Source organism: Pinus tabuliformis, chromosome 7, assembly GCF_031772625.1.
Source record: "Pinus tabuliformis cultivar Carrire ecotype Pingquan chromosome 7, CPIR1, whole genome shotgun sequence".
NCBI lineage: Eukaryota > Viridiplantae > Streptophyta > Pinopsida > Pinales > Pinaceae > Pinus > Pinus tabuliformis.
The window spans coordinates 1875755038-1875827126 of NC_142293.1; the positions used below are offsets into that span (position 1 = coordinate 1875755038).

General features: G+C 37.2%; 1 protein-coding gene and 2 pseudogenes across 1 annotated transcript; 2 read left to right on the forward strand and 1 right to left on the reverse strand.

Annotated features, from left to right (window-relative positions):
- Positions 1 to 18614: 18614 nt before the first annotated feature.
- Positions 18615 to 19190, forward strand: LOC149255974 (putative pectinesterase/pectinesterase inhibitor 51). Its single transcript, XM_089455171.1, has one exon. The coding sequence runs from the start codon at positions 18615 to 18617 to the stop codon at positions 19188 to 19190; it is 576 nt and encodes a 191-aa protein (XP_089311297.1).
- Positions 19191 to 20290: 1100 nt separating this feature from the next.
- On the reverse strand, positions 20291 to 22176 carry LOC149255975 (uncharacterized; annotated as a pseudogene).
- Positions 22177 to 29603: 7427 nt separating this feature from the next.
- Positions 29604 to 52771, forward strand: LOC149255976 (formate dehydrogenase, chloroplastic/mitochondrial pseudogene; annotated as a pseudogene).
- The last annotated feature ends 19318 nt before the right edge of the window (positions 52772 to 72089 follow it).

A 72089-nucleotide genomic window follows, 5' to 3' on the forward strand; every position in this document is an offset into this window, starting at 1 on the left:
GGCTGAATTCTAAGGTGTTGATCTATCTTTTCTATCTTTTCTTGAGCTGGTTTCATAACAACTCCTGCCTCGAAAGGGGTTTCCTGTAGATTTTCAATCGATGCCCATTTACAAGCATGGGGATGGCTTCTTCATCAATGGTCCTGATAAGTATTGAACCATTTTCATTCCATTTCTCCACTGCATATGCTCCTAACCATCTTGTCCTCAGATTTCCTTTGAAATCCTTGTATCTTGAGTCATACAGAAGCGCCTAATCTCCCGACTGGAATTTCTTTTCATTAAGTTGCCAGTCATGCCATATCTTCCTCTGAAGTTGAACTACTTCTGAGTGGAAGAGAGCCTGCATTTGTTGTTCATCTAATCCATTCAGCTGCAATAATCTTTCACATTGAGCATGGCTGAGATCTAGGTCCAGCTAAGCTGTCACCCCCAATGTGTTGTACTCGAACTCTATGGACACCAAAGCTTTCTTCCCATAGACCAGCTCATAAGGTGTGAAACCTATTGTAGTCTTCCAAGTGGTGTTGTAGGCCCAGGTGGCCTCAACCAGGCGATCTGCCCAATCCTTTCTGTTGCTGCTCACCACCTTAGTCAAAATCCCTTCCAATGCTCTATTAGTGACTTCCACTTGCCCATTTGCTTGAGGATGATATGGGGTGGAAGTCATGTGCTTGATCTTGTGATGAGCGAGCAAGTCTTCAATCAAGTTGGAGGTGAACTGGCTTCCTTGATAAGTGACTAGCTCTCTTGGGTAGCCAAACTTGTAGAAGATATTTTCCCTTAAAAACTCAGCCACCTTTTCTTCTGTTGCTGCTTTGATTGCCTTTGTTTCTGCCCACTTTGTCAGATAGTCAGTGCACACAATGATGTAACACCTTTGCTTTGAAGGAGGGTTGATATGACCCACAAAATTCATGCCCCACTTCTCGAATGGCTCGAAGGTCACTTGAGGTTGGAGAGGCATTTCATCCCTTGGAGTCGGTTTCCCCATCCTCTGACATTGGTCACACTGGCTGATGTATCTTCTGACATCTTGATGAAGAGTAGGCCAATAGTAGCCTTCCTGTAGAATTTTGAAAGCAGTCATTTTTGCTGCAAAGTGGCCTCCACAAGGTCTGTCATGACAGGTTAGGAGGATGTCAAAGACTTCCTCCTCCCTAACACAACGCCTCAAGATCTGATTTGGACCAAGTTTAAACAGGTTGCCCCCGATCCAAGTGAATGGGGCACTCTTCCTTATAATTTTGCTCTTCTCCTTTGAGGATAGATGCAGAGGGAACTGTACTGAGACCAAGTAATTTGCTATATCAGCAAACCATGGAGAGAGTACTGAGATAGCAAATAGGTGTTCATCTGGCATCTGGTCATCCACTGTCCCTTCTTCACCTGTAGGCAAATCCAATCTAGACAAGAAGTCAGCAACAACATTTTCCTTACCTAGCTTGTCGACAATAGTCAAATCAAATTGCTGCAACAAAAGTAACCATCTAATGATACGAGCATTGACATCAGGCTTATTCATTAAATATTTAATTGTAGCATGATTAGTGTGTACAAATGTTTGATAACCAGTGATGTAGTGTCTGAACTTGTTTAGGGAATGGACTACAGCCAGGAATTCTTTCTCGATTATAGTATAGTTCATTTCTGCATTGGACAGGTTTTTGCTGACAAAGTATATGGCATATGGCAGTTTCTCCTCAACTTGTCCTAAGGCTGCCCCTATGGCTTTGTTCAAGGCATCAGTGTGGATGTGGAAAGGTAGGGCCTAGTTTGGACCTCTCAAGATCGGGGCAGACACTAGCTTATCTTTCAACTCTTCCAGAGCCCCTTGACAGTCATCAGTCCATTTGAACTCAACATCTTTCCCTAAGAGGCCAAACAATGGCGAGGCTAGTTTACTAAAATCTTTAATGAATCTTCTATAATATCCTGCTAGGCCTAGGAAACTCCGAACATCTCTCACCTTTTGAGGAGGTGGGACCTTCTAGATGATAGAAATCTTGTTAGGATCCACCTGTAATCCTTGTTGAGAAATGGTATGACCTAGCACGGTCCCTTCAGTCATCAGGAATTCACATTTTTCGGGACTGAGGGACAAGTTCATCTCAATGCGCTTGGTTAGAACATTTCCCAGATTAGTCAATGCTTCTTGGAAGTTCGACCCATAAGGAGTAAATTCGTCCATATAGATTTCTACCGAATCGTGGACCAACTCAGAGAATATGCTGAATACTTCTCTCTGGAAAGTGGCAGAAGCATTGCATATCCCAAAGGGAAGGACTCGGTAGGAAAAGGTACCCCATGGACAAGTGAAGGTGGTCTTATCTTGGTCCTCCGGGCTGATTTGGATCTGATTATACCCACTGAACCCATCTAGGAAAGAGAAGAACTTCTTCCCTGCGAGTCCATCCAACACTTGATCTATGAAAGGAAAAGCGAAATGGTCTTTCTTAGTGGCTTTGTTAAGTTCTCGGTAATCTACACAGATTCTCCACTTCCCATTTTTCTTGGGCACAAGCACTATAGGTGAGACCCACTCACTATTGGAGATGGGGTAGATGAATCCTCCATCCAACAATTTTTACAATTCCTCTTTGACAATGTCTATAAGGGCTGGATTCGTTCTCCTCTGAGGCTGCCTGACTAGTTTACAATCTTCTTTAATGTAAATGTGATGCGTACAGACCGAAGGTGGACTCCTTTCATCTCCTTATAGCTCCAAGCGAAAGCATCCAGATGATTGTTCAGTAAGCTACACAGCTCCTTCTCCTGGGAGGGATATATGGAAGAGCTAATCTTTAAAGTTATTTCGGGGCCAAACTCCACATTCTTAACTCTGGGAGAGATCAGATCAATCACACAGAGGTCCACTAAAGTGCTGGCTTGGGTATCTTCCACCAATTCCTCTAAGGAAAGTGCACTAGGAGGTGGATTTTGAATCAAATTCTCAATCAAGTCATCCTCGGTTTGAGGGCCTCCCTTGGTGGTTTCTATTGTGCACAAGGGTGTAGAGTAGACCTCATCCTCATCTCCCTCTTCCAACCAGAGTGGTAAGTCATGTTCTAGCAGAGGTTGGGCAGGAGGGTATAGGACTAGCTGCTTGGACATGGGCCCATTCTTGATGGTCATGCTTCCAGCTCGACAACTGATGTAAGCATCCGCAGTGGCTAACCAAGGCCTTCCCAAAATGAGGGGGTATCCAGTGAGCTTTGCCTTTGGCTGAAGGACCAAGAAGTCCACAGGGTACTCCCAAGAGTCAACAGAGACCAAGACATCTTCCACAATCCCTTCGGGAGTCACGGTGGAGCGATCTGCTAACTGCAGGACTGTCGAGGTCTTCCTTAAGGAACTCTGAAGGTTGAGTTTAAGCATGGTGTCCCTGGTCATCACATTAATGGCAGCCCCTAGATCAATCAAGGTATGGGGGATAATGGTGCCATTGATGTGGACATCAACTACAGGACTCCCAAGGTCCAAATACTTTGGACAAATTACTTGCCCCAACATTAGATCGGACAGTTGTCCTATGACATTGATAGTTGAGGCATCTCTCTTTCACCTGCCTGGGTGCCTGAAACACTTCTCCTTAATCAATTTTTTGTATATTGGTACATCTTTTATGGCCTGGAGAAGTGGTATTTTCACACACAACTGTTTAAGTTCTCCCAGAAGTTCAGTCTTCTTTGGGTTTGGTTGCGTGGTTACAATTAGTCGCTCAGGAAAGGGTGGAATGGATTTGGGTTCACTTTCCTATTTCTCTTCCTCGTCCTCTGGGGGAGGAGGTTGGAAATCTGGAAGGGTCTTCCCGGATCGCAGCTTGATCTCCTGGATCTCCACAGCATAGGTAGGGCATGTTGTCTCCCCAGTGTATACCTTTTGGGCCTGTCGGTTGTTGGGGTTCAGGTTCGGTTGAGTAGGCATATGGGGTTGTCTTGGAGGAGCAGGAGGCAATGGTTGTGGCTGAGCCGGTGGTGGAGGCAGAATGGTGGGAGGAGAGTTGTATTGGGGCCTCCACCTCGGTTGAGGTGCATTCTACTGAGGTTGTGGCTGGACATGTGAGTGAAACGAATGAGCAATGGGTTGAGTATGGTATTGTGATGGATAAGACCACGGAGGAGGTGCGGACCAGGAAGGATGAGCAGGGGGACCCCAAGAAGGTATGTGAGTAGATTGGTTGGGGCTATAATAAGCTTGGGCTATCCCTTGCATCCCTTGCTGGTAAGGTCTGGGCCCATGCGGCCTCCTTTGGTTGAGGAAGTAGAGAGGTTCAGTGGTTGCCTCAGTCCCTTGGTACATGGCTTTAAATCCGGGTAAGGTTGGGCATTGGTTTGTGGGGTGGTTTTCCTCACAAATGAAACATACCTCTACTGAGTGCAATGGACACTCGTTCTTAGGGTGCTTCCTCGTACATCTGGGACAAAAAATGGCCAAAGCCCTCTCAGCTTCCTCTTTATTTTGTTGGATTCAGAAAGTATCAAGTTGCATGGCAATGGTCTGTCTCACCTCACTTTTGAGGTCTTCCATATGATTAGCAAACTCATGCTTGGAGAAGGTGCTACTAGCTGAAAGTGGATTCCCCCTACCTCTTTTCCGGGCTGCCCTAGAATGGTTTCTAAACACAATCTTTATGTCCTCATAAGGCAGTTGGTAGATGTCTCCTCCAGCTAGCATGTGAAGGGTATCTAGAAGGTCTTTAGGGACTCCTCGGAGCAGAACCAGCTTTAGAGATTTAGGGTCAAGTGTGCACCTAGCCCGTTTATAGTTGAGTTGGAACCTTTCCTCGTAGTCTTCTAAAGACTCATCATTTCCCACGGTCATCCGAAAGATTTCTCCCTTTGTTTCCTTTGACCTATAGTAGTCCCGGTATTTGTTGTTAAAGACTTGCTGCATCTGAGCCCAAGTTGTGATATTGTTTCCAAGTAACCCCATGAACCAGCGTAATGCTTCATCCTTGAGGGTAGAGGGAAAGAGTTTCAACTTTTGCTCGTCTTCTGCATAGTCATAAGTTTGACAAAGGACAACAAACTTAAACAGGAAGGTATCAGGGTCTTCAGTGGTCAATCCATGGAAATGACGTAAGGCTGAGGGACTTATGTTCTTCATCTTCATGTCCCCGTTGGTCTCCCAGATGGGGAAGGTACCTTCTATTCTCTCATCATCTTCTCTACCGTTTCTGTTTTCAGCCATGGTCTCAAAAGGAATGTTTTCTTTCTCTTCTTCTGTTATAGGATCTTCGTATATCTCAGGAGGTTCACCTATAGGTTCTTCTAGGTCACTGCCACCAAAGAAGAGAGAAGGGTGACTCAGTGAAGTGGTGGGGGTGTTGGGTAGGAATTTTCTGGTATTATCTCTGTTCCTACGAGGCATGAAAAGATTTTTGGTTGCTTTTCCTTTTTCCTACTTGTACCTGCAAAACTGAAATAGATGGAATTGCAACGAACTAAAATCTATCTTGCGGAAATGAAAATGTGGAATTGAAATGAAAGCAGGAAAGGACTAATCTATTTTGCTGAAATCAAATTGCAGGAATGAAATGCTAGACTACACTTGCAGAATGGAAATGCTATTCTACGCTTGCAGAATTGAAATTCTATTCTATGCTTGCAGAATTGAAATTGCGGAATTGAAAGGCTAATCTATGAAAGCAGGAAATGTCTAATTTACTTTTCCAGAAATAAAATTGCAGAATGAAACTGAAATAAACTACTTATCAGAAGGTTGGAGTAGAAAAAAATAGAAGGAAAGCAGCAATCAAAAATACTCTGGCGCTTCCCTGGCAACAACGCCAAAAAGGTGGTGGGCTCCAGTATTGCAGCAATAATGATGCAACTCCTGGGACTCCCTTCTTTACTCTTATCAACCCAGTAGTTCGTAACAAACTTGGAAGCGACGGTGCTGTATGCACAAGTACTAGCTCTTGCCGCAGCTGTCACTTGGTCAGCTGGCACAAGTCCGCTAGGAGCTTAAGCCAACTTCTATGAGCTCTGAGAAGAAGCTTTTTAACTGATGGATGAAAGCTAACTCGAAGAAGGCTGATCTACTTGTAGAAAGAAACTGGAAAGCTGAAAGGAAACGTAAACCCTAGCAAACCCTAATTTTACCAGCTAGCCCTAATGATGAAAGAAAGAGGATGCAAGCTACTGAAAGTGATGCCATTGACTTCTAGGAAGGTAAAATGCATGTGTCTAAGCTACTTCTATAGTAACATCTGAAAAAAAACATCTTTTTGTATTTTTGAATAAGTTTCCAGAATTATCATGCATGCGGTTTAACTGTTTTGACTGTGCAGAGGTGGATTGGCGAGAGGAAATGCTTGGAGGAGGTCGGGAAGGTTCAGAGAGGGCCTAAGGGGTCCCTAACACCCTTCTAGAGAGTTTCACAGAGTTTGGCTATCAAAAAACCTCATTCGTAAGCTTCTACAGGAAGTCTGCAAGGGTTCTATAGGATGTTCTAGAATTTCTACAGGATGTCTGTAATTTTCTACAGGTTGTTCAGAAATGGGATTTTGGAGGATGGATGGAGAGAGAAAGGTGAAGGTGTGAGTATGGAGGTAGGACAGTGGTGTGAGGAGGTCCTACGGGATGTCTACACGATGTACTAATTCTCCTACAGGATCACATGTTTTACTATAGGAACATGCTGAAAGCTTAGGAAGTGGTCTAGAAGGTGGAATGAAGCTTGGGAAAGGTGGATAAGGGAAAAATAAGGCATGGAGGTGGTGGACACTACCCAGAACTCAAGCAAGGGCATCAAGATGGTTGGATTTGTTCAATAGGAATGACAATTTTTGCTTATAAAACAAGAATTCAGATTGATATTTTAGTGGATTTTGGCAACATGGGTGGATGAGGCTTGGATGAGAGAAAAAGAGAAGGTCTCCTTGCAATGTAGAATCTCATGCACAAACACACATTCTTGTCTATATCTATACATAAATGCATCTATGCATAGGGAAGATTTATTAAATGGAAGAAAACAAAATTGTTACCATCTAATGGCTAGGTGCATGAATGGAAGTGCTTGAAATAAATACAAAAATTCTTTGAAACCAGTACGAAATCTAAGAGATTAGAAATGATGATTGCAACTTATCCTAAGAAACTTAAAGACAATTAACCCATGCTAAAAAAATAGCGGAAAATTACTAATCTAAATTCCAGAAATTCGAGAACTAGTGAGCTAGTAAATCTATAAAATGCCTAGCCTAATCAAGTTCAAATGCAAATGGGTAATTTTTGTTTTTAAATAGAATTCTTTTTTATCTAATGCAAGTGGAACCAACTTGATTGAATATCGTTAGCATGCTCTAAAAAATAGCAGAAATTTAATGTTCCTTGCTAGAAAAGAGTTCTAGAAATCTAGATTTAGGGATAAGAAAACTAATCCAAGTAGCTCAATGATTACTATGACCTTCAAAATATTTTTCAAGGATGAAATGATGCTTGTGATCCTGTAAAATAACTTACATTAACCATTTAACCCAATACTACAACAAGAAATCATTAATACTAAATGTAGAAATAGAAAGACACAAGAACAAGAGATGCATGTCAATAATAAGTGACAAGAAGAAAAGAAAATGATACAAAAGGGCTCTAAGGCTCCTGGGATGGCCAAGCCCAGGGAAACGCAGAGCCCTATGGAGCTGAACAAGATTTAAAAGCTGAACATGACACCAATATTCATTATTTTCATCAATACAATCACATCTCTACGAGAAAATACAATGGAACTGCAAAAATACGAGTTCTCTCCACAAGAAGATTAATAAAAATCTACCCATAGAGGAAAATTCGACTTGGTACTTATAAAAAATGATTAGGAATCATTCCCCGTGAAAGGAGAAAGCTTCCCCACCAAAATCCCTTGATTAGTGTATTTGGTTCCCAATACTAGGAATCTGCATTAAATGACAGGGAATACATTCCTAGATTTTCTCAATCATTGGAGTTCCACAATCTATGCCATAATTCCATAATATCTTGTTGATTTATTATTTAATATTGATCCTCTTATAGTATGGAGCAAGTCCCTAAATTATCTCCTCCTCCAAATCTTCATAATCTGCCCAATATTCTCATAATATTCCACAAAAACAAATAATATTAGGCACAAATATGCAATTACTCATAAACCTTCATAATTAACATATTAAATTTTAAAATACATTATCTAATGCAAAAAGAGAGGTTTAATGTGCTAAAAGATGGTCAGATGGGCCTTAGTTTATGTTTAATTCAGAGGCATGGGCCTTAATTTATGTCTAATTTAAAGGCCCATCAGTTTTCTAAGATTGTATGGATGCTTTGGTGAGGCCAATTTGATAAGGAGTCATCTACGAAGGTGGAGGAATTTCCTAGATGGCCAAAAGTGGTCGGAATCCGGGTAAAAAAATTCAGAAAATCTTGTAGAGGCAGTGTTTGAATCATGTTTTTGATGGTAGAAATGGATTCAACAACATCAAAAACTTCTAGGGCACCTAAAATTATGAAGTTTGACAAATTTTACTTAGATTTACAAAAATTCTTGCCAGGTTTTTTCAAAATATGGCCAGAATTGCTTTCAAGGAAAAAAATCATAATTGTTAGACTACGACGTTTAATAATGGTTGGTCTGTCCTAGACACCTTGGTCATCGCCCATATTCTTGCCACCATGGGTGACTACATTAATATTAGAGAGCGGAGCTATCTCTACCTCCCAAGGCTCTGCATTTATCAAGTTCATCCCCTTCTACCTAGTTCGTTCTTCCCACCTTGCAATCAGTTCTGCGAAATCCTTTGTTGTGTGTGCGTTGACCCGGATATTAGATCACCAAGGTCTTCTCGGGAGAAGACAGTCCCTGGTGACATTTCTTTCTTGATCACAGTTGTAGCAACGCACAGGTCCCCTGCCCCCTGTTCTTCATCCTCTTGTTCCTCCTCCTCCTCCACGAGCAGTCTCATTGATCATGAATGTCGAATGGTATAGGTGATCTACTAATGCATCTAATGCTCGACACTAATTTGTGTGGTGGGTCATGGATACATAGAACTCACAATATTTTTTGTTTGGGATGTTTGAGTACTTCTGCAATATCAGGCACAACCGTGGTGAATGCTTGTAGCCCTTATAGACCACATAGTGCTCGGGTTGGTTGTGGCTAGGGAATGCCCCTTGTGATCCTAATACTACAACTCTTGTTGTGATTGGAGCCCTTGATGGTCCGGTGAGCCCTGATGTGTTACCCATGCCCCTTAGCCTCAAGCACTCAGTCGCGACGTGACCCTCCACCAGACAGTGGGTGCACCACACGTTGGGTCACACTGGGCAGACTCATTGTAAGTATTTCAATTTCTCTGTTAAGATGGTTATATAGTTTTAGAGACCCAGGATCAATAGGTCTTGCGATACACACACACCCCCCCGATACTCATGTGGATACCCTTCCATAACTGCTATGCGGGTTTCTTGCTCTAGAGCATCCTAGGGGTGTTGGGTAACGGGTAGGAGTGCGTTGATAAACCAATCCCTCTGGTGGTTTGGATGTATGGTATATCTTAGTTTTTTGATTGTGTCTTTGAACCTCTAGATCAACTCCCAAGCAGTTTCCCCTTCTCGTTGCTTGATCTCCCACAACTCTAACAACCATTGTTGATCTATTTATGGGAGCTTCAATTCTTGCACGAAGCTCTTCTTGATATCATCTATGGTTAGATTCTGGTTTAACTCTGCCCATTTGATAAACCACCTCAGGGCCCTCTCCCTCATGATAGTCTTGAATTCGATCAACTTCACATTGTCGGGCATTTGGCGAGCTCTCCATATGGCTTCACATAGGTACCAATGTTGTTCTACATCCTCATTCTCTCGTCCAGATAATTACGGGTATCTGGTAAAGGATCCTGCCATGCTAGTCCAAGAACATGTTAGAAGCACAAACCCTTGGGTTCTAAGCTATTGAGATCCTTGTAATCCTAAATTTCTAGTGCTATTATTCCCACTACTATTAGAGGTACTAGAACTAGTCTTATATCTAACATGCACATTATGTCCTCTTATTTCTTTAAGAAACTTAGCAACAAATTTACCAAGACTATTGTAAAGTACTAGGGGAAGGTCGAGGTGAATGCTACTTGAGCCTCGGGGGGTTGGATTTCTGATTTTGTCTAACGTATTTTCCTTTGCAAATAGTCGTCTCATCACACCACACATCTCATCTTCCATATCTTCCTTGGGATTGCTGGTGAGCTCCAGTATTGTAGCAATAATTCTACAACTCCTGGGGCTTCCTGTCTCTTAATTTTATCAACCCGGTAGTTCGTACAAACTTGGAAGCGACGGTGCTATATGCACAAGTACTAGCTCTTGTCGCAGCTGTCACTTGGTCAGCTGGCACAAGTCCGCTAGGGCTCAAGCCAACTTCTATAGGCTCTCAGAAGAAGCTTGCTAAATGATGGACGAAAGCTATTCTCAAAGGAAATCTAATTTACTTGACAAAAATGAACTGAAAGCAAATCAAAGCATGTAAACCTAGGAAACCCTAATTTGACTAGTCTAACCTCTATGATGCAAAGAATGTGAATGAAACTTCTACCAATGCTGCCATTACCTCTGATAAGTGAAAATGCATGAATCTAAGCTGCTTGCATATTAAAAGACATGTTTTTGTGTTTTTTCTTTAGGTGGGTGGAGTGATTGTGATTTTGTGCTAATTAGGGTTTGGTTGTGCAGATGGGATGGAGAAGGAAGGAAAATGTGGGAAAGGTTGGGGAGGCTAGGAGAGGTCCCCAGGGATCCTTAGCATCCATCCACAGAGGTTCCTCATGTTCAGAAGCTCAGCAACCGAGTGAGTGGTCTCCTACAGGATGTCTGCAGGGGATCCTACAGGAAACTCAGAGGTTTCTACAGGATGTCTACAAATTGCTACAGGATGACCTACCATGGGTGTTTGAAGTGATGGAGGAGTGATGGAATGGTAGGGGGAGATATGTAAGGTAGGAAAAAGGCTGGTGATGGCTCAGAAGTGGAGGAATAGGATGGGGAATGAGTGTAGGGAATAAGTTGGAAGATAGAGGGCTATGTCAATGAAAGGCCTAGAGAACGAAGTTACGTGAGGAGTGGAGGAATTTGGGAGATAACAGAGCAGAGCAGAGGTCAAGGATGTGGTTGCATGCGTGATCAAGATGGAGGACGAGGTAATGGAACGAGGGAGAGCAGTGTAAATGAAACAAATGACTATGACTGTCACCAAGAAGAAAATGCGTTAACCTAGACTACCTGTGCTATGAATTCAATGAACAGCAATCCAAAACGCGAAGAAGAATGTGCATGAAGCTGTGATGAAGGTGTGTGGTGCAGGTGTGAATTACATGGAAGCATCTAACATAACCGTGACTGTGTTGCAGCAATCATAAAGTAAAGAAATGCGTATTTTTGGTGGTTGGTTATGGACTGCACCCCAATCCCTAACAGAGATGGCAGTGAGCCTTAACAACCTTTTTGCTGGAGCTCCAATAGATTGTATCTATCCTCTTCTAACCTAAGCAACTGGAAACAAATTCACCATAAGAAAATCCTATCTAAACTCATGAAAAAAAAGTCTAAATTAACAACCTGTAAATTCGAATTGCATGTGAAAGTAAAAACTCAAAGTGCTGAAACGAAATGCAAACAACACTACAACAGAGGGGATCTATGGCTCTCAGGTTGGGCCCTAACCTGAGAGCTATAGTCTCCTTAGTAATTCAGAATGAGCTCAAAATCTGCCTTCTTTATTCATAACCAAAAATCAGATGTCATGCCAAAACTGGCTTACAACAAGAACTAGCACCGAGCTGTAGCTCGTACTTCAAAATTACAAGAGTAATGCAAAAGTCAAAAAGCTTCTAATCAAGGCTACGGCCTCAGTATTTATGCAAAATGATAATCCAACAGGTCTCCTTGATTTTAGGAACTCGGCTGTCCAACTGAAGTTTAAACTGGTGATCCTGTAGAACAGTTATGACTGCTGTTCCTGTAGAACAGTTGGCTGCCTCTATGCTCGGTGGGGAGATTGATTGGAGCTCGGAGCTATGGTGGGAATCACGAGGAAGGTCCCCAAGACTGTGGACATCCTCTCCTAAAAACCAGCAGTGCCACCTCATTGTCTCCTTGTCTCCTTTCTCGTGGTCTTTTCTCCCTTTTAATGTAAAAAACCTGAAAGCATCATGCATTAGTCACGTAGATAATATGTCTACCCTTCTTCCTACAAAAAACACGAACAAACTAAGAAATGCATGCATAAGCAATAAAAAATGAATGGTTTGAGCAAGTGGAATAGGCCAAAATGAGCCCGAATTGTACCAAAATTGGGGCTCATCATCACCCCCCAGCTGAACCATTTGCTCATCCTTGAGAAACTCAGTCAAGATCCTCATCCTTCATGGCTTTCACTGCTCCCCTTACATCCCAAGCTTCTGTGGTGATGTCCTCTTTGTTGATATGAAACCCGGATGTTTTGTCCACCTTTTCCCATTGTGCATTGTTATCTTTCTCTGTACTTCCTTCAGCCAATCCTAGCAGCAATGGGGGGCTGAGTTTAAGGCCAATCCAGCTGGCCTGAAGTCTTTGCATGGATTTCTTGTAAAGGTTCACTCTTGCCAATGCTTCCCTCATCCGGGTTGGGGTATGGTATTCCCGAATCTTCAAACTATGTGCCAAGGTATTCCACCTACATGCACATGCCTGGGCAGCAGTTTCTCCCAATAATCTTTCCATGTCTTCAAAGTGGGCTATTGCTTGGGCCTGCTGGTCCATAAATCTCAAGGAAGCTGTGGGATCATTATACAACTGTTGGCGGGCTGAGATGAGGGCAACCGGATCCTCTGGTTCTGCTCGAATGTACAGTGGCTCTCTCACTTCTCGGTTCATGACCGATTTTTCTTCAGTTGCTCTCTGATCCTCATGATTTAGCCATGAAGTGAAGGCCATCAACTGCATATCACCCAAGGCGATATTGGGATCCCAAGAGACTTCATTAGGCAAAACCAGATTGTGGATGTAGAATTCTGCTAGTTTGGCTTTGTCTTCTGCTGAGCTAGTATTGCATAATTCGGCAAATTGCGGTGGGTTATGGATTTGCGCAATACCTCTTTGTGCTAATGTGTTTATCTAGAACTGCAGCCACTGATCCTTTAAGTACAACCCATAAGATTTTGCAGGATGTCTGCACTGCAGGGCTTCCATGGCCCAACTGGCCATGCAGGCCAATTGTGTTTCCTTTTGTTTCAGCTGCTCTTTCAGAGCTTGTATTTCAATTTGGCCCTGCTGTCTTGTTTCCTGTAGAAGTGTTATTGGCTCCTCAAGATGGGTGGTCAGCTCTTGTTTTCCTTGCTGCTCATTTGTGGTGTCTTTGGAGGATGTTCCTACCCCTGCCCTTAGCTCCTGTAGCTGCAATTTCAACTTCTGGTTTTCTTCCTGTAGAAGCACACGTTGACAATTAGCCACATGCTTAGCCAATGCAAATTCACTCCTGACCTCCTTAAGTTGTTCTTGCAGGGGGCCTATGTCCGCCACACCCTTGGACTTGGCGATTTGCATCCATGTGTGGGAACGGACCCTCTCCTCTTCCAATGCAAAAAATAGAGGTACAGTAAATTTTTGCGGTATGATCTTTCCCGCCTCCAAGAAGGTGTAGTAGGAGTTCAGATTAGGTGAAGGGCTAGGTTCAGGGATATGTTCTCTTTCTTCCTCTCCAGGAGGTGCTAGCTCACCCTCCTTTGGTGACGAGGGTCCTTCGCCATCTCTTTGTTCGGTTTCCTGTAGCCGAGCCAAAGTATCTTGTAGGACATTTTTGGCTTCCTGTAGCCGGGTCTTTTCATCCAACAGGTCTAGCCTTTCTTGCCATGTGTTCTTCTTTGGACTTCCCTTTTCGTAGGTAACTGTAATCTTTGAGGGGGATTTTTCTTTGGGAGAAGCAGGGGTGTCTTCGATGACAATTGGGCTGCTGGACTGCGTCTGTGGTTTCCCTGTTTTTATCCTAACACTTCTCCGGGATTTGAAGTAGAGAGGAGGGTCCCTCTTCCGAGTCTTTCCTTTCGGCTTAGGCAGTGTACTGAGGCCAGCTAATACAGCCGCTGCCTCCCTGGCCAGAACATCCACCTTCTTCTCCTTTGATTTTGATTTTGCATGGCTTCCTGTAGAAGCCTGTTTCTCCGTTTTTGGGCTTCCTGTAGAAGCCTGTTTTTGCGCTTTTGTGCTTCCTGTAGAAGCTGTTTTCGGGCTTCCTGTAGAAGCCTGCTTCTCCTTTCCTGTAGTGACAGGTGTCTTCACTTTAGCTTGCTTTGCTGCAGGGGTTTTATCTTTTTGTTTGCTTGTGAGTGCTGGAGAGGTAATTGGGCTGACATGGCCCGCCCCAACTTTGTCCCTTCTGCTCTTTGACCTTATTTCCCTCGCTGACAGGATGGGGGAGTCAGCTTTTTCTTCAACATCTTTTTCTTCGTGCTGCTTCTCCTGCTGCTGCTCCTGCATGGTAGTCGGGGTACTTGGGCTAGTTTCCTTCTTTTCTTCGGCCACTGCTTCTTGTTCTTCACTGCTAGACGACCCCGTTTCTTCCATCAACATTTTTATGTCTCCTTCTCGTGTTAAATTCCAGAAGGATTCCCATGAGAGGGGGACCTTTTGTGAGTGGAGCGTGTCTTCCACAAGAAGCTTGATCAGCCCATGGTGTGCGACTTGATCTGGTATGCCATCTTTGAGCTTTGTAGCGCACTTAATCAAGGATTGTAACAGGAAATAAGGAATGCTTAATTTCTGCTCTACAGGAAGATTGATCAGGTGTCTTAATTCGGTGAGCAGCCTGAAGTGATATGCATACACGATGTTGTAACGACCCTCACAGGTGATATATTTCATGATTTGCAAACTGACTTCGTTCCATGGTGGCAACAGGCTTGTCCTTCTCACCCCATTGTTATCCTCCGTGAATTCTTCTTCAGGTGGGAAGAACTCTTTCTTGGCTTGCTGGCTTAGCTTTCGTTCTTCTTTATCCCACGGAAGACCCATAGGAAGCTTAGTGATTCTACTGATAGACTGCGGGGTGATCTTGAGGCTTAGGCCTCTGAAATTGACTGTGGCCATCACCTTGGATTTTGGCCTCAGGGCCTGCAAGAATTCCTCGGCCACTTCCTCATCGTACCCCTGCAACTTATCACAAAAAGACATCCACTGTGCTCGTGTAAAGAGCTCTACCACTGCCTGATTTCTCCTCAATTTATCTGAATCCGTGGGTTCTCGCCTGATAAATCCACCCGGCATGATGGCACAATTTTCTTAACCGGAGGTGGTGATGGTGGAAGAGAGTTTAGTTTCGGTGACAGAGTGCAGAACAATGCGCATAACCCACAAAATTTCACAACACAGTCTAATTACTCAACAATCCTATAGAATGACAGTATAGGCACACAGACAGCAATTTCACCACTTTCTCTATACCCAGACAGTGACTGACAATCCTACCACCTTTAATGACCATTTGCATGAGAAGTCCAGGGTTACCTCGTTACTCGGCCACCTTTTTTTACGTGAGCACCCGCGTTCCTGTAGAAGACTGCGTTCCTGTAGAACTGCGTTCCTGTAGAACTGTGTTCCTGTAGGAGCAGTGCGCAAATTTCCGGGAGGACTGTAATTGGACTGCGTCTGAGGTGCGCTTCACCGGTGTTCTGGTAGCCAAAAGCTCGGCGTATCAAGGTGCAGAGGCGATCAGAATAGCCACTCGAGTTTGAAGTGGTGGTTGATAAATGCGTGTGCAAAATCTAGCCGATTAGATTTTGAATCGGCGCGATCCGTGGCGCGGGGGATGAGCTGTCCCCCGCCGGACCGTTGGGCGACGTCATCAACCACTCACCTGCGTATTCACTTGCTGCCGCATCCATTCCCACAGATCTGCCGCCGCCTTTTTCTGATAAACTCATTGCTCCCGACGGGAGTGTTCTCACGTGCGTGCTGCTGATTTTTTCGTCGTGGCCGCCACCCGAACATCCAACTATACCATAACTAGCCGACGTGGCCAGTCTACTTGGCCATACGGCTGCTCAACCATTCACTTTTACACTGTGCAAACAAATCAAAGTAAAATTCATGCGATTTGATGGAAGGAAGGGTTTAGACGCTTACCTGCGTGGTTGCACACGATTTTTCCAGTTTTTCGATGATGGTGAGCAGATCTACCTGTTGCATGCGCACTTACACAGACCCGGAGGCTCATGGTTACAGGTTGCTGACGATGGAGGGAATGCTGAGGTTGCATGCGCCCGCGTTTCATTAGAGATGGCGGTGTTGTGAACGGTATCCACTCCAGCAGGTTGAGTTGTTACAGGATTCCCACGGGTGTCTCGTAACAGTTCTTTCTCCTTGGGTGCATGCTGTACGACAGAGGATCTGGCCTTTCAATCACGCTTCCGGAGCTTCTGATGCCTATGGTATAAGATATCAGCGTTTGTTTATCTTTGAAAATGGCTTTTCCCACGAGAACTCATTGATCTGCTTTGTTGGTGCAGGGGACTTGGGTGCATGTCGACGAGGATGGTGGAGCAAGGTAACAGCATCGTGCATGGGCCCAAAAGAGGCTTGCATGCGTCCACACCAACCCGTAGTCATCAGATCTGTTCATGAAATGCATTCTGAGCCGTTCTGAGCTTCTACAGGAAGTTTCCTGTAGAAATATAGAGCTTCCTGTAGACAGGCAGCTCTTCCTGTAGAAATTTGCACCTTCCTGTAGAAATCTGCACCTTCCTGTAGAAAATCGCACCTTCCTGTAGAAAATCTGCGTCTTCCTGTAGGAGACTCAATCTATAATGAAAGTGCACATACCTTGAAGAACATAAGCATTCTTGGAGGAGGTGCTGGTGAGGTGTCCTGGCTGCATGATAAGGACCTTTGACCTTGAGTTGAGAGGCTTCCTCTCCTCCATAGAACACCTCCAGTCTGCATGCAAATTTCACATAATAACTTGTTGATCTTGTATCTTTTCCTTTTTGTTTTTTTCTCTTTTTTTTTATGAAAGATAGCAGGGGCGCCTCAATGAGGTTTTCACCCCTACCACCTGCCTTAAGCGCCTCAGAGAGGTTTTCACTCAAGGATCTTTATCTCTTTTTTTCTTTTCTTTTTTTTGGAAAGATAGCAGGGGCGCCTCAAATGAGGTTTTCACCCTTACCACCTGCCTTGGGCGCCTCAGAAAGGTTTTCACCCAAGGATCTTTATTATTTATTTATTATTATTATTATTTTATTTTTTTTAGATTCTTCAGGGTGTGCCCAAAGCAGGGGCAGAACCCTTCTCTATGACCAATACTGCCTTCTCCATAGTTTTGATGAACTCTTGTCTGGAGGGAGGCTTCCTGTAGATCTTCAATCGATGCCCGTTGACAAGCATGGGGATGGCTTCCTCATCAATGGTCCGAATAAGAACAGATCCATTGTCATGACATTTTTCCACTGAATATGGCCCTAGCCATCTGGTTCTCAACTTCCCCTTGAAGTCTTTGTATCTGGAATCATACAACAAAGCCCAATCTCCCGGCTGAAATTTCTTGGCATGGAGATCAATTAATGAAACTAAAATGTAAAATTTTCATTGTTTTCTCATTGAAATTTCACTAGTAAATGTACAATATGGAATGAATTTGCAACAACAAATCCTCTTAGTGAGTGAAATCTCTCCAAAATAAACTCAAGATATCTATTTTTTGTTGCAAATTGGCAACTTTCACTTTTGCTAATTTTTTTGGATAGTAAATATCCATATTTGCTTGAATTAATGTTTCTAAATTATTCTCTATGGAAATAAATTTACAACAAGCTCCCATTTTCATTATTTCACTGAATAAAACTCAAAATATCAGCCTCCAAAATCTGAGTTCCAAAACAAACTATTGGCTAAAAAATACACAATGTTGAACATATTCAATTTTATTATTTTTATTTTATTCAACTTTTTAATAAATCTAAAAATTGGAAAGTATGAAATAAATTTTAACTCAATTAAATCATATTCAATATATATAAAACAATAAAATGTAATAAAAATTAAAATAAATTAAATTAAAATACATTAAAAATAAAATATATAAAATAAAACAAAGTGGAGTTGTTTCATATGTATTGTGTTGTTTAAAGTTACATAGGTTGGATCTGGTTTAATATTTGGAATGGTGCACGTATGTGGAGGAGAGGATCCAGAGGAAGTAGAGAGTGGGCCCCTTCCCATTTCATTAAATTTTAAAATAGAACCAAGGTTATCCCCCATATATATATATATATATGAATGAGTTATGATATAAAAGATTTATGAATGAGTTATGATATAAAATTTTGTGTATTTTGTTTATATATATTTTATGTAATATTTACGCCGTAAGGCATTTCCCTATGGGAAGAACTCCCTTATATGCCACCGTGTCTTATTTTCGACCATTGATCTGATATGTTAGACGATTAAAAGAGATTGTGCCGTTGGATCATATCATTAGAATTTTAATCGGTTAACATTGCATGTGCTGGTTGAACTGCCTCTTTATTTCATGCTGGAGAGATTACCCGCTCGAAACCCTTCGCAGACAGTAGTGATGGCTACGCTGGAGTTTCGATCTGGATGAGCGCAGCGCTGAGTCGTCAGAATGACTGCAATTCGGCTCTCAAATATGTTAATACTACCCAGGCAGTTGGAAGATCCATGCAAGAACTCATTATAGTTATGAACTTCACTAGTAATGCTCTAAGCATGGTCTATGCTCTGGATACTTACGGGAAGAATATGGTCATATGGAGGCCTCCCAAAACGGAGAGATCATTGAATTTATCTAGCACTGCAGATTATTCCCATCATTTCAATAAAATTTTGGGTGTATCAGAGGTAAATGAATTGGTTCCCGACGTTACTGTTTCGAAGGATGAATCCTCCATGAGCATTCAACAAGCTGTGAACAGTGCACCGGATTATTCTGAACGGAGATTTGTGATACGTATCAAGGCTGGGGTTTATGAGGAGATCGTTAGGATTCCTCCCAATAAGACTAATATCATGTTTGTGGGCAATGGCATGGATAGGACTGTGATCAGGGGGTCTATGAGTGTGCCGTCCTTGTCTGGTGTTCCCACTACATATGACTCTGCAACTGTTGGTAATACTCGTCCTGGTTCCTCTTTCTTCTCCTTCATACCAAGTTAATTTTGTTTGCCTGAGTTTGCTTATGGTATTGTGTTTAATGATGATGTGATTCCTGGATGATTTTACATGCCTGCATTCCATGTGTTAGACCTATGAACCAAAGGAATCCTACTGAAGTAGTTAAAACCTCTTTGATTTGAAAAGAAAATACCCATTAAGCTAAGTAGGTTCCCGAATCCCTTGATAGTTCCAAGAACAAAATGGAGGTGTATTCTACAACCTGAGTTGTGTCCACTGCCCCACGCCCCCTGCTCCCACCAAGCGTGTATTGAATCAAATCCATGCATTTGGTACATCTATGATTTAATATGGATACTGGACTCAGTGTGCAGCTTCAGAAATCCCAAATACATATTTCCAGTTTAGCTTCAGAAATCCCAAATGCATATTTCCAATTTATCCAAATAACATAGTGTTTTGGCTTTTGTCAATTTTACTCGAAATCCAATGAGCTGAGCTTTACAGCCTCTAAGAAAGAGGGAAATAGTCATAGACACAATACAGCTAGAAAGGTTCAGGCTGTCTATGTAAGAGGGAAATAGACACAATACAGCTAGAACTGTAAGAGATGGCTTCTTATTTCAATGCTTTGAGTAAGCATCCCTGACTATGTACGGGAGATCGTCTTTAGACCAAGTGTTGACCCTGGCTGTCGAAAAAGAGTCTCCATCGTAGGCTTTGAAGCTCCATGGCTACTAGCTTGTGCAACATGTTATTGTTGCTACGGGGTAGTGTAAACTATGTAATGTCTTAAGAGCAGAAACGATTCATCATGCAAAAGGGATTAATAAAGTTTAGTAAAGCAAGAACTTTTTTGAACTTTATGGTTTTATGCCATGGTCCTTTTATTGAAAGAGTGGTTTTCAATGATCAAGTTTGGTGTCTTGAGTCCCTTCTTTAATATTATTTTATAAAAGTTGGCCCTTTTCCTCTGCCTTCAAATTGCAGGGAACTTGTCAATTACTTGCTTAGTTAACTCTTTGAAAGATGTATTTTGACTATTCTCTAAATAGTTTGAAATCATCTATCCTGAGACATTACGATTTGACACTTACATCTGGACAAAGAATGGCGACTGCAGCATCAGTGGATTGTAAGTTTTAATCAACATTAGAACCACAGTTGGCAACAACGAATTTCCTTTTAATGTCGCGTTCCTCCAACACAATTGTAACATCTCTAAATTTTTGAATTAGTGCTTCAAGTTATTTAACAGCAAATACCTGGTAACCGAGATCTTTGGTGTATCTTTGTCGGTACAGTGTTGAAAATTTTGCCAGCAGAATTGCACAGGCATGGCTTACCAAAAGCCCCTGCAGTTCTTGTTTGAATATTTCTAGGCTTGCTTATGCTTCATATTCATCAACATTCACATCTCCTTGGAGGATCATCTCTCCATCCCCATCTTCGTCATCTTGTTCACTTCAACTTCCATCATATGAACCTTCATCTGAATGTGAAGCCATGTTCACTTCTATGTCATATGGATCAAAGTCATCACGTAGGTCATTACAAGCACCTAGATCTGTGAATTCTTTGAACCCTTTAAACTTTTCCCTTCTCTAACTTTCCATTATGTTCTTTCTTCCTAATCACATCTGTTGAATCATTGGTAGAAGAGTTCATTTATATCTTACCTTGCATGAACTTGTTTGATAACTCTCTTAAAAACAAAAACTTATTGTTTCCTTTTCCTTCAATGGTGAAGACATCATGCATCTTTTCTATCAAATTAACTAGCTTATAAGAACCATACTCCACTAAAGATAGAGGTCTGCCAAAGACCTTTTGATATTTAGATGGAACATGTGCAAGAAGCATACTTCCTCTATATATATTGAGCATGTGGACAAGTTGTCTCTTTAAACCTTGAATATCGCTAGGTTGGACCCAAAAATATGAAGTTTGTCCTGAATTTGTTTCATTAGAAGGCATTCTATGTTGACCAGAATCTGTGACAAATAATGTCTGCATAGGCTTATCAAGTGCAGGCAATATGACACTAGATGTTTGAGTCCTTTGCAATGAAGAAGATTTACCTTCATGGGTGGGTAGAGTCCTTGAAATCAGAGTTGGATATTGTGTTGACCATGAATGCATTCCTATAACATTATTGTCATTTCTTATGAAATAATTTGGGTTATATTCTCCAACCAAATGAGACGTTTTTGTCCAATCCATCGAAACATGCTTTGGAATTATACAATAAATTTGGTTTGGAGCATTTCCAATATCGTATCCATTCTTGGAGCTCCCTCTATAGACAGTAGATTCTTCATCATTTTTCATAACAGAGTCATCACCTGAAAGACAACCAACATGATAAAAAGTGAAATCGGGTGCTAGAGACAAGGATTTTGCTGGAACAAGACCTTCACCTCAAGCCAAACATGGTTAATCCCACACAAATCGACCATCATTGTGTAGTGAAGAAGAGACACCCACTCCATCTGGAAATGCAAGAACAATTGTATACCCCCATTTCCCTAGTTTGTGCAAAGCAAGAGAAAAATAAACATCTCATGAAATCAATAAAATGGTAGAGGGAAGATGATTATCAAGAGAAAATGAAAACATATACACTAAAATCGATTTATATGCTGCATCTTTCCTTCCATTGGGAAGGTCAATGAGGTTGACTCCAGTCTTTTGACAGCCTTCTCTCAGTCTTGGAGGAAAATTATTAAAATCTCCATAATGCCGAGAGCATAGTGACAACACCTGTAACCATTGGATGCAACCCAAGAGCCATCCTAATATTACCTGCTACATCCTCTGGATGGACTTCCCCAGGAATAGGGCAATTTTCAATATCCCAATTTAGAAATATCCTCCGACTTTATTAACCAGTACTTATTCAGTGACCAGTAACACATGGGATAGTATTATTTGCAATTTTCTTAAGGAACTTCATCAAGCTTGAAAGATGAGCCATATCTATTTTGCAATATAACTTTTACGCATCTTGCACATTCAAAAATGCCATTGCCCGAAAGATGCATTTAAACAAGCTGACCCCAGACAATTTTGTCTCATGAACACATGCCCACTACTAGAACAATACTAATGTGGACCTATGCACTGAGAGGAAACCGAAACCATGTTGCGGAGACCTGAAACAGAAAATCCCCAAATATATCCTCAGAAGGTCAAAGTCCAGGTTTATTTGGAAATCAGGAAATTCTGTTCCTTTCAAATACGTTTATATAATCTGTTCAGAAAATGGGAAATATCATCTTTATGGGGTCACATGTCCTGTACATCCTGCATTAGTTAATAACAAGTCATGAAATAAAATTGATCAGTAATCAAACAAGTCATGTTGCTAGAATCACATCACAAGAGACTAAAAAACAAAATCATTATGTCAGCCTTCAACTTTCTCACAATATAAAAGCTCTCATTTCATCTTATATATTTGTAATAAGAATTCCTCAATACAATATATAAATTACATCTTCCAAAATGCAAACCATAACCTCTACTCTACATATTTATATGTCGCTATAGAAAAATTACAAACTTGTAATTTTCAATATCATTTAGAGCTTTGTTCCATAACTCTAGCATTTTCTTTTTAGAAACAGCTTCAAACTCTTGAGAAGCCAAGAACTTCAAAATGCTGTTGAGAATCAAGATGTCAATTACTTGCTTAGTTAACTCTTTAAAAAATGTATTTTGACAATGCTCTAAATAGTTTGAAATCATCTATCCTGAGACATTAAGATTTGATACTTACATCTAGACAAAGAATGGTGACTGCAACATCGGTGGATTGTTAATTTTAATAAACTTTAGAACCACCGTCAGCAACAACGAATTTCCTTTTAATGTCACATTCCTCCATCACAATTGCAACATCTATAAATTTTTGAATTAGTGCTTCAAGTTATTAAACACCAAATACATTGTAATCAAGATCTTCGGTGTATCTTTGTTAGTCCAGTGTTGAAAAATTTGGCAGCAGAATTGCACAGGAATGGCTTACCAAAATCCCATGCAGTTCTCGTTTGAATATTTCTAGGCTTGCTTCTGCTGCATATTCATCAACATTCAAATCTCCTTGGAGGATCATCTCTCCATCCCCATCTTCGTCATCTTGTTCACTTCAACTTCCATCATCTAAACCTCCATCTCAATGTGAAGCCATTTTCACTTCTATGCCATATGCATCAAAGTCATCACATAGGTCATTACAAGCACCTAAATCTGTGAATTCTTGGACTCCTTTAAACTTTTCCCTTCTCTAACTTTCCAGTATGTTCTTTCTTCCTAAGCACATCTCTTGAATCATTGGTAGAAGAGTTCATTTTTATATTACCTTGTATGAACTTGTTTGATAACTCTCTTAAAGACACAAACTTATTGTTTCCTTTTCTTTCAATGATGTGGTGAAGACATCATGCATCTTTTCTATCAAATTAACTAGATTATAAGAACCATACTCCAATAAATATAGAGGTCTGCCAAAGACCTTTTGATATTCAGATGGAACATGTACAAGAAGCATACTTCCTCTATATATATTGAGAATGTGGACAAGTTGTCTTTTTAAACCTTGAATATCGCTAGGTTGCACCCAAAAATATGAAGTTTGTCCTGCATTTGTTTCATTAGAAGGCATTCCATGTTGACCAGAATCTGTGACAGATAATGTCTGCATAGGCTTATCAAGTGCAGACAATATGACACTAGCTGTTTGAATCCTTTGCAATGAGGAAGATTTACCTACATGAGTGGGTAGAGTCCTTGAAATAGGAGCTGGATATTGTGTTGACCATGAATGCACTATAACATTATTATCATTTCTTATGAAAGAATTTGGGTTATATTCTCCAACCACATGAGAAGTTTTTGTCAAATCCATCGAAACATGCTTTGGATCTTTACAATAAATTTGGTTTGGAGTATTTCCAATGTTGTATCCATTCTTGAAGCTCCCTCTATAGACAATAGCTTCTTCATCATTTTGCATATCAGAGTCATCACCTGAAAGTTGGGAAGATGGTATTTTTGAATATGCAATTCACATTCCTACAGCGAACTCTTAAGCGTGTCTTCATGAAAATGGCACGTAGCACGGTCAAAGAGCAGCTTTGGTCTTGGGTTGGGTTTGATTCCTAGCTTGTAAAATTTTCCAGATGTTGTAGTTCAAACTTCGAAGATGAAAGTACAAAACATTGGTAGACAAACTGCTTAAGAGTCATTAAGCATGTAAAGGGTTAACGGCTGAGTATTATATTTTGTGTGAAACAAGAAAACAGGAAATTAACCGTTTCCCTGAGAAAATGCTTCAGGGACTGCTTGCCAACCTACTTTCTCTATCCAGGACTCTGGCTTCTTTTTTGCTGACTTGTGTACAAAATGCGGTTGATTGCTGCGACTGCCAACTTGACACCACGTACAGCTCTAGAAGAAGATCAGTGAGAGCTTAAGAACATGTGTTTCTTCCGGTTAAAATCCAGAGTAGTGTGGATTATGTATGCTTTTGTATATTTTCAACTGTTGGTAATACTCGTCCTGGTTCCTCTTTCTTCTCCTTCATACCAAGTTAATTTTGTTTGCCTGAGTTTGGTTATGGTATTGTGTTTAATGATGGTGTGATTCCTGGCTGATTTTACATGCCTGAATTCCATGTGTTAGACCTATGAACCAAAGGAATCCTACTGAAGTAGTTAAAACCTCTTTGATTTGAAAAGCAAATACCCATTAAGCTAAGTAGGTTCCCGAATCCCTTGATAGTTCCAAGAACAAAATGGAGGTGTATTCTACAACCTGAGTTGTGTCCACTGCCCCACGCCCCCTGCTCCCACCAAGCGTGTATTGAATCAAATCCATGCATTTGGTACATTTATGATTTAATATGGATACTGGACTCAGTGTGCAGCTTCAGAAATCCCAAATACATATTTCCAGTTTAGCTTCAGAAATCCCAAATGCATATTTCCAGTTTATCCAAATAACATAGTGTTTTGGCTTTTGTCAATTTTACTCGAAATCCAATGAGCTGAGCTTTACAGCCTCTAAGAAAGAGGGAAATAGTCATAGACAAAATACAAGAAAGGTTCAGGCTGTCTATGTAAGAGGGAAATAGACACAATACAGCTAGAACTGTAAGAGATGGCTTCTTATTTAAATGCTTTGAGTAAGCATCCCTGACTATGTACGGGAGATCGTCTCTAGACCAAGTGTTGACCCTGGTTGTCGAAAAAGAGTCTCCATCGTAGGCTTTGAAGCTCCATGGCTACTAGCTTGTGCAACATGTTATTGTTGCTACGGGGTAGTGTAAACTATATAATGTCTTAAGAGCATAAACGATTCATCATGCAAAAGGGATTAATAAAGTTTAGTAAAGCAAGAACTTTTTTGAACTTTATGGTTTTATGCCATGGTCCTTTTATTGAAAGAGTGGTTGTCAATGATCAAGTTTGGTGTCTTGAGTCCCTTCTTTAATATTATTTTATAAAAGTTGGCCCTTTTCCTCTGCCTTCAAATTGCAGGGAAGATGGTATTTTTGAATATGCAATTCAAATTCCTACAGCGAACTCTTAAGCGTGTCTTCATGAAAATGGCATGTAGCACGGTCAAAGAGCAACTTTGGTCTTGGGTTGGGTTTGATTCCTAGCTTGTAAAATTTTCCAGATGTTGTAGTTCGAACTTCGAAGATGAAAGTACAAAACATTGGTAGACAAACTGCTTAAGAGTCATTAAGCATGTAAAGGGTTAACGGCTGAGTATTACATTTTGTGTGAAACAAGAAAACAGGAAATTAACCGTTTCCCTGAGAAAATGCTTCAGGGACTGCTTGCCAACCTACTTTCTCTATCCAGGACTCTGGCTTCTTTTTTGGTGACTTGTGTACAAAATGCGGTTGATTGCTGCGACTGCCAACTTGACACCACGTACAGCTCTAGAAGAAGATCAGTGAGAACTTAAGAACATGTGTTTCTTCCTGTTAAAATCCAGAGTAGTGTGGATTATGTATGCTTTTGTATATTTTAGTAGTACAATGGCTGCCTGAAGGATCCAATGGCTACTTAAAGGTAGGTCCCTTGTCGCACAAACAAAAAGATCTTATACATGAATTTGATGTCTCGGTTGGCTGTGACCTTAAAAGTTGGATTATTAATATATATCCCTAAGAGACTGGCACCCCTCTCAAAAGTTTGTAGATCTCTCAAAGGTCTGCAAGTCTGGTCATGGATGCAACTACCTTTGATACAGTTGCAGATTCTTTTATGGATCCTCTTAATGAGCCCAAAGGGGTCTAATCACTTGTCCAAATCTTGTAGTCAAGGAATGCAGACAGAAGGTGTGCCTTTCCCATCATGTTGCTTACAACTGTTGCCTGAAAATGCCAAAACACAATGCCAATGCCCTGCATGCTAGATAAAGTTAATAACAGTCTGAAGAAAGGTACAGATATAGATGACAAGACCTCCTTCTAGGGAATCAAAATGGAAAATGACGCTTAAATATCCAATCAACGAATTAGAATTTCACCACTGAAGTTCAACCCAGATTAAATTGCTTGCTAGGAAATGTTGATCTAGAAATCATCAACAAGAATTCAGATGGGAGAAGAGAACAGTTGAAATCCAAGATTGCTTTGAATGCACTCTGTCAATTGCTAAAACAAGAACAATGCTTTTCTTTAGATTGTGGGTTGTTCAAGAGAGGAGAACTATAATATTTATTTCTGCAGATTCGGTCCTCTTAAGGCATTTAAAACAGAAAACATTTAAAGATAGTTTTACATTTTAAGGATAAAATATCTGGAACCTTTCATCATGACACCTGTAATGTCATTTAACAGGCATTGAGCTTTGCAAGTTTGATCCTCAGGTTACACCGCAGTAGAGCATAATTTCCAGGGTCATAAGCTAAAATTATAAATTGGATCCTGGGGTTCTGCTGATAACTGTACAAGTATGTATATGTCATTTTCAGACAGAAATGGTTTCCCCTGTGAAATCATCTCCAAATCAGCTACAACAACAGGGAAGGTTTACTCAACATCTCAACTGCAAGCTCTCTCCACTAGAGCAACGACTGACAAATGATGCAAGGTAAGCTTCTGAAGATGTAATCTAAGGTTAGATTTTTCGATTTTCTTTTGGATTAAATTTAATATGGTTCATTTGTTTTAAAATGGGTCCCACGATGTCACCTTGCTGAAGCACCACTTTTCTTCCCTTAAAAGCAAAGATTAGCAGGTTCATTGCTCCCTGTACACTGACAAGGAGCAATGCATCGCCCTTGTCCTTACTGCAAGGAGCAATGATTGCCTAATGCCCTTCAGCAGCAATGACCTGGTCAACCTTTTAGATTTGTTCATTTTTTAGGGGATCACTTTGAAGAGGTTTGAATTTTCAATTACCTCATCTAATCGCTTGGGAACTCGTACTAAACTTTGAATTCACTAGGACAAAGGGTCTGGAATCATCCTCCTCTCCTCTCCTCACCAAGTCTATGTAATGAAGTCATTCCTAAGGGATAGAAAGAAAGCTCTCTCTAAGATTTTTCAGCAGCATGTAATTATCTCTCTTTGGAGTGGCTTCATTATATATACTTGGTGAGGAGAGGAGAGGATGAATCTAGACCCTTAGGTCTTGCCATTGCCAGCCCACAGCGCTTTCCAGCCTTGTTCTTTCATCACTGCTTTTTCTTTGACCTGGGAGGGAGGTATTATTATATGGTACCTAGTAACATCATACTCCAACTCCACATCACCTGGTGTCATCTTTCTTTTTCGGGTCCGAAAAAATATTGTCCCACAGTTTAGGCGTTCCAAGCATCTTGCTAGCCCCTTGCAAATTTCCTCCCTCTTCCCAGTTTTTCTGGATGGACAACAAGGGTAGTAACCAACTGCTCGCTGAAATACCAGCTGGTAACCCCAAGGTATTTAGTGAGATTTGCTCCCGTGAAGGGCCACCCACCCCTTGGGATATAAAATCGTGTTATTTGTTGTTGTTATTGATATGGATGAATAGTTTATGTCCTAGACTTCCTTTTGTTCCTCATATCCTGAATAATAATCAATCTAGATGGTATTGTATGTGCTGCTTCAAAAAGAGAGATTTACAGAATATATATCTTGTCGAACAAGTCATAAATGACTTCTGGTTATTCACAATTGAAGTTGGGTGGTTGTTTAATCCACAATCCAATCTATTATTTTTCTAGTATGCCTTCCCTTTCCTACTTCTTGCTACCATGGATCGTCGAAATCAGTGTATTGCAAGATTGCACGAAACGGGGAAACGGGTACGAGTTTCCGAAACGGGAAGCGAAACGAAACGTGACCTCCCCAAATTTTGCAAACGGGGAAACGCGAATATATATATATATATATATATATTAGGACATTTAAGAAATATGTGCAATCATAAAGCATATATGATACATTTTAATTTATTACATTATGATAAAATTGTCAATTGTCAATGCATAAACTATAAGTATCTAAATTTACATCACATTTACTCATGAATAATCACATAATGAAAATAGAAATATCCAAAATCAGCCATGAGAAATTTCTAATTTTTTGTCTCGTCCTTGATTGGGAGTCTCCTCCTACATAGTCGAATGACCTTAGTGCTCTTAATTAAATACAAGTTTCATACCCTAGTACCCTACATTCTCTTGATTATTGGGAGTCTCCCCTGCATAGAGGGCTTTGTTCTCTCGATTAAATACAAGTTCCATACCCTAGTACATGATAAAATCCAATGGAAACATTGCAATCCCCCCCAATCCTGAAATCCTGAAAAACAGATAATTTTGCTGGATTTTGAGTGAGATCTAAAATTCTACTTTCTCCATATGAAATCCAATGAGGGCGAAACCACTATCAAACATCGTGAATCATTTCATGGTAATGTTAAAAATTTAAGTAAAAGGATGAAAATGAAAAATAAAGGAGAATATCACTTTTACTTTAAGAATTTAACATTACCATGAACTGCATATCAACACTAGGGCAAAAGTTCACTTTTATAACTTTAGACAGGCATCTGGAAGCAACTAGAAGTCACTAGGCTAACGTAAGAATAGATTAGAAAACAAAAAACAAAACAAACAAAATGAAAAAAAAAACACAAGTACAAGCTGAAACGTGGGTCGTATGGCCCTGAAACGCGTTTCAGGCCGTACTGGCCACGTTTCAGTTTCGTGAAACGTGGCAGTACGGCCTGAAACGCGTTTCAGGGCCGTACCAAACGCGTTTCAGCGTTTCGTACTCGTTTCCGTACGGAAACGCCCTCCTACCCCACGTTTCCTGCAACATAGGTGTATTGCTTGCTTGCTTTTACATTTGAGAATTGTAACCCACTACGGACTAAAGTTACACAATTAATTTCCTTTGCAGAACTTGAAAAGCACATACCTGATGCACATGTTTTGATTTCTATGCCTTTCCACCCTGCCTATGTGACAACAGACAGGATCAAGAAGGCAAAGAACTTAAAGCTTCTTTTGACAACTGGTATTGGTTCTAATCACATTGATCTAAATGTTGCAGCAGCCGCTGCTGTGACTGTCGCACAAGTTACAGGTACTATTTCTGAAATTATACCGCTTGTCACTGCCCTGTTCACGCTATGGACATTTTGGTATGAACAAGTTTCTGCAATGATTCTTCATAATTTAACTGACACCTTCTTCAACAATTTTTACAGCAAGTAATGTGGTGTCCGTGGCAGAAGATGAGCTAATGCGCATTCTCATATTGATGCGAAACTTTGTGCCTGGATATAAGCAACTTGTTGAGGGTGATTGGAAAGTGGCAACAATTTCTTACAGGTCATATGATCTAGAAGGGAAAACTATTGGTACTATTGGTGCAGGGCGTATTGGCAAAGAACTACTTAAGCGTTTGAAGGTATTCATTCTTAGGATCTAGTACTACTTCATGATGTTGCAAACTTCTTTTCAAAAATCAGTGCTCCATAATTCTTATGCATGCATGCTGTTTGTTTCAAAATTTCAACCTAATAATAATAAACATTACATGATGTTGAATTGAATTGCGTTCCTTTGTACAACCCTTCAATTGTAAGCTTCTTTACCACGACCGTCTTTCTATTGGACCCAAATTGGAAAAGGAAACTGGAGCAACATTGGAGACAAATCTTGATGAAATGCTACTTAAATGTGATGTACTTGTCATTAATATGCCTCTTTCTGACAAAAATAGGTGCGCCTTATCACAAATTAATAAATAATCTCTCCCATTATTCACTCAGACATTAATAGCACCTATATATTTTATACAACTTGTGAACAAAAACCTAATTATTGTTTCTCTTGCCCTTTCCTTTTGGTTACAATAGGGGAATGTTTAACAAGGAAGGTGTGCTCAGAATCTTAACATCCCCTTTGCAAAGGGTTTCATTAGAATGACAACAACCCGCATTTAAAGCATTTCTCCACCCCTCTCCTAATTAGAAATACAATTTTGGGTTCTTTACTAATTTTCTCCACACCCATTTAATCTAACAATGGACATAGAGCATGTATATTTATACCTGTGTGTTGGAAATACCATTTTATACTTTAATGTTTATTATTTTTGTTTTGTTATTATTACTTGAATTTCTTCTTAACAAGTGGTTGTGTTTCTTTTGGTTTTAGTGAAAGTATGGGCTCCAATGTTGGCTCTCTTATTATGGAGTATAATTCATCTTTGAGAATTTTTCAATTATTAAAGTAGGTTAGTCAATTGCTTAAAATATTAAATTTATTTCAAAAAGTTTTTGTTACTTTATAGGTTAGACACTGGCTTGAAATATTAAACTTATTTCAAAATGTTTTTGTTACTTTATAGATCAAATTTCTTGGCTCTATGATGAAAATAATGAAGGGAAAATACATGTTAATATGTTACTTGTGCTCTTTGATTGAAAAATACACGGTGAGAGAAAAATGCATATTATGCTAATTGAGGAATGTTTTTCGCTTGTCGAACTTATAGTATTGAATTTAACACACTAACACTTTACAACAATGAACTAACAATATTCGTGATGAAAATAACAATATGGAAGATTTATCTACATAATGAAAAAGGCAATATGGAAGTTTCTGATCACGTTCCAAGGCATTTCTTAAAATGTGGATGTGACAAAAGGTTGTTGTGGAAGTTGTTGTTTGTATATGGGAAATTTCTTGATCATTGTGTATAATCCTAATGTTGATAAATATGTCTACTAAGTGCTTCCAGTTAATGGGGCATTGATTTGAGCGTTCAATATATTTTTATTCTTTATCAAAGTATTCTTTTGTTGTATTTGTATTTTTCAATTTATGCCTTACGGCGTTTCCTTTGCAACATCTGGTGCAAATGCTAGTTATTGTATTTTGTTTATATATAGTTACAATTTATATAATGTGTCTTAGACGAGGAACCAGGGAATATTCTTTTCAATAATATTTTATAATTATATTTTATGTAATATTTATTGTATTTTGTTTATATATAGTTACAATTTATATAACGTGCTTGAATTCAATGGTTTTGTAATAAAATTTAAATTAATAATAATTAGATTAATAATTAATTTAATTGATAAAAAATAATTAAATAATTAAAATATAATATTTACAAATGAAGTTAATTAATTTAATTAATCAATGTTAAATTAATTAAAATATATTAATAAATTAAATGATTTTATTTACAATTATAAAATATAAAATATATTTTTTACATATTTTATGTATAGGTAGTGAAATTTGATCAAACTTTAATCGAGGATATTTTCCAAATTGTAAGATGGAATGAGACGAAATTTGAACCATTGGAAATCTAGTGGAAAAATGAAAGAAATGAAATCGTCAAAATAAAAATTTAATAAAAGTAAAAATATTACAAAATAAACCAAAACAATGCATTCAAGATAGCGATATTAACAAAATTCATTTGGAGGGCCCCATAATAAGTTTTGAAAAAATATGGGGGGTGTTGTGGTCAAAACAATTAATGACACACAGGTGCGAAGCAAATATCTCTGTTTTAGAATAATAGGGTTAAATTTATCAAAGTTGAAAAGAAAATTTTCTAAAACATTCTCACATATTGTACCATTTCTAAAGTTCCCACATAAGCGAGAAACAAAATAAGATGAACTCCTAGAAATGAATGTACTTGAATGTCTAGTTCAAAACAATGAATCCAAATATAGGGGATGATTATTTCTTTTAAATTTTCTCTCCACTATTTGATAACAAACATAGCTAGGTGGTTTAAATGATTAGTGTGTGTCTATTAAATATAAAATTACCTATTTTTCTTGGCATTGCTTTGTTTCCAACATGCTTGTTCAACACCTCGATGAAGTTGTCGTGATACCATATATGCATTGACCCATTATTAGAAAGCTTGTTCAGCACCCTGATGGGTTTGCATACACTTCTCAAACATATGTGCTTTCAATCCTCTTATATGACACCCTTTTGATAATCTTTATTTGGAAAAATTCTCTTAGCAATTGCGTGAAGAGACTAGGGTGGTACAAGAGGCTTTCAATTTGAAGAAATAGATGCAATACTAGTTAAGTTTGACCTAACTAGTTTTCTCTTCATCTATCAATGTAGACCTTTTTTAAATATGGAGGGGCATGGGAGGGATTCAAAGTAAAGACTAGAGATAATTCATTCATTTTTAAAGGTGAACTTATACCACTTGAACCATGACTTAATGTTTCCCATAGGCAATATTTGATGTACGAGAAAGTGAAAAGTTATTATAGATGGCATTTAGATAAATGAAATCCCACAAAACAATAGAGTAAAAATTTCCCGATGTAAGCCAACCAATGTTGGGTAGGAAAAATTCCCCATATAGATTTTGGAAATATCACACAATCCATCAAAAGAAAAAACAAGAAAAACCAAATGATTGCAAAGAATGCAAATGAAGAAAGAAAATGCAACCCCAAAAGTAAAAGGTAAATAAAAAATTCATGATTAAAAGAAAACTTCAATAATATCACTTAAGAAAATGTCTCAACAAAATATTGAATATGAAGAAAACATGTGGGTCTTAATTAATTTGAGATATTGACAAGTTATATCCTATAAATTTGTGACTAATTAGGCTTTTATTGAAAGATGTTCCTAAAATTGGGGAGCAGTTTCGAATAAAGTCACATCAAGATGTCACTTTTGTTGCAAATGTCTTGTTTGAAAATAAATCTCAAAAACTAAAGAACAAGATACTAAATGATAACAATGCCAAGTAAGGAGACTCCCCGATGTAACTTGTTTGTCATTTAATCATCATCACAATTTCTTCTTTAAGCTACAAGGGATGCAAAGTAAACTGAGGATTTTTATGTAACCTTGCCAACAACATCAAACCTTTAGTGTAACTAATGAGGATCTGTAAAAATAGAGCTAAAATTAGAAAATATTAAAACAAAAATGAAACCAAAGTCAGGATGAAAAATAGTAAAAGATAAATATAAGCATATGGAATTAACTTGAAGAATCTTGTTATGATTTACCTTAGAGATGTCGATTTCCTCCAAATTCATTTTTTTCAAGAAGAAACTTCATTTTATAATTAAGATGAAATAATAGAAAGAATTTGCAACTCTATCAAAGTTCATATGCCAATGATCATCAAATTTATTAAATCTAAACTAGAGAAAGAAATAAGCCAGAAAGGGATAGTTCATGTTCAACAAATTAGGAATAAATTAAAAACATCATAAATAAGGATGAAAATATGCCAATATGTACTTCACCTTGTATTACAATTGTGGTTATTCTCTTTGCCTCTTCTAATTCCAATCATATTCTTTTTATGTTCAGGCTCTAAACGAAAGAATTTTGATTTTATATCAGCCCCAAACTTTTCTTAAAATCCCATGGAATTAGGCTAAATTCTTAACCTATGTAGTGATTTATATAAATATATATGGCGTAGGACTTGGAACTTTTCATAGTGGGCATTACAATGGAGCAGTATATATATAATCAAATAGCAAGAGAATCCAAAATCCCAAAATCCCATATAAATTGACACGCAACCATATTACTTATGCACCAATGCTAGTGGATAGGATACAATGACATGGTGTGGTGATGTGTGAATGGAGAAGACCCACATAAAAACTGTAGTGGTTAACTAGGTCACCTTAATGATAAAATATCAGAAACATTATGGGGATATTTACTGATTTTCCATGTAAATATGATATCTTTTCAGGGGTGATAAGTGGCGATATTTGTTTTGGGTAAGAGGTGACTTGGTATTCATCGTGTCTCCTTACATCTACCAGGGAACTAAAGCCATAAAGGAACAAAGAGTGCACAATAACGAGATAGCCAAGATGACTAGATCTAAGATTACATGGAGTGTAAACACACATGATCCAATGAAAAATATTGTGATTCAACTCAAATGCCATGTGGATTAGGCCGAGTCATCTCAGGGATGGGATCCCAGAAGAAACAGGAGGAGTGCATGTTAAGAGTTATGGGGTAGTAAGCTTCAGGATTACGTGGAAGGAGAATCATATGAGGATCGAAGATAAAGCACTACGATTGATATCAAATTCCGTGTGGGATAGTTGAGTAACCCTGGCAATGGTAGCCTAGAAGAAATGGGAAATAAGTGTATTGTAATCTCTAAGGTACCTAGTTATGGGGTTACATGGGAAGAGGGAGTATTTAAGTCCCAATGAAATAATAAAAGTGCAAGAAGGAGAAGGGCCCACAAGAAAACATATTATCGTGATCTATCTTCAGAGTTCAGAAATTTGCTGGGAAGAATGATCTATGATGACATGTAAAGGTAATGGAATGAGGTGCAAATGAGAGAGACTAAATATGAAAAGTGGATGAAGGGGGCCCTCAACACCACACTAATGTGTTTGATTATGTCACCTTGGGAGGATGGAAAGGATCATCTTGTGAAATCTCCAGGAAATAACTTTCTGGCTACATGATGGAGTAAAGAGATGGTTATAGTTGTGTAAGGACACTCATAACATGCACTAGGAGAATATCATGGTGGAAATGGACCCACTTGTCCACGTCATCCCAGAAGATCAAAATCTCGAAATAAAAGAGTGGAGGTACAAAGGATTCTACTAAGAAAAGATGTCTGAGAATACATGGAAAGAATGAGGTGTGAGTTGTGAATTCAATGTGATTTGTGAGGATGATAAGTGGAAGGTGCTAGTACCACATTCCTAAGTGGATAACTTATGTCACCCCAGGAATAATCAAGAGGATCATCTACTATGACCTTCAAGGCGAATACTTATAGGATAATGTATAAAATAAGAAAACTAAGGGCCAATGAAATAGCATATGAATGTGACATGTGAACTGGATCCGCATGTAATTGTTGATTTGTCCCAAGGTTTATAAAAAAAAGTGCAACCAAATGAAAAGATATGGGATGATTACCTCTAGAATGAGGCATGCACTATTGTGGAAAGGTTTGACCCTAGTCAGCCTTTGTATATGAGGAATTTTACAATGCACAAGGATATGGCTCAACCAATTGATTCTTTTTTACCCTCATTTGTCCACAAGAACCCTTGTTTACTTAGCCATTCAATACTTTAAAAAGTACAGGCTTGATATTTAACTAAATAGGAAAAAATCAATAATTTTTATTTTGTGTTTAATTCTCTTCCAGTGTTGCTCAGATTCAACTGTGTCAATAAAATAAACATGCTATCATTTAGTAGCATTTATATTTTTCCAGCAATCTAATCTATTTTAAAACCTTATAACATTGATATTATAACATATGAGAAATGTGAAGTTCTCGGTGTTCATAATTTATGCCTTGAAGTCCATTTTCATGTTCCCCTGATAATGCACTTGATGAATATTCAAAACTCGATTACTCAATATGCCAATATATGATATTAAAAGATTTAAAAATAAAAGACAAATACAAATTTGAAACAAACCATAATAAATGAAGAATGTGAAGTAAAATTAAATCACTATTTACACTAATGGTACATATAGTGTTAAAAAACATTTATGATTTATTTGAAAGAATTGATGCCAACATCTACTTGTGAAGGTGAATGAGGTTAAAGGCTACAAGAAAGAATGGGAACTTGAATAATATCATAATCATAAATTGGAGTGGACTCCCCTTTTAAATAAATGAAATCATTATGAGATTTAATAGATTCATAAAGAGGAATATGAACATAAAATGATCTCTCATCATGAAATATAGATTTGACTTTGAGAAAGAACATGATAATTCGATGAAGGATAAAATAACTCACTATTATCAACTTCAAAATCATCATCATAATTGACTTCAGAAATCCTAAGAGCACTCTCTTCATTTTCGGAAAGTAAATTAGAACCAGGAAAATGATCAAATGCATAATTATGGGAATTCCCAAAGTTGTTGAAAGTATGGGAAATCAAATACTAGCTGTCTCAATAAGAACTAATTGACAATTCATCATTAATTAAATTTATGACAACTCTTTTGTTTTATAAAATTGCATTTGTATGAGCAAGAACCATTAAATGATTAACAAACAAATTAAGGTAAAATAAAAAAAAAAGGGTCAAGGTAAAGATAAAAATGGTTGTTTAAATAATGAGAGAGAATGCTTCTCTTTTAGAATAATCGTCATAAAATAATTCTTGAATTTCCAATTTTGTCACTAGTTCATCATTACCTTCAAGGCAAGATTCATATTTTTTAGAATTTAAAATAATCTTTGGAATGTCGTGAGTTTGACTTACTACATATTCCTATGAGTGAAAATTTAAATCATCTGAATCATATGGCTGAAACTCATGGAGAACATTAAAAAGTTTTGAAAAAGTTGTTGTGTGAAGCATGTTGACAGGATCCTCTTTAACCATTTGCATTGTTGTTGAATGATTTGTTTGTTGCTTGTTACCTGTAGATTTTCTTACTTGTTGATTTCTTTTCTTTAATATAATTAGCATCATTTGGGACAACAAGTTATTTTTCAATCAGAGCGGCTCCAAGATCAACATTATTTATTTTAACAAAATTTATTTCCTCCTGAAATTGTTCATTATCAATCTTCTCATTTTTTATTTGAAGAGGATTGGTGATGCAATTTTTAGCAATTGGTTCTTCAGCAATGGAAAATACACTTTAAAAAGTAACATCTTTCAGTTCTTGGCAATTGTTTGGAATATAAGGAAGGGAACAAATATATTCAAACCATTTCATTAAGTCAATGTTTGAAGGTTATCTTCATATGTAAATCGTAAACAAATTATTTGGAATCTAATAATAAAATTGATGGAAGATTCATTTTCAAAATTTCGTAAATTTTCAAGTTCAGTGCATAGTTGTTCATAAGCATAACCATCGAATTTGTGAAGGAAAATTGTGATAAATTGGTCCCAACTATGAATAGGGGCATCTAGAAGAGAGTCACACCATATTTTCGCTTTGCCTATGAAAGTGAGAGTAAATATCCTACATAGAATACCTTCATCAATATTAGAAAAAGTAGAATTAGTAAACTTTTGAACGAATTGTAAATCATTATCATATGCAAAAGAATTACTCTTACCATCAAACTTTACCTTCGACAAGAGTCTAAGTTTCATTGGAGTGGTGGAAGATGAATTTCTATGGATACAACTCCAAATGGGAAATTTAGAAGGATCCACTATAAATAAAATTTTAAAATTACAAATAAAAAACTCCTAAAAGACAACGTATCGTTGTCTCTCCTTCTAGCACCAAAATTATTAATCGTCAAAAATGACCGAAACCAGCAATAGGGAGATCTAATGGTCAGGGCCTCAAATTAATCCCTTATCTGTTTAGGATGGTGAATTTTATTATTTTAAAAGGGTCCAATTACCCTTACTATTCCTACTGACTTGTGATATTTCTAATTACTTATCAACAAGAAGAAGCAAGCAAACTTACCCTCATTCAATGCACTTGCAAGAAATCGACCCTTAAGCCAACATAAGGCTCATTCAAGCTACCTATGCAGTTTCTCTAGTGTAAGAGACTTATAAATGATGAAAACTAAATCTAAATGTAAATATGAATGCAGACCTCCTTACTAATGTGGAAACAAGACAAACTACTCTAATTTGATACCTAGGAGATAGTTCCCAAATACCATGTGCAAGAATTTAATTGTGATGGGGATTTAACATGATTTTTTATGATGAATATTAAGCTATCGAATTAGTTCTAACAAGTGATATTTTTAATGTAAAACATGCTCTGTTTAGAGATTTAAAATGATAAAAACATGTGCCACTAAAATATGTAAATAGTTCTCTCAATTCCAATGACAATTATATTGATTTAATATGTAAATTTTCAGAGTAATAGTTACTCATAAATTTGTTCAAATACAAGAAAAAATCAAGAATATATAGCAAATCTATAAAACTATTAGATTACATAGTTATTCTAGAATACAAGAATTTACATATTAAACAAAAGAGCAAAACATGGAATCACTGATACATATATGTCATTAAATGAATAATATTTGATTAATAAATAAAAGTATCTGAAAATACAATCTTAAGCCTAAATGTCTTGCTGTGTTTTACAATGGATCTCCTCAACAATCTTCCCAATACTTTCAACTCTGTGATTTGAGAAGAGAGTTGCAATAGTGCAAAATCCCCCTCTACAACAAAAAATTAAATCTTAAAAGGAAAAACCCCGAGAAGCTCATATCTGAGTATTCCTCTCAAACTATAGCAAAAATCCTCCTGACAAAAGTGCTAAGAATATCCAATTTGCAGAAAAGAGAAACCCTCTTTCCTTCTCCAAATGTTTTCTTATAATTACAAAAAGGAGAGTTGTTGAAAAAAAATGGCTAAGATATTTGATTTTGGTTAGAAAAAATCTCTCTTTTCTTCTTGTTGGTGCAATTTCATTGCTTCAAAAATTCCTGGGCCAGATCTTCCAACTAGCTCTACAAAAAATCCGAAATAAAAATAAAAATCCAATTTAAATTGCACACAAAACTCAAAATACATGTTGAAAATAGTAGCGAGAAATTGATTCCTTGATTTGTGCCTTAATTTAAGGAGTCAAACTCAAGTTCCTTCTTGTGCATGCTCGAGTTCCTAAAATTATGAGTTCCTAAAAAATTAGGATGAGTTAGGTTGCAGTTAGCTGATGTTTTAAATTGAAGGTCGAATTCTTGATTTTATAGTGTGAGTTAATTGAGGAAAAACACAAGTGATTGAGTTTCAAGTGGTTGACTTGAGATAGGATGAGTTACACAAGCAGCTAACTCATGCCAACTCAAACAATCACAAAAGAATTCCTTAATTAGAAAATTCACTAATCTTAGCTATCTGAATTGCTTTAAAAGGAGGAATGAAGGCACAATATAGTCATTGTTTTGGTGAGAACGAGTTGTTGATACCAAGAAATAGGAAACACAAGTTTGTATATGGAGCTTGTAAGAGGAAGAGTGTGTAAGAGAAGATTCTGCACAAGTTGTAGAGGGTAGTAGAGATCAATAGTCTTGCAAAGGTTTCAAGCATAGATCAAGTAAGAAAGACAAATGTGTGTTTTAGACTGAAACACTTGTATTTTGTAAGAGATCAATTGCTCAGTTTCTCTATCAATAAAATTCTCGAACAAGCAGAGGGTTTTCCCAGTTGCGTTCCCTAGAAAATTTTGTGTTTTTTAATTGTGTGACTGTAACACCCTCCTCGCACATTTACCCAAGCAACCAACCCGTGGGGGTAAAAATGTGACGAGAGGCCGCTATGATATGATTCAACCTCCTAAGTCACATTAAGAAATTGGAACAGATGGAAACGCACCATACATACATTCAACATCAGCACTAGGATCCTCAGGAATGAATCCAACCTTTTTGCCAACCATCCCCTGGGTGCCACTGAACTTTTGGATAACTTGTCGTCTAGATGCTTTCATGCTATGGGCATGCTAGCATCCAAGGACCTATGAAATCTGGATGCTCTCACAGGCCTGTAAGCTAGTATCCAGGGACTCTTTTTGTCAGTGTTGTGCCAGCGTCCCAGGGATTTGAGCCACTTTTCCAGGCACAGAGCCCAGGTCACTGCCCAGAATTGAATGATATCTTCAAAACAGTAAAATAATAAGGAAATGACAGTATAAATGCAATCACTTGAATGAGGCCTTGATTGGACCCCTACTAGCCATGCCCAACATTTCATCAAACATATCACCAATATGTAATCTACATGTGTGTTATGAAACCAGCTCAAGAAAAGATAGAAAAAATAGATCAACGCCTTAGAATTCAGCCTCTTCGAGGGGGAAACCTCCTTTACATTACATAAATGAACAATTCTTCGATGATTCAAATGACAAAACCTCCAAGTTCTATATATAGGAGTCTAAGGAGTCACAATATAACCCAGCCGACCTAACAATAATAATATAAAGCCACAAAAATAGAGGGATTCTATGGGGCACAATAATAACAATATGGAGATAATAGGGGCACAACAATATTAATAAGGGATGCAACTACAATAGTAATGGGGTAATCACTAGTATTATAGGGACCCAACATGCCCCTCTCCTTCAAAAAAGTGTTGTCCTCAATGCTTGAGTAGTTCTGGATGCTTCTATATAAAATTCTCATCCTCCCATGTGGAATCTTCAGCGGATAATTTCTTCCACTTGATAAGATACTCCGAAATTGATCGATTTTGTAGCTGTCGAGTTCTTGTTTCTGTGACTGCTTCTGGTTCCAATATAATTTTTCCTTCCTCGTCAAGTTCTGGCAATATTGTTTGAACTGGGACCTTGTCGCCTATAACCTTCTTTAAACATGAAACATGGAAAACTGGGTGCAATCGAGAAGCTTCAGGAAGCTCCAATTTGTATGCCATAGTACCAATCTTTTGCAACACCTTGTACGAACCATAATACTTTGGTGATAATTTATTATCCTTCTTAGCTTTCTTGAGGGACATTTGCTTATATGGTTGTAGCCATAGGAATACCCAATCACTTACATCAAAACTTCTTTCACTGCAATGTTGATCTGCCTGTTGTTTCATTCTATTCTGTGCCAACACGAGGTTATCCTTTAAGAGTTGGAGGACTTGTTGTTGATGTTCGATGTGATGTTCCACTGCTTGAACCTTAGAATTTTCTCTTAAATATGATGTGATGGATGGTGGCTGATATCCATAAAGTGCCATAAATGGGGTCATTTTTGTTGTTGTATGGAAGGAAGTGTTATACCACCATTCAGCCAGAGGCAACCATTTGACCCATTGTGTCTGTTTATCAGATACAAAGCAACGAAGATATCCTTCCAAACATTTGTTTACTATCTCAGTTTGCCCATCAGATTGAGGATGATAAGATGAGCTATGAGCTAACTGAGTACCAAGACAAGAAAATAATTCTGTCCAAAAATTTCCAGTGAAAATGGGATCTCTGTCACTTACAATAATCTGAGGGTTTCCATGTAGCTTTTGAATTGTTTCCATAAATGCAATAGAAACTGTACTGGCTTTAAATGGATGTGATAATGCACAAAAGTGTGCATACTTGGTAAGTCTGTCAACTACCACCATGATGACACTCTTTCCCTCAGACTTGGGTAAACCTGTGATAAAATCCATTGAAACCTCCTCCCAACGTTGGCTTGGAATGGATAAAGGTTGTAATAGACCCGGTGTCTTAATTGTTTCAACTTTATTTTGTTGGCAAACCAAACATTCCGCCACAAATTTTTGAATATTCGATTTAAGGCCATCCCAAAAAAATTCCTTCTTAACCCTGTGGTAAGTTTTTAAAAATCCTGAGTGCCCTCCTAAGGGAGAAGTGTGCAATTCCATAAGAATCTTTTGTTTTAGTTGGGAATTCTTACAGAGGTATAAGCGATCTTTGTACCATAAAGAATCATTTTGCCAGCTAAATGTATCAGACGTACTGGAATCTTGTTGTAACTTTCGAATAAGTGCCCACACTTCTTCGTCATTCTTCCATTCCTCCCTTGCTTCATTTATCCAATCTGGTTGGATAATAGAAATGGCGCACAACAATGCTTCCACATCCTCATCCTTTCTTGAGAGTGCATCTGCCACCACATTTTGCTTCCCTTTTTTGTAGATGATTTCAAAGTCATAACCCAACATCTTTGTGACCCACTTTTGTTGCTCTTCAGAGGATAATCTTTGTTCTAAAAAGTATTTAAGGCTATCATGATCCGTTTTTACCTTGAAGTGTCTTCCCATTAGGTAGGGTCGCCATTTCTTAAGTGCATGGAGTATTGCCAACATTTCCTTCTCATAAATAGCTTTGTGTAAAAACTTTCCCTTGATTGGACGACTTTCAAAAGCAATGGGTCTTTCATCTTGCATTAAAACAGCACCAATTCCATTTCCTGAAGCATCACATTCCACAATAAAGGTTTTTGTGAAGTCCGGTGTAGCTAAGACCGGTGCTTGGCACATTGCCTCTTTAAGATGTTTGAAGGCCTTTGTTGCTTCTAGAGTCCATGAAAATGCATCTTTCTTCAATAATGTTGTTAGAGGTGCTGCTATTCTCCCATAATTCTTAACAAACTTGCGATAATACCCTGTCAACCCAAGAAATCCTCGCAGATGCTTTATGGATGTGGGGATTTTCCATTCCTTAATGGCTTTAATTTTGCTAGGGTCTACCTTAACTCCTTCATGAGATACAATATGACCCAAATATTCCACCTCTTGTACTCCAAAGAAACATTTGGATCTTTTTGCATATAATTGTTTCTCCTCCAATAGTTGTAGCACCCTGTCAACATGTTCAACATGATCCTTCCAAGACTTGCTGTAGATTAGTATATCATCAAAAAATACTAACACAAATTTTCTAAGGAATGGTTTGAAAATGGAATTCATCAAACCTTGAAATGTTGAAGGTGCATTGGTAAGGCCAAAAGGCATGACCAAAAATTCATAATGACCCTCATGAGTTCTAAATGCTGTTTTCGGAATGTCTTCAGTCTTCATTCTGATTTGATGATATCCTGAACGAAGATCCAACTTGGTGAAGTAAATTGATCCATGCAATTCATCCAGTAATTCATCAATGACAGGAATGGGAAACTTATCTTTAATAGTGAGCTTGTTGAGCTCCCTATAATCTAGACACATGCGCCATGATCCATCCTTCTTGTGCACCAATACTACTGGAGCAGAGAAAGAACTTTGACTCGGTTGAATTATACCAGCCTCTAGCATTTCTGCAACCATACGTTCAATTTCACTCTTTTGGGAATAGGGATATCTGTACGGCCTGATGTTTGGAGGAACACTTCCTGGAATCAGATGAATAGCATGATCATGATCACGAATAGGTGGGAGACCTTTGGGAGTCTCAAATACCTTGGAATGATTGTCCAAGACTTTTTGGAGATCTGGAGAAATAGATGATTCCAATGTGGAAACATCTAGCGAACATAATTGTGCAATTACACCTCTTTGTTCCTTTTTTAGAAGCTTTGTCATACCGTTAGAGCTGATTATCTTTCCGGTTTCCCTGCAATACCCCTTAATTCAACTTCCTTTCCTTCCACAGAAAATTTCATGAAAAGTTCTTGAAAATTAAAAGCTATTGTACCCAAGGATTGTAGCCATTGGACTCCTAGTACAACATCAGCACCTCCCATTGGAATGGAAAGCATTGGGCTAGTCAATACATATTCTCCCATGGATAGCTTGATATTATGGCACTTTCCAGAGCAATTTATTGTTCCTCCATTTGCAACCATCACTTGACACTCTGGTGCTGGATATAAGAAGCAATTCAATTCTTTTGCTACCTTACAATGAATAAAATTGTGGGTACTTCCTGAATCAATCAACACTATTACCTTTTTCTTCTTGATTTGTCCTTCTATCTTGATGGTTTGAGGAGTGGTAATTCCCGCCAATGCATTACAAGATATGGTCGGATTCATTTCTTCTTTGTCTAGGCTTTGTTCCTGGAGTATATCCTCTTCTTTTGACCTTTCTTGCTCCTTTTCTTCTTCCTCTTCACAATCTATGTAGAATAATTTCTTCTCAGCACACTTATGACCTTTAGTGTATTTGCTATCACAACTGTAACAAAGCCCTTTTGCTCTTTTTTCTTCCAATTGTTGTGGTGTCAACCTTATAGGTTGTGGAAGACTAGGGGCAACAACACTTCCATCTTTATAGTTGTGAGTGGTATGCTTCCTGGTTGCCATAATTTTGCTTTCCATTTTTCTTGCTAACCTGAATGCCTTCTCTAATGAATCAGGTTCCCAAAGGCGAACATCATGTTGGATATTATCCTTTAAAGTCCCTATGAACACATCAATCCTATGCTCCTCTGGAATATTTTTTACCCTTATGTTCAATTTTTGGAACTCCTCAATGTGCTCCATTATTGAACCCTTTTGTTTGAGACTTATCAATTGGCTAAAAAAAGTGTTGCTTTTTGTATCCTCATAATGTGCTATCAATTCTTCTGTAAAAATTGCCCAAGTGATAATTTGTTTACGAGAGAAAAGCCATTGATACCATACAAACTGATTTGGTTCCAAATATAAAGTTGCAATACGTACCTTTTGTGTGTTTTGCACATTATTGAGATCGAAAAATTGCTCCATCTGTAATATCCATGTTGCGGGATCCTTGCCATCAAACTTCCTCATATCGATTTTTGGAATATGGTGGGTCTTCGATCCAACATTAGAGTCTATGAAATCATGATTAACATTTCTTTTGTTCGCATCATGAGTTTCCTTTACTACCTTTTCACCATTAGTAAGTATTTCTTGTAGAAAATTTGTCAAATCTGTCTTCAAATCTGCCATGTCTGTCTTCAAATCTGTCTTCAAATTTGCCATGTCTCTCTTCAAATCTGTCTTCAAATCTATCTTCAAATCATCCATCTTAGCTTCCATGCCCTTTATCTTAGATTCCACGCCATTTATCTTAGCTTCTGTTAGCTTTTGTGAGAGTGACATTTGTTGCACTTGTTCTTGTAATTTTGATATATCATGTAGCATTTCTTCCTCTTCTTCATGAGTCATGCTAGAGCTTTCAGGTTGCTTACTAGGTGTTTTCATTTTCTTTCCTTGGGGCATCAGTTACCGATAATAATGCTCTACTATGCCCTTTGAATTCCTTCAAAATAAATTTTCAAACCAATCTTAAGCAAAAAATTTAAAAGAATCTACACACATTTTTTCACTTTGTAGGAGCTCGATATTGCCTCTGATGTATCTCTGTACTTTCGGATCATCCAGTTCTGAAATTGCGATCTTCAGTAGCCCTTTGTGTTCTCTTTCCAATGCCACCATTCTGATCGAAATTGGATTCTCCAAGGAAGAGTTATGCGAAATCTCCCACAGTGACCTGATTATAGACTAGTTCAGTAGAGTGAACTTGTATAACATGCCACGAGTCACTGTTTCGACCTTTGGCTTTGAAAAATATATACAAGAAACAATAGTCCGTCCTCTTTCTGTACCTTCTTAAGAAATTTCAATCTGATGCTCAGAGAGAAAGTTATGACGATTTTCCCCAGGTCACCTGTTTGGAATGTAATTCAGGAGTCTGCAAAAAGACCAACTTCCTCAGATCATATCTCCGCAAATATAGTGCGAAAAGCTATGAAATTCGAATCAGCTGTTCAGCGCGATTTCTTCTCAAATGGGTTTTTTTTTTTAGCTTCGGAGACGTTGCAAAAAAAAAGTTATAGCGAAAATTCCACGATGACCTATTTGGAGCAGCGAAACCCTAGAATCCAAAGCTCTAATACCAAATGTTATGAAACTAGCTCAAGAAAAGATAGAAAAGATAGATCAACGCCTTAGAATTCAGCCTCTTCGAGGGGGAAACCTCCTTTACATTACATAAATGAACAATTCTTTGATGATTCAAATGACAAAACCTCCTTTCTATATATAGGAGTCTAAGGAGTCGCAATATAACCCAGTCAACCTAACAATAATAATATAAAGCCACAAAAATAACAATAGAGGGATTCTATGGGGCACAATAATAACAATATGGGGATAATAGGGGCACAACAATATTAATAAGGGATGCAACTACAACAGGAATGGGGTAATCACTAGTATTATATGGACCCAACAATGTGTAAATAACATATCTAAGTATAGGGGTCTCATACTTAACCGAGAGTCGCTAAATAGCATTGATGCTTCAACACATCAACTTCCATTTCATCCATTAGGTCATACATACATTTTCCATTCATTTACAATTAAAAACATGATGAGATCCATACATAGTTTTTGTCATAAAACACATAAATAACCAGCACCATAGCAGCATAAATATCAATGAAATCATAGTCATGTAAACCACATATAATCCAGTATAATACTCATAGAAATACAAGGAGAAATAACCTCATATTGATGAAGAAAAACACAAACATGGGATGGGACTTCCACATTCCACTTGACTGTGGAATGCCTGAGCCAAATCTCTCTTCCTCCATTCACCCTTGTGCCATATTCCAAGCATGAATGTGGGATCTCATCAAACACATCAATCCAAAACCATCCACGGCTTCTAGAGGCCAACCACCTCAACCCATCAAACAATGATTCCACCTCATGATCGGACATAACAAAACCAACATTAGATTGGTCTCTATCCAAACCTTCCAGGGCGCCCGAGCATTTGTCCAACCAAGGCTCCAGGACTAGTAACTCAACCCAGCAATGGCTCCAAAGTGTTTTTCCAACCAAGGCTACAGGACTAGTAACTCAACACAAGTTGTTATAGGGCTCCAAAGTGTTTGTCCAACCAAAATTGTGAGACTAGTAACTACACCCAAGCTAAGGAAACATGAGAAATAACCAAAACAAAACAATGAGAATAAACCCACAATCTCCATGGCTATCTAGGAAATGTCAAGGCTAGGAAATCCACTATCAATCCTGACCATCCTCCATGCCAATGATAGATCACAACCAACAAACCACATGCATATTCCATGCATGCCAAAACTAGTGAGGAAAACTTACATGCAACTTGGTACCTGTAAGCGAATCTTGTTGTAGTTGCTAATCCCAATGTCCTCTTGCACTTTCCGGCTCTTTATTTGCCTTATTGCTAAAAAATCCAAGTATGCCACACCCTCCAAGAGTGCTCCAAGAAAATATCCAATAATATGAGAGAGAGAGAATAATGAGAGAGCTCCAAAATTGAACTGACAAAAGATTACCAACTGATCCTCAAAATCCTTTTTATGAATGAGGCCTCTATTTTCTTCATTTTCCATAATTTTCCTTCATTTTCCTCCTCACATGCAACTTGTGACCTTTCACCTCCTTTTTCTCCTAATTTCCATTATTTTCATAAATAATGTGCCAAAAATGCCATTTTGCCTTTCCAAATCCTTATTCATTGCCTTTGCCAATTTCCTTAGCCATTAATAACCAAATGAACACCCACACTAGGATGTATTTCCAAACATTCAGTTTGGAATAAGTGTCCCATCAACTGTGGTTATTATTTTTCCTTTATTAACTTTTATTACATGGAATTTTCATTAGGGTTGTTACAGTGATTGTGCTTTTATTTCTATTCCTATTCTGCTGCATCTAGTAGAGAAATTGTGTGTTTATGTGAGAAGAAATTTTATTTCATATTACTCATATTAGTATATTAAAATTTCATCTCAATCTATCAGTTCACCCTGCAATTTTAGGTATTCAGCGCATCTCAATCTGCATTTTTGAGGTATTCAACGCATCTCAATCACATGCCTTGGTGTGTTCTGTCCACATAAACAACGACCCCAGGAGTTTCTAACCAAAAATGGAAGACAAACTGTGAAGCATTCACGTTTTTCTTCACTCGTCCTTACGAAATCTCTTCTTGGTCGAACTTGAGCCTTGGATCAGATCAGATTACACTAAGTAGAATTAACAAACTCTGCTCGCTGGTGCCAAATGAAATTCATTTTCTTTTCAACCTTGAAACAACGTCCACCTCCAACATCTGAACAAAAACTCTAAACCTTATGAGAAATTGCTAAAATCCACAAAAAGCGAGAACGAGAGCAACATACAGATGACCTGATCCGATCTTTTAGCCCTTTTCTGAAAAGACTATGGTGAAAACCTCTGAAATGCATTTGACATTAAAATTTAGGCAAAAACGCCCATCTGTAACTAGAAAGGCTCGAATAATTTCAAGATTTATCAAAATATTTTCAATCCTCAAAGAAAATGTCCATAAGACTTCAAAAGCTCGTGCCATAACTTTCAACCTTGAGAAAAACTTCAGAAACGTGTACAACTTGTAAAATTTAAGTAAAGGCATCCAAACCTTCACTCGGAGATTCTCAGAATATATGTCAATTTTTCCAATCTTCACGTCAAAGCTTCATTATTTATGGCAAAATTTCCCATCTTTATTCCAAATGCAAGATCAAACCCTCCTGCCGAGCCATGCGGAACATTGTTCGATTCATTGAAAACAAAAAATGAACGGATGTAAGACAACAGGTGCAACTCTTACAGACATTATACTTTTGGATATTCAACAGATTTTGCGGCGATTGCCAACAAGTGGATGGTAATTTTGAGATTCCGTTCTGCGGCTACTAGTTTGGATTCCTGAACCAATCTTTACATCAACCCTCCTGCGTATCTCATTTCTTCTCAGATCTTAAAAATTATCGATCCAAAACTGGAACCAACCACACTCACGTAACAAAAGGTTACGTTAACCCAAGCGGTCGTTAGGATTTGACCATTAGTGGGAGGGAGGGAGATATTTGGAATCTTTAACGTGTAATATCTCGTTCTGGTTAAATCAACGATAGTACAATTCCATTCGATGAAAAACCCTTATCTTTACATTTAAATCTTATATTTTCCTTGTGGCATTAACCGGACAATGTTGAACTTTCACAAACCGGTTTAACAAGCCTCTACCAAAGTATTTATAGTTTGATTTCACCAGCTATGTTAAGTCCTTTTAATACTTTGTTGTTAGGTTGTAATTTTTATATCATTATCATTCGTTTTAATTAAATAAAATGTAATAATATATATGGGGGTGGAGGGGGGTGGGGGGTTGGGCGTTTAGTGTGTTATTTTTCGAGGAATCAACCTAGATAAGTTTTATTAGATTTAATTTCTGTAAAAGTAACACCATAGACCATCTCTATACATGATCTATACTCATTTGATAGATAATTAACATTTTTATTTTAACTAGCAATTGTCCCTAAAGATACAAAGATATACCGAAGGAATAGAAGATTCGAAAAGACCATCTTGAAAAACTAATTTATTTTCAAAATTTAGAGAAGCAAATTATTTTCAACATAATTCAATTATATAATACAACCACATAATTTTATTTTATATAAATTTTCTAACTACAACTTATATATAAATAATATTAATAAAAATATATATAATTAAAAAGAAACAATAATTTGAGAAAGATTATGAAAATCAACCACCATGAAAATGCCATAAGAGTATGGAAATTGTCCTTTTCCCTTACCAACTCTCTCAAACTTTCCATTCCCTCAAAATTTAACATCAAAACGACATGATTTTCGACTTTGGTGTCGAAATGGGACAAGTATCGAGAAATTCACCCACATATGTACTTATATATTCCATAAAATTGAGAGGCTTATAATTTCCATAAAGTTGAGAAGCATCCAATTTTTCGTATCACAATTCCCAACTCTTTTATCCTTTGGTGTATCTTTGCACCTTTAGCGGCAATTTCTAGTATATTTTGTTTATATATGTTTTATATATAGTTACAATATGTACAAAGTGCTTGAATCCAATGATTTTGTAATAAAATTTAAATTGAGACATTAATTTATTTATTTAATAAAAATCAATTAAATAATTAAAAATGATATGTAAAAATTAATTAAGTTAATTAAATTAATTAATCAAAGATAAATTAATTAAAATATATTAACATATTGAAGTAATTTATTTACAATTACAAATTATAAAATATAGTAAAATACATATTTTATGTCTAGGTAACAAAATTTGGCCAGATTTTGACCAAGGATATTTTCCAAAATTGTAAGTCAAAATGAGATAAAACTTGAACTGTTGGAAAGATGGGAAAAATGAAAGCAACGAAATCATCAAAATGAAAATCCAAGAAAAGTGAAAATATCACAAAATAAACCAAAATGGAGGATTCAAGATAGTGTTATTAACAAAATTCATATGGAGGGCCCCATAATAAGTTTTGAAAAATTATGGGGGATTTTATGGCCACAATAGATCCATGAGTCCAAAACTTTCAAATCTAAAGGGTTTGTTATTGGGAGCAGCTTTAAGATCAATCTCTAGACATAAAGGTTAGTGGTCCAAACCTACGCTAGGCCTAGATAGATACCTCCAAAATAATATATTTTTTCTGATGGACTTAGATATAAGAAATCGACCCAATTTACAAGCAATTTGGTGCTTACCTCCCATTTTTTTGTTCCATGTACAAATACCATTGATTATTACATTGTTTGTGATATGCAGTGTGCTTATATTGTCCTTGAAAATATGAGATTCAATGTCTAGCCTTCGGATGCCCCCTTTTTCCTCGTCTAGATATTTGATCATATTAAAATCTCCTGCAATGATGCATACATCCTTCTGAAGAAACTTTCTTAGCTAACATAGCAAGTTAATAAACAATGCATTTTCCCCTAAAATATGGGGACCATAGACTACAAATAAGTAACATGATTCCTTTGTTCCTAAGTCCTAGAAGCGACCTGCTAGACGTCTTGGGTCACTAACCAGTCTAAGGAGACGATTTCTTCTAGATTCCATAATATCATTAAACCTCTTACATGACGGCTAGCATTAAGAGCCACAGAATCGCATCATTTCCAACATTTTACAACCACCATGTTCTTTTTTGTTGTTGGTTCTGTTGTACCTCTGAGATAGTACTTGGTCAGGCTACCAATGCCAGAGAATCTAAAATAGTTGTTTTTGGGGTGTTGTTGGTTTAAATTTATGGAAGACCAATGAATGAAGACAGATGCAAAATTGAAGTAATAAATCCTTTGGGGTATATTAATACTTCAACAAGGGGCTGCTATAAAGCATTACACAGTGATATAGATCAAAATAGTGGTGAGTAGAAGACAACAAAAATATGATTATCATAGTTTCCAGACTATAAAATAAAACAATCACAAGTTGGAAAACCTCCTAAACTACATTCCAGAGGTTCAAGGCAGTATACTTAATGCTTACACAAGATGTTGATGATTTATTGATTAGAGGGGATTAGCTACACAAACAGTTGCATTAATCTAGTCTCTTAATAGATGATCACTTCAGGAGCTTATAGGAATCAATTGAAACTCTAGTTGTTCCTACCTAGATATCTTTGCAAGTCATAAGCATATGAAGAAAGACATATGATTGAAAAACTGGAAAAACTTACAAGATAACACAAACTATGCAAGACCATATTCAGAATCCTTTGCTTTGTATTAAGGTTCCAGAAAGATTTAGTACATCAAGAGTCTGTAAAAGTTTCCTTCAAAGGTGGCTTCCAGGTTCAAAGTAGCACTAACAGTGAAAAAATTTACAAGAAATGAGCTATGAATTTTCAACTCCGAACCCTTTACAACTCAAAAAAGGAGTTATTTATACAACAATAAAACTACAAATATCTTAAAACTGTTTTAAGATTTATTCTAGGAATGGAGAAGATCTTCATGGCAAGAAGATAGGGGCAGCTATTGAACTGCTTCTTGCTATCCCCTTTATCCAGGCTGTGCTGGCTTCAGTTGTTTGATATTTTTCCCCTTTAGCTGAGCAATTGTTTGAATCCTTCATGCTAGCCGATTGCTTCCGTTAACCTTTAATCTGATATATTTTCAACTCTGTTTAAAATTCTTTTACTCTCACTGAATGACCTTTACTGTGATCGCTTTTACCCTTACTGTGCAATTCGTATTTTAACTGTGTTTTTCAACAGTAAATCATCTTGGATTTTATGCTACAGGGTGAATCGATTTGTCATGGTTGTGATATTTTTCTTCAAACTATTATTCGGCTTTTTATTTGTAAGCCTAAAACAGTAATCTTTCAACTTGCAAAAACACAAACTTGTTAATAAAAATATGGCGATAAAGGAGGTCGTAATGTCTCTGCTGAGGCTTGAAAGTTTATCAGAAGAAGTCTGGGAAATATCAGAGGCTAAATGATGGCTTAAATGGGCCGCAGAGGCATTAGGAGGTTTTCCTGTGTTAAAACAGGGAAACGGAGCAAATGGCCTTTTATGCGTCAAATGGGAAAAACATTCTTCTTTTTAACCACCGGGCGAAAAATGAATAGTAATGGAGCGAAAAAGGAAAACAGAGGGATTAATCTAGGCAAGAATGGCTTAATCATTGTCAAAAACATGATTTAGCAGTTAAATAATGCTTTCGGGTCATTCCCGCATTTAAATCGAAAAATTGATTTTACACAGAAAATCTTTGAAAAACACAATATGCAGATTTGAAAATTTATGAATTCGGGCAGATATCGGCATCGGGTTCGGGTCTTCCATATCGGCTATCGCAATCAGAGTAGGCAGGGGATAGGTCCATTACAAAGGATTGCGATTATGAGCAGACATGACATGAAAATATATGACATATAACTATGTCGAGTCCGGGCTTTGATATTGCAGTCGGGAATCAGAATGCGCTAAGGGTTAGTGCTTTGAGCGGGATGCGATGGAAGGGCGGATGCGATATGGCGATAGGTTATAATATATGCACCGTCGAGTTCGTATCCTTATCGCTATCGGGAATCGCAAGAGGCAGAGGCTTGTATACATTGGACCGAGACTTTGCAATGGATGTGATATGGGTAATGTATTATGGTATATATGTATTCGGGTCCGAGCCCATCAAAATCGCAATGCGAGGGGTGCATTCATATGAAAAGGGTTCATTGATCCCACTGATGGGATATATGTAAAATACATAGTTTTTTTTAAATAAATCTATGATATATGCATATTTTAAAAGCCCTTCAATCCGCCGATGCGATATTTGTGGAATACATAGTTTTATTAATAAAACTATGGTATTTGCGTTGTTTAAAAGGCCTACGGTCTCGTCGATATGCGATGCGATTTTATTATGAAATACATAGTTTCTAATGAAACTTAAGGGTTTCGGGCTATTTTAATGAGGGAATTAATATATACGGGAAAGGGATTATTTCAAAGATTTAATATATTAAGTTCATGTTAATATGCAAATATGAGTGGAAAGGGAAAATGACTAAGTCTAATGCTTTTTAATGAATCATTTGACTTTTCATATAACATCAGTACTTAGGGAAAAAGTATTTTTATGGGTTTTTACTTTTCCAAGGTAAAAAGGATTTTTACCATAGGAAAAGGGATTTTTAGTGGAAAATGGATGATTATGGTTATATGAAGGGGAAATTAGTAAATATATGAATAAATGGAGATGAATGAGAAGTTAATTTCTTGATTGAGTAGACCTTCATTTGCCTTGTTATTATTGCCTCTTGGACATAGAAACATGATAAATGTACATTTTGTCCAATCAACTATTAAACTTCTGCAACCTTTCTCCACTTACCCTTTCTTACCCTATCATTTTTTCTTCATTTAATGAGTGCATTTAAGCTAGCAAACCCTTATCCTTTATTCTTATTTAACAAAAACAAAGTATCTAGGTCTACCCTTATAACTTCCAAGGGCTCAGATTAAAATGATGAACACCTTATTATTCTCTACCTAACTACTGATCTGCCAAGATTAAATAGTTTGGACAGATCTTTATTCTCTAACTAGAACATCAAATTTAAAGCATGAAGCAGTCAAGATTAAATAGTTTGATTGTCATGAGTTGTGGCATTTAAAACAAGCTGCACACAATCATTATTTTGCATAAATAGAGTAGTGGCATTTGGACTTGCTCACTTTCAGAGTTTTATTTGTTTTCTTTCTACCTAACATTTTCTTTTTGCCTTGATTTTTTTAGAGCAGTTACCCTAACATTTTCTTTGATATGGACATCATCATCAAAAATATTTTTTAAACTAATATTTTATTCACTATTGTATGTCCATATCCTAACTTATCATTTTTTGAAATATTCTATCTAATCAAAACCAAAAAATGCTACAACATTAGCTCCATTTGGGGACTGCTTTCTCCTAGAGAATGTGGAGAACCTGCAGATCCATATGCCTTCTCCTCGGGCTATGGAGTCCTTGTTGTAAAAAAATATCACATTGACATCTTGGAAAGGAAAAGAAAACCAAAGTTATATACAATGAAAACTATTTCACCTTCTTAGTACTGAATATAATGTTTGAGAAACCTTCCATTTACAGGATAAGTGGAATATTGCCCCTCAAGATTCTACAACACAAAAGTGTTGTTACCCTTTGCTTCAGCAATTGCTAAAGGTCCAAACCACAAATTATCGAATTATCCATGCTTTCCTTTCTCTTCTCTTCTAGCATCCCATCTTAGAACTAGATCACCTTCCTTAAGGTCCCTTTCTCTGGCTCTTCTATCAAACAAGACCTTCATCTTATTTTGATATTTCTGCAATTTGTATTGAACTTCATCTCTTTTTTCATTAAACTCAATAATCTGATTGATTCTTCGTGAAAAATCATCGGGTTCATTTGTTGCATCCTACAAAAATTTTAAAATATGGAAAGCCAAATTAGTAGGGAATATTGCATCTCCCCCATAGACTAATTGAAATGGATATTTTCCAGTTGATCTCTTTGGAGTAATCCTGTTTGCCCATACTGCATAAATCAAATGTGAATCCCATCTCTTCTTATGATCAGCTAGTGTATTTTTTATTACCTTTACCACACTCTTGTTTGATGATTCTGCAAGGCCATTACCCTGAGGGTAATATGGAGTTGAATGATGTAGCAAAATCTGATATTTCTGACAAAAGTCAACCATTTTAACACTAGAAAAAGATGTTGCATTATCAGTTACAATTTGAGTTGGGAAACCAAATCTAGCTAAGATGTTCTCCTCAATAAACTTAATTACTACTACATCAGTAGCATTTCTGACTGGAATTGCTTCCACCCATTTAGTAAAGTAATCTGTTGCAGTGAGGATCCATCTATGCTGATTACTTGATGTGGGGTGAATCTCTCCAATAAAATCTAATCCCCATTAAGAAAAAGGTGTTGAAGCTATTGATGGAACAAGTGGAAGAGCTGCTAAAATCTGTTTTCTAGCAAACATTTGGCAAGGAACACAACCTCTTACCTTTGCCCCTACTTGTAAAAACAATGTGGCCCAATAAAATCCTCCCCTCAGAATCTTGTATGTTGTAGCTCTCCAAGCATAGTGTCCCCCACAAAATCCTGTATGAAACTAATCAATGATTCCCTCAGTTCCAGATTCTATTAAACACAATAACAAAATGTTGAGTGGATCTTTCCAGTATAAATTTGCATTAATAATACTGTACTTGACAGATTTCAACTTGAGAGTTTTACATTGGATTTTGGAGAATGATGTTGGACACTCAAAATTGGTCAAGAAATTAACAATATCTAGATACCAGTTTGACAACATGTATTTTTCATCAATGTGTATTGGACTAATCTGTTCTGAAGGTGGAGGTTCTTGTGGATTCTCCCCTGTAGGATGAAGGGCAGGTTCTTATGGATTCTTCCCTTGTATTTCTAAAACAGGATTGATTCCAAGTACTTTGCAGTTGGATTCAGCTAGAAGCTTAGCTAATCCTTGACCTTTTACTAGCTTGGTAGTCTTGATAGTTAGATCAAACTCCGAAATTTGAGTGATCCATCTACCTCTTTTCCCATCAATGTCTAGTTGGGTTAAGACAGGTTTCACAACACTATTTGGGACATAAGCAGTAATAGGTGAGTGTAAGACATACATCCTGAGTGATTTCAGGGCTTGGATAAGTGCATAGGCTTGCTTCTCAATGATGTCATACTTCAGCTCAGCATCTCCCATAACCTTGCTGAAAAAGGCTATGGGTTGGTCATGGGAATCTTCGTTTTTCTATAATAAAATAGCAGCAAGGGTTGTTTTAGAGGCAAAAGTGAAAATACTAAATGGCTTGGTATAATCAGGGCTAGCTAAGGTGGGAGCTTCAGAGAGGGCTCTTTTTATTTGTTCAAATGCATGCCTAGAAGAGGGAGTCCATTTGACTTCATGATCCTTTATATCTTTCACTATCTCTGCACAATTGGGAATGAATCGCCTCACAAAATCAATCTTGCCCAGAAAAGCTTGAATCTCCTTTTTGTTTCTAGGCAAGGTCAATGATTCTATGGCATATACTCATTTGGGATCAATTACTAAGCCCTCCTTTGAAATAATATGGCCCAGCAATTTTCCTTCTTTAACAGCAAACAAGGACTTCTTTGGGTTTAGTGATATTCCAAATTTTCTACATATGTCAAAAACCTTCATCAAGTGCTTTAAATGTTTCTGATCAAATTTAGAAAAAAAGTTATGTCATCAAGATAAATAACTACGAATTTATTTACCTGACCCATGAAAGCGATGTCCATTGCTCTTTGAAACATTGCTCCAGCATTGGTCAAGCCAAATGGCATCCTGGCGTACATGAATGTACCCCAGGGTGTTGTAAAGGTTATCTTTTCTCTGTCTGCTGTATCAACATTTCCCTGGTTATATCCTGAAAAACCATCAAGCTTAGACAGTCTTTGTGCTCCTGAAACCATTTGTAGTAACTGGTCCATTTTGGGCAAAGGATAATTATCTTTTAATGATGCCTTATTCATATTTCTAAAATCCACGAAGAGTCTCATTTCTCCATTTTTCTTTCTAACAGGAACTAGATTGGCAACCCAATTAGAATATCTAAGAGGGAGGATGATCTGCGCATCTAACATTTTTTTAATTTCTCTTTCTACTGTTGGTAGAAGAGCTGGATTTATCCTTCTAAGATTTTGTTGATACGGTTTTGCTTCTGGCTTCAGAGGAATTTTCTGTTGTATTAACGATGTGTCATATGTCTTTAAATCAGCGTAAGTCCAGGCAAACACATCTTTATACTTTTGCTGCAACGTAAAATATTGCGCTTTGATTTTTGGGTCTAGAGATGCACACAGTTTGATGTTTTTATCATCTTCAACAATTCCAATGTTAATCTCTTCAACGTCATCTTCTGAAGAAATTTACTGCGGGTTTTGGAATACATCATTCTGATTGAATAATTTTTCTAAAGGAATGAGTCCCTTTGGAATAAAATTATCTGACAATTGAATAATGTCGTGATTAGCAATCTGGGCTTTAAAATCTGAAGTGTCATTTTCTTCTGCGTTTTCACTTATTTCAGCTCTGTCATCATCAATTTGCAAAAACGAAAAATCATCTATTACCTGTAAAAATGATTTCAGTTGTTCATCGTCTTCAAATATTTGCCAATGTTTGAGGTTATCAGGGATAGAAGGCCTATATTTGACTTGAATCTAATACAATACATCAATATGATTAGGGATTTTAAAGCCCTAGCAAAGACAGCTAAGGCATCTGTGTGAACGTTCTGGTTTCTGGGAATGTAAGTCAAATTAAAGGCATCAAAAAGATTTTCAACTGAATCCCATACCTCATTTCGGTAGGACCCAAGTCTTGGGTGCTTAGTCTGGCAAGCATTTTTTACTTGTTTAACAATAAGCTCAGAATCGGTAAAAACACTTAAGTTCTGGACTTTTAGGCTTTTGGCTAGCTGCAATCCTAAAAGGAAAGCTTCATATTCAACAACATTATTAGTGACTTCGAAATCTAATTTACATGATTGTGTTATATTTTCCTTTTCAGGGGAAATTAAAACTACACCAGCTCCTGCCCCATCTTTTGTGCAAGAGCCATCAAAGAACAGTTTCCAAATATCGGTTTGGTTTGGTTCAGGACTTTCAACTACTTCTTCAATTTTTACTTGAGTTTTATGTTGGCTTGAAGTGAGTTGAAAACAACCAAAGTCTTGATCTATTGCATAAATTGGATGGTTCCTTGGTTGGTCAGTCTTACAAACAGTATGTGCAAATCTTACCTCTCTATATAATCTCAATTGCTCTCCTCCATAAATAGGAATAGTAGCATATGACATGTCCATCTGTAGAGTTCCCCCTAGTTTGGCACAACATGACCTAGAAAGGAGCATTCCAAACTTGGGAGGGATATCTATAACAACAATTTCAAGCACTACACTTTTAACTGGGATTTGGGCAAGGGTAACCACTAAATCCTTGATCAATCCTAAACAGGGCACCCTTTTGGAATCAAAGGTGTACAGGTCATGGTAAGATTTAGTGATATCTAATTTCAAAAGGTCCATGATGGATTTAGGCATAAGGTTGTGTGATGCTCCTGAATCAAGCATACAATTGTATAACATGGAGTCATTTGTTTTAAGAGTTACATAGAAGGGAGGCACTATCTCATCTATCATGTCTGAACTAGGGCCAAAGACTACTGCTGGTTTTTCATCTTGTAGACTTATGACATCACCTTCAGCATCAACCGAGGTGTTTTGTATCCTTTTTGTCACTTGGATTTTGTAACCAGGGTTTTTAGAAAGTTATGATAATGGAATTTGGATCTTAACCCTGTCTAATTCCTTTTCAACATTAAATGTAGTCAAAATGTTTTTACCAGCTTGGGTAGTATCATTTGATTGATCTAATGGATGAATAAGAGTTGTTTGAGCTTCAGCAGTCTTGGTACATGGTTCAATCACTGGATTTTCCTTTCGAGGTCTCGTAGGACTAGACCTAGGCCTAAGATCATACCTTTTGTTTAATTCTGCAATTAAAAATTCTAAAAAAGCATGATATTTAGATACCTATGCAGCTTCCTGTTCCTCTTGAACCTGATTCTGTTGTGAGAGAGGAATGATGATTGTTTGATTGGAAGAAGAAGAATCCATACTATTAATTTCTTCAGTAATTGTCATAGTATTATCATCAGGTTGTTGGTCATCTATCAATAGAGGAGTAAGAACTTGTTGATCATTGGTAGGTTTCTAATGAATTTGTAGTGGTTGGTTTCTCTTATACTGACCTTGATTTTGGTTTTGAGGTCTAGTAACTGTTTGTTGTATTGTTCTAGGTTGGGTCTCAATCTTTGAAATCATATTTGATAGGTTTGTAAGAAGAGATGTTATTTCATATATTTTTTAATCTTCTGACTTAGTCTTTGAGGAATTAGAGGCTTCTTGAGCAGATTTAAGTTTTCTTTGGGCCTTTTCTTCCTTAAGTTTTAAACATGTTTCGGTTGCCCTATTTTCTTCTACTTCTATGGCGTCTGTTTGCATGTCTTCAAGAGTTCTTGAAGTTCTCTCACATAGCATAACAACAAAGTCATCATCGAAAGCTTTAGAAAATCTAGACTTAGCTGCTAGTATAGGAGTCTTACAATCAGCAGGCATTTTGTGATAGAGTTTGTTAAAACTCTTGATAAAATATGCAACTGGTTCACCGAAGTTCCTTTTAAGCTCTTCAAATTCTGTGAGGAAATAAAGAGGATCCTTTTTGACACCCCATTGATTTTTGAATATGGTAGTAAGCTCTTCCCAATTTATAATGGAATCTGCTTGTAACTGTCTAAACCAAATCCTCATGTTTCCTTCTAGTGATTGTACAAATAATCTCATATAAACATTCTCTGCTTCTATGTTCATGTTGTCTGCAAATTGAAGGAAAGCTTGAAGATGGTCTTCAACTGAGGGACCAGTTTTTCCATTGTATTTGGGGAGGTATTTTAAATAACCAGCTGGGAATGCATCAAGGTTATTAGGTAAGACTAAGGCAACATATATGGCCTGTACAATTGGTCGGAAAGCCATGACAGCAAGTGGTGTATGAGGTGATTGAGGTGTATGAGGTTTTCCAAGTGGAGTATGAAGTGTTTGTGTGGATGTAGAGGATGAAGAAGAAATAAAGGAAGAAGATGATGATTTAGGGGTTGGTGAACTAGTTGGAGATGAAGGAGGAGAAGATCTCCTGAAAGACTTCAAAGGAGTCTTAAGAACTAACTTTGGGACCTGAAAAGGAATACCTTATTTTGATTCAAAAAGAGGATTGGTATAAATAGAAAAGGTCTCCTCAGGTTGTTCAGAAGAAGAAGCTTCAGGTTTATCAAAAATTGAAGGAAATGGATAAATGGTAGAGGATATGAAATCTGTGGGTTTATATTCAGGTAGATTAACACCCAAATTAGATTCAGTGATAGGTGATCCTGTTGGTAGTGTGGGTCTAGGATGAGATTCACAAGAGTGAATACGGTATGTTGACTTGAAATCAACTCCTCTGTTTAGAAGTTTAGCAATCCTAGGTGATAAATGGGAGTAATCAAGATCAGCTGGGATATTACTGAAGGGGTCAAATGATTCTACTTCTTTAGATTGTAGGACTGAAGAGGAAGAAGAAGATGATTGGTGGTGTCCCCTTTTAGATCTGGCTTTTCTCAGAAGAATTTCAGGATCTGACAGAGGTTTAACTATGTCAGCTTCTGAACGAGATCTGGTATGTTCATAAGGTGCTAGCTTGGGAGTTTGGAGTCGCCAAGGTGAATGATTTTAACCTTCTAAATCCTTTAATCACATTTTAAAGGAAAAGAATGAATGAATATCGTTGTCCCAAGGAAACTTGAACGAAATTCGAATCCCCGGCAACGACGCCAGTCTGATGTTGTACCTTTGAGATAGTAGTTGGTCAGGCTACCAATGCCAGAGCATCTAAAATAATTGTTTTTGGAGGGTTTTTGGTTTAAATTTATGGAAGACCAATGAATGAAGATAGATGCAGAATTGAAGTAATAAATCCTTTGGGGTATATTAATACTTCAGCAAGGGGGTTTCTATAAAACATTACACAGTGATATAGATCAAAATAGTGGTGAGTAGAAGACAACAAAAAATATGATTATCACAGTTTCCAGACTGTAAAACAGAACAATCACAAGTTGAAAAACCTCCTAAACTACATTCTAGAGGTTCAAGGCAGTATACTTAATGCTTACACAAGATGCTGATGATTTATTGATTAGAGGGTATTAGCTACACAAACAGTTGCATTAATCTAGTCTCTTAATAGATGATCACTTCAGGAGCTTATAGGAATCAATTGAAACTCTAATTGTTCCTACCTAGATATCTTTGCAAGTCATAAGCATATGAAGAAAGACATAATGATTGAAAAACTAGAAAAACTTATAAGATAACACAAACTGTGCAAGGCCATATTCAGAATCCTTTGCTTTGTATTAAGGTTCCAGAAAGATTTAGTACATCAAGAGTCTGCAAAAGTTTCCTTCAAAGGTGGCTTCCATGTTCAAAGTAGCACTAACAGTCAAAAACTTTACAAGAAATGAGCTATGAATCTTCAACTCCGAACACTTTACAACTCAAAAAAGGAGTTATTTATACAACAATAAAACTACAAATATCTTAAAATTCTTTTAAGATTTATTCTAGGAATGGAGAAGATCTTCATGGCAAGAAGATAGGGGCAGCTATTGAACTGTTTCTTGTTGTCCCCTTTATTCAGGCTGTGCTAGCTTCAGTTGTCTGATATTTTGCCCCTTTAGCTGAGCAATTGTTTGAATCCTTCACACTGCCGATTGCTTCTTTTAACCTTTAATCTGATATATTTTCAACTCTGTTTAAAATTCTTTTACTCTGGCTAAATGACCTTTACTGTGATCACTTTTACCCTTACTGTGCAATTCAGATTTTAACTGTGTTTTTCAACAGTAAATCTTCTTGGATTTTATGCTACAGGGTGAAGCGATTTGTCATGGTTGTGATACTTGTCTTCAAACTGTTATTCAGCTTTTTATTTGTAAGGCTAAAACAATAATCTTCCAACCTGCAAAAACATAAACTTGTTAATAAAAATATGGCGATAGAGGAGGTCGTAATGGCTCTGCTAGGGCCTGAAAATTTATTAGAAGAAGTCTGGAGCATATCAGAGGATAAATGATGGCTTAAATGGGCCACAGAGACATTAGGAGGTTTTCCTGTGTTAAATGGGCAAACAGAGCAAATGGCCTTTTATACGTCAAATGGGAAAAACATTCTTCTTTTTAACCACTGGGCAAAAAATGAAGAGTAATGGAGTGAAAAAGGAATACAGAGGGATTAATCTAGGCAGGAATGTATTAATCATTGTTAAAAACATGATTTAGCAGTTAAATAATGCTTCCGAGTCATTCCTGTGTTTAAATCGAAAAATTGATTTTAGATAGAAAATCTTTGAAAAACACAATATGCTGATTTGAAAATTTATGAATTCGGGCGGATATTAGCATCGGATCCGGGTCTTCCATATCGGCTATTGCAATTGGAGTAGGCAGGGGGTAGGTCCATTACAAAGGATTGCGATTATGAGCGGACGCAACATGAAAATACATGACATATAACTATGTCGGGTCTGGTCTTTGATATCGCAGTGGGGAATAGGAATGCACTGAAGGTTAGTGCTTTGAGCGGGATGCAATGGAAGGGCAGATGCGATATGGCGATAGGTTATAATATATGCAGTGTCAGGTCTGTATCCTTATCGTTGTCGGGAATCGCAAGAGGCAGAGACTTGTATGCATTGGACCGGGACTTTGCGATGAATGCGATATGGGTAATGTATTATGGTACATATGTGGTTGGGTTCGGGCCCATCGAAATCGCAATGCGGGGGGTGCATTGATATGAAAAGGGTTCATTGATCCCGCCGATGCGATATATGTAAAATAAATAGTTTTTTTTAAATAAAACTATGATATATGCATATTTTAAAGGCCCTTCAATCCGTCGATGCGATATTTGTGGAATACATAGTTTTATTAATAAAACTATGGTATTTGCATTGTTTAAAAGGCCTACGGTCTTGCCGATGTGCAATGTGATTTAACTATGAAATACATAGTTTCTAATGAACTTAAGGGTTTCGCGCTATTTTAATGAGGGAATTAACATATACGGGAGAGGGATTATTTCAAGGATTTAATATATTAATTTAATGTTAATATGAAAATATGAGCGGAAAGGGAAAATGACTAAGTATAATGCTTTTTAATGAATCATTTGACTTTTCATATAACATCAATACTTAGGGAAAAAATATTTTTATGGGTTTTTACTTTTCCAAGGTAAAAAGGATTTTTACCATAGAAAAAGGGATTTTTAGTGGAAAATGAATGATTATGGTTATATGAAGGGGAAATTAGTAAATATATGAATAAATGGAGATGAATGAGAAGTTAATTTCTTGATCGAGTAGACCTTCATTTGCCTTGTTATAATTGCCTCCTGGACATAGAAACATGATAAATGTACATTTTGTCCAATTAACCATTAAACTTCTGCAACCTTTCTCTACTTACCCTTTCTTACCCTATCATTTTTTCTTCATTTAATGGGTGCATTTGAGCTAGAAAACCCTTATCCTTTATTCTTATTTAAGAAAAACAAAGTATCTAGGTCTACCCTTATAACTTCCAAGGGCTCAGATTAAACTGATGAGCACCTTATTATTCTCTACCTAACTACTGATCTGCCAAGATTAAACAGTTTGGACATATCTTTATTCTCTAACTAGAACATCAAATTTAAAGCATGAAGCAGTCAAGATTAAATAGTTTGACTGTCATGAGTTGTGCCATTTAAACAAGCTGCACACAATCATTATTTTGAAGAAACAAAGTAGTGGCATTTGGACTTGCTCACTTTCAGAGTTTTATTTGTTTTCTTTCTACCTAACATTTTCTTTTTGCCTTGATTTTTTTAGAGCAGCCACCCTAACATTTTATTTGATATGGACATCATCATCAAAAATATTTTTTAAACTAACATTTTATTCACTATTATATGTCCATATCGTAACTTATCATTTTTTGAAATATTCTATCTAATCAAAACCAAAAAATGCTACAACAGGTTCATTTCATTTTTTGGAGAATTACAATGTTGGGCTTTTATTTCTAATTCATTCCTTCAGGATCCTTTGTTTGCGACAGTAGTTAAGGGCCCTTATCTTCCATGATATTATTTTCATTGCGAAAGGGGAGGGGAGGGGGTGAACCATCATGTATCATGAAAGTTTGAGAAAATATGGCTGATGGTTAATTTTGGTTGCTTTATAAGAAAATATGGCTAAGGCCTATAGGTTCTAAAAAATTTTAGAATCTTTTCTTTGTGTTAGATAATAAAACAATAGTATGTTTCCTTTCTACTTTCTTTTCAAATTATCTTGTAATTTTTAAAGATTTCAACAAGACCTTCTTTCCTTATTAGGTTATATTGGGTTGACACCTAATCATTGGGATTGGGTGAGCACTTGTAAATAATGTAAATAGTAAATAATGGGAAATGAAGAGTCATCGAGAGGTGAAGCCCAAGAGTCACTCCCTCATGTATATAACCCATGAGTAATCTTAATGAATAAACATAATTAATTTTATGAGTTACCTCTTGGCCTAACATGGTATCAGAGTCAAGTCCATTTTTAGCTTTTCTACCCTTGTAACTCCCTTCTTCCATTTCTGCAGTCTTCCCCATTTTTGTAGTCTACCATATTATTTGTCCCTCTGTGTGGGAGATGGTGCAATGATGAGATGGGTAATTTGAGCGCTTAACTAGGCAATGAGGTTGGTCTAGTTACTGTTCTCTGCAAGTCATGAAAGTTTTGTGCGTTGAATATTTTTAAATACCAGTGTGCATTCTATTGGAACCTGTGAATGTGTTGAATGCTGCATTTTTTTCTGCTGTCATATATCTGTGAATACTGTCATATGCATTTATAACATGACCCATACACCCTGTGCGGCTTCGGTCCGGTGTAATACTGCTCCATACCCACTGTTCTCATTACTCTCGGTTTTTAAATATGCTCCTGCAATGGTGGTACAACAATATATATTCACTACGTTTTGTTTTTTAACACAGTCACATTATCGGTTCTATATATGTTAATAGCAACGATATGCCATAACGCATCGAATCCTGCTTTTTTTTTTATAACTTTGCCACACCACCACTCTGGTCCACTCCACACTGCCTCTGCCTCTCAATCAGTGTGTCAAACTAGTAGTTTTGTGCCGAATAGCAGAAAAATCCCCAAATATCCTCTACTCCTAGAAAAGAAACCTGTGAAGAATTTATATAGAATCTCGCTCTGCGGCCCCTCCTCCATACACACTTTCTCTTCAACTCATCGCACTATTATACATACACTGCTTCTGCACTGTCGGCCCATACATTACTCCCATACGCTCATACTCCTGTCGTTGCCATATAGCCCTCCCTCCCACTCGGCTTCAACCCTCGCTCGGATACCTCCACTCCAATGCATTATGTTGAATGCTATTCGCTCCTCACTTTTATGTTGAATGTTATCCGATCCCTACGTTGAATGCCCTTCGCTAGATACACCATCCCCCCCATTAATACCTCCCCATATATTCCCTTCCCCATATAACCCTCCCCCACATAATACCTCAGAAAAAAATAAAAATAACAATACACCAGAATAGAAGTGAAAATTTTCACAGTATATTACTAGCAAAGGTGCAATTTCTTATAGTCTATTGGCAGCAAAAGTATTTTTTTTTTACAGTACACAGATTTTAAAATGCATTCATTGATATCTATTGTGGGAGTGGTTCTCACCAGGAAGGAGAACTATCGTGAGTGGTCTTGAAAGATCAAATACACTCTCGTTTTCAATGAGTTGTGGAAAGGAGTTTGTGTAGGAGAAGGAAATAACGAACCTACAAAGCCTACCTCAAACAAGGAATTCACCATTTGGAAAAAAAAAGAACAACAAGGCTTATGCCTTGCTTGCAGCATCTGTAAATGAAGAGTTGAGTTGCCATATTTCACCATTTTCAAATTCTTTTGAAGCCTTACAGAAGTTGAAGGAACTCTATGACTCACACTTTGCGCTTGAAGTTGTCCAATTGAAGTTTAAATTGTTCAGTCTTGAATTACAAAATAATGATCCTCTTGCTCTAGCATCAGAAGTAAAACCTTTTATGCATAATATCAAAGTCACTAGTGTTGAACTAGACATTCCTATGATAGCTTTTTTCAAGGCACTTTATCCCACTTATTCAAATTATCTTAAGTCATTGCAAGCAAATGGAAACCTCAAAGAAATTACCTTTGACTCCCTTGTGAATAAATCTGCTGAGAGAGAGAAAGATTTTGGGAAGAAGACAGCTCCTCAGTCTTCTGAAGAAGTTGTGTGTCTTGCACATAAAGAAAAGAATCATGCTCAAGATTCTTCCAGATGAAGAGGTGGTCGAAGAGGAAGAGGAAGAATAAATTTCAGAGGCAGGGGGGCAAACACTCTCAAGGAGAAAAGTTTGATCTTCATTGCATACATTGCAATAGAGATGGGTAACATATGCATCCACATGTAAGTTTCCTTGGGACAAAATTGAGCAAGAAATAAATCAAGCCAAAGATAAAACCAATGACAAGGATAAAGATAACGCACCTAAATCTGTGCACTATGTTGTGGCACATTGTAATATTGGAGTAACTAAATACTTGTTTAATGCTTCACTTACTTCTTAGAAAATTGATTGGTTTCTTGATCCGGAAGAAACTTGCCACATGACTTTTAGAAGAGATTGTTTTGAAGAATTTACTGACAATGTTGATGGAGAAGTATACTTTGCAGACAAATCAAAACTCAAGCCATTAGGGCTTGGCACAATCAAACTCAAATTGTGTGGTCTTCCAGACTTTCTTCTGCATGATGTTTTATATCTCCCATAGCTGAGGAGAAACTTATTATCCTTGGTCCACATCTTCCAGCAAGGACACTCCATTCATATGTTTGATGGCAAGGTTGAGGTGATAAAAGCATAAGATCACCCACTTGTCATGACGGGGATAGAAGAAGAAAGAATTCTCAAGCTGCAAGGTACCTCTTCTCGTGCACAAAATTTCTCATATAGTTCTCATTATGCTGAAGGTACTTTTCCATCAAATCTATTATTGCATGCTATATTTGGACACTTGAACTAACACAACCTTCATTTGTTGAAGAAAAATGGTGTTATTGGTTTTCCTACAATTCCTAGGAAACTTAAGCAATGTTATGCTTTCATTCTAGGAAAGCATAGAAAAAAAACTTTTCATTATTCACATTCCATAGCACATAGAAAACATGAACCCATTCATTCAGATTTATGCGATCCAATGCCTATTCCTTCTACAATTGGAAATAAATATATGATGACATTTATTGATGACTACACCAGAATGTGTTGGGTTTATTTATTGAAGAACAAATTTGATGCTTTTCAAACATTCAAGAACTTTCATACATGGATTGAAAATGATGCACAATCTCATATTGGCTCTATTCACACTGATAATGGAAAAGAATACACTTCAAATGAATTTGAAAACTATCTTCGCTAGCATGGGATCAAACATCAAATAAATGTGCCTTATAATCCCCAATAGAACGGAGTAGCTGAAAGAATGAATAGGACAATCTTAAATATGGTACGTTCCATCATGTTTTTCAAGAATGTAAAATTGATGTTTTGGGCTGATGTAGTTCTATGTTTTGTATATGTAAAGAATAGATGTCCATCTAATGCTATTAGAAACAAGACTCCTTATGAAATGTGGTATGGCCACATTCCTTCGGTAAAGCATCTCAGGGTCTTTGGTTCCACCTATTATGCCTTGATACCAAAGGTACATAGAAACAAATTTGGTGCAAGGAGTCGTAAGTGTATCTTCTTGGGGTATTCAAATACTTCCAAATCATATTGTCTCTATGATGAAGTTAATAAGAAATTTATTGTATCTAGAGATGTAATCTTTTTTTAATCTTCCAAAGCTTACAATGTTGTTGAGTGACAACTTGATCGCTTGGATAAATTTAGACATGCAAAATCATTCCAAGAATTTGATAATCAGATTCCACACCTTGAAGGGGGGATTCCTATACTAGATCAATTTGTGGAATCTTCTTCTAAATAACTCTCTCCCCCACAAGAAGTTCCAGCCACTAATGATACCTTGAGTGATGTGATTGATAGAATTGGGAGACTCAATGTTGATTTAGTCCCAACTCAATCAACTGAGCAGCCTGGGCCATCTCGGAAAGTTCCTCCAAAATGGCTGACAAAGACACTTGAAAGTGTTCATCTTGATGAGGTTGCAAAGACAGGAACACAAAATTCAACCAGACAAAATGGAGGTGATGTAGATGATTTTGATTCACTTGTTGATATGGATGTTTCTTATGATTGTCAACTAAATTTGTCTATAGATTTTGAACCAACTTCCTTCAAAGAAGTCGCTTCTCATGATGAATGGAAAGAAGTGATGCAAAAGGAGTATGATGCCTTGATAGAGAATGGCACTTGGAATCTAGTTGATCCTCCATTGGGAACCAAACCAATTGGCTACAAGTGGGTCTACAAGAACAAGTATAAAGTTGATGGCTCACTTTACAAGCACAAAGCTAGGCTTGTGGCAAAAGGTTTTGCACAGAAGGAAGGGGTCAATTATGAGGAGATTTTTTCCCCCACGGAAAAATGGGTTACCATCCAGACACTCTTTTCCATAGTAGCTCAAAACAGTTGGAAAGTCCATCAAATGTATGTAAAAACTGCTTTCTTGAATTGATATCTGAAAGAGAATGTTTTTATGTCTCAGCCAGAAGGATTTGTTGTGAAGGGACATGAACATAATGTATGCAAACATGTCAAATACTTGCATGGCCACAAGCAAGCACCATGAACCTGGTATGAAAAGTTAACTGAGCATCTTCTGAAACTCAACTTCAAACATTATGATCTTGATGATGCAACTTTGTTTGTTAAGAAAGTTGGAAAAATTGTTGTATATCTTGTGTTATATGTAGATGATCTTTTGATGTCAAGGAACAATGAGAGATACATTTCATCCATAAAGAAGGAAAAGAGAAAAGGTTTTGAAATTACTAACTTGGGCTATGTTCACTACTATCTTGGTATTGAATTAACTCACCATCCGAAGTCTATATTCCTCTCTCGAAAGAAGTACATTGGAGATCTGTTGAACATGTTTGGCATGGCTTAGTGAAATCCTATGACTACTCCAATGGAACAAAACTTAAATCTCACATCCATTGAAGGAAAATAATTTGAGGATGCAATAAAGTATAGACAACTTGTAGGAAGTCTCAACTACCTGACTACTACCAAACCAAACATTTTGTTTGTTGTTGGAATCCTCTCCAGCTTTATGCCAAAGCCTTGTGAGGGACATTGGTCTGCTACAAAAAGAGTTCTAAAGTCCTTGAAGGGAACCCAAACTTTAGACTCAAGTATACACAGGTGGGTGACTTCAGCTTGATTGGATACTTTGATTTAGACTTCGATGGAGACAAATAAACTGGGGTATCTACTTCAGGTTATGCTATGAGTCTTGGACTAGGAGTTGTCTCCTGGAGATCACACAAACATTTAGTTCCAACAGATTCCACAACAAAGGAAGAATATGTTGCAGCAGCTAAGGCAACAAAAGAAATTGTGTGGCTCAGGAAATTTCTACAAGATTTGCAGGTAAAACAAGTACATTCAACTCCACTCATGATTGGAAACACCTCTGCAATAAAGTTGGCCAAGAACCCAAAGTTCCATGATCAAACGAAGCACACCAATACAAAATACCATCTGATTCGACATCATGTTGAGACCAAAACAATCCATCTACACCATTGTTCCACTAATGAGCAGATTGTAGACATCTTCACCAAAGCGCTTGGAAGGAAAAAGTTTGAAAATTTCTAAACGATTCTTAGACTCACCAACATCCCTTCAGATTTGAGGGGGGGGAGGAATGTTGACACCTAATCATTGGGATTATGTGAAAACTTGTAATTAATGTAAATAGTAAATAATGGGAAATGAAGAGTCATCAGGAGGTGAAGCCCAAGAGTCATTCCCTCATGTATATAACCATGAGTAATCTTAATGAATACAAAGAATTCATTTGAGGAGTTACCTCCTAGCCTGACAGCTTTTACCATATACATCTACATAAAGATTTCAACATGACATTCTTCCCTTACTAGGTTATACTCTTTTCTTATTTAAACACACACACATGTATGTATGTATGTATGTATGTATGTTGTTTCTCTTTAAAGTGCTTCCTAGATATGTTAAATAAAAAAAAAATTGGAATGCTTATTATATATTTTTAATTTATTTATAATACCCAACTAGATCAAAAACCTAATGGACCACTGTAATGGAGGACCACTTTTTGTCTTTTGATCCCTATTTCTATATTTGTCCATGATTGTTTGTACTTTGCCTACGAACAAGTTATTGTTCTTAAGAGGCCTGTGCTGCTAACTTGGGCATGATGACAAACTTTATTACCTTCATATATATATATATATATATATATATATATATATATATATATATATATATATATATATATATATATATATATATATATATATATTCTGCTACTTTTAAGCACACATGTTTTATTACCAATAAGATACGTACCCAAATTTTATCTCTTTACAAAAATTGTTCTTATCACCACTATCTTTGCTTAGGGAAATTGATATTATCAATTTATTTTACCCCGTGTTTCATTTTATTCATGATGTCCACACTCAGATATTCCAAGGGAAATTTATGGGTAACTCCTTAATACGTCCTGCAATAAAGAGGGTTTTTACCTTGCACTTGAGCACCTCCACATACTTGTAAAAACATATATAACCACACATACATCTGTATATACTTATATATCTAAGCTCATATAACAACTGATATTAAAGCTCATATAACAACTAATATTAAAGCTTCTCATCTATTCATATGCTATTTTAGAACCATTTAATTTTTCAATAGAAATATGCTTTATCTTTTCCTAAAACAAGATAATCATCAATTCCTATCATTCACAAATAATTTAACATTCATATAATTATCTAAATTCTTCCATAAAATAGGTTAAAGGCTTCCATGTTCCACCCGACCATCAACTAGCTTTCTCAGATAGTTCCCCCCTAGCTCCACTCCTCCATGCTAGTAGAAAACAAAACAATAATCCTTTCAGTTCACGTCCTTAACCCTTTAGCAGTTTCTTGCTAATTTTCCAAGGTTCATAACTATTCTTTCTCTCCCATTGGCTAGGTTCTAACAACAATTGCCTTTGTCTCTCCTAGTTCTCATTATATGGGTTCCACTTCATGACGTTTATGTCCAATTGTGTTTTTCTTGTGGTCTATCTTAACCAGCAGCTCTCTTGAATGGAAAAAAATGAGGATTTTCTTCTTTTTGTTCATGCCCCTTCTTGGGCATAACTAATTCCAACTATTTTCCTTGGTTGTTAGGAGTTTCATCTCATATGTTAGCCTTTAACATATTTTCTACAATAATAATTACACAACAGCAAAAAAATCATTTTTATTCAATTGAAATGAATATTTACATCATCACATAATGTCATTTGTCCCATTTGACCTTTCAACAACACATTAACATGAAAGTCATAAAATTAAATTACTGGAGTATTACAAATCTAGTCATATGGATCAAGCATAAATGGAAACTAATGAAACACATTGATCTCTAGTTGGGAGCTAAGGGTTTATTTACTATAATATTTGCAAACCTCGAATATCACACAAGAGTCTTTAATAATGGACCATATTTCTTCAACAATACATGCCTTTGAATTGCTTTTAGACCCTAAGACTCAATTTGGGCAAAGATAATTTTTTGTTTCTCCAATCTGGATCAGGCTATATGCTCTCCCCACTAAATATTGGTAAGATCACATCTTGGAAGATATTGGTAACACGATCAACTCCTTTTTCTAGGTATCATAGGTTACAAATA

Excerpts from the sequence above, each read along its gene's own strand:
- LOC149255974 (XM_089455171.1), top strand. The coding sequence starts at position 18,615 with ATGAGCGCAGCGCTGAGTCGTCAGAATGACTGCAATTCGGCTCTCAAA.